Consider the following 72,089-nt stretch of genomic DNA (forward strand, 5'->3'; position numbering starts at 1 on the left):
GAATCTGCAGTTGATAACCTCTTGTCATTAGTATGGAAGATCAGATTTAAAAACAAAAAGGGGAAGATTATACCTAATTGATACAATCAGTCAATATTAAATACCATTGATATTCTGTTGAGATAATAATGTTTAGTATTCTTAAAAAAAACATCTATACACTTAAACTGCTTTAAATATACCAACTATGATATATATTGTTTACTTTAAACATCCGTATTTAGAACTTTAAACATCTATATACTTTAATTATGTCAACGTATTTTTAGTCCTATGACATGTATGAACAGTTGAAAGATCACATTTAAAAAAAAAAGAAGAATATATACCTAATGATTATTATCATTCATTATTTGATACCATTGATATTCTTTTGAAATACTAATGCTTCAACGAATTTCAATTATTGGTTATAAGGAAATGAGTTAAATGGGGAAGTATAAAGTATCAACTGCGTACATTTTTTGTGTAGTATCTAATAGACCCGTGACAAATCATCCTTTCGTACATTTTACGGACGCCATCACGAGTTGGTTGACCGTATGGGAATAACCGTTTCACAAATAATATCGAATAAGTTCCGTATGTCGTAACTTCAATCCCCTACCCAGGTAGAAAAAACACTGTCATATTACACTGCTTACTCCTCTACCGATTACATTAGTTCTATATGAGTATTTGCATTTCTACAATAAATACAAAATTATATAAAAGAAGTGAAATGTCAGCTGTATTTGATATAAAGGTAAGAAGGTGTAGTATGATTTTAAATGAGATCATACCGATACCAAATAACCTAGAAGTTCAAAGACAACCATATCGGACAAAAAATAAAATAACCATGAAATTTATAGATACAGTAAATATTCCTAGATAATTAACGGAGATTTGATTTCGAAAACACGGATCTTTAAAATCATATTCTTCAAACCTGTTAGTTCTCGTTTGTAAATTTTGTTTACAGTGAGTACTACACTTGTTTGTTTGTGAATTTATTTTGATCTGTGTTACTTGTTTTGCTAAAAACAGACACTAACTAATAATAAGATTTCTAGAAATATGCTATTGACCCATATATAAATAATGTATTTGCAAAACAAAATTTTAACGGAATATAACATGGGACTCTTTGATTGATGAAAATTTGTTACCAATGTGAAAGTTCAGTTTTTAAACTAAAAAATGGTGAATAAATGATTAAATGATGTCATCCTTCAACATTTGAAACAGTTGATATTAAGAAGATACTAATGCTTCAATGCATTTCAATAAATTATTATAAGGAAATGAATTAAATGGAGAAGTATAAGATAAACAAAACTTGTCATTGGTCTCGTCACTATCGTGAAGCTATATTTGCGGTTGTTCAATATATAGAAATAAAAAGATGTGGTATGAATGCCAAATGAGTGTCATAATATATAGTATTGGAGGCTATTTTTAATTGAAAATCTATTTTGTGATTTCTTGCTCATAACTTAATCATTCATAAAATACCAGGTCTAAACCCACTATGTCAAATTTAAGGAAGATACTTGGGCATAAAGGTTTAATGTATACATAGCAAAACCCATGTATGTTAGAGATAATTCATTTCTTATGGTTGAGGGATACATTTAATAAAGTATGACCAAACATTTTTGCAAAGAAATCTTCTCACAAAAATGTGTTGAAACCCATCTAAAACTTGTAGTGGAGTCAGAATTTGTTTTGCTCCATGTTGAAGACCTAACTGAAATACAGAACATTAATCCGCACCTGTTTATACGCATTTTGTGTGTCATTGATGGATATCGATATTCTTTGCTTTTTGGTAACATGAGTCATAATGTGTATGCCTTGTACTCATTCAATTGAAACTTGATATTGTGCGGATTGTTTCTTTAAAGAAATAATCTATCGTTTTAAAAGGAAATGACAAAATAGTTGACAATACTTACAATAATCATTCAAAGGGAAATTATACAAAATATCACATACTAATCCGTGTTGCAAATGGAGCTTAAAAGACCGCCAGCTCAATATGCATTAACAAGCACATGAAAGGGAAAATTTTTCAAAAATAAAATTGATCGATGTATTTAAAATGATAGTTCCCTTTCGTGTTTTAACCTCTCCTTTCTCTATTTTCACATTCCAAATAAATTGTGAAAACATATTCTCCTGCAATATCTGTTCTCGGCAAATGATTGATCTAAATTTCATTATGACGTCACATTTTCGTGTGTAGAGTTTGTTATTGTGCCATCATGAAAAAAGGTGACCATGGCAGTTGGTGCCGCGCTTCAAATACAAAAGTTAAGCTGTCGCCCGTTGAGGAATAACGTTTCACACTTGTTGCAGTGCTGGATGCTATGTTTCCATCAGCTTCATACACGTATGTTTGTCATTGTTCAGACGAGAAGTCATTAATACTTTCATCGGACAGAAAATGATGGAATGAAGACTAACGGATAGAGACTTTCCAACATAATTTTCCAACACAGTCACCGTACATTTGTGAACGTTGGATTTTATTTTGTACTTTATTGCCAAACTATATATCGACCTGAGTTTAAAAAAAGTTTTGATAGTTCAACAGTCAATCAAAGATCTAAATTCCATAAAAAAAATCGAAAAAATGGTTGATAATGTTAAACAACCACATTCTACAATGTTCTATGTTGTGATGTTATACTATTGTTTCAGAAAAAGGGAGAAGGTTTGGTACTTTTAAAACAATTAATCCCGCTGCAAATGATTGCACCTGTCCTAAGTCAGGAATCTGATGTACAGTAGTTGTCGTTTGTTTATGTAATTTATACGCGTTTTTCGATTTTTATATAAATTAGACCGTTTTCCCGTTTGAATGGTTTTACAGGTAGTAACTTTTGGGGCCCTTATAGCTTATTGTTCGGGGTGAGCCAATGCTCCGTGTTGAAGGCCGTACATTGACCTATAATGGTTTACTTTTTTTTAAATTGTTATTTGGATGGAGTTGTCTCATTGGCACTCACATAACATATTCCTATATCTACAAGCACATATTCTTTATTTTACATAGAGACTTGATAATGTTTTCGGATAAATCTAGTTCTATGAAATCTCATATTAATTTTGCAAAAATGCTGATTGTCGTAGTTGCTGGAAATTCCTTTTTTTTGGTTTAGACTCTTACCACTCAACATAGAGTGATTTTTTTATTTTGACATACATGCATACATAAAAATGCACCCCGCCCGTAAGTCACCCGTATCGCACTATGTATCGGTATTACGGTCCAAGGGAAGTTGTTAAGTTAACACTATTGCTGTACCTCAAAAAGACTTGATGCATTAACTGTTCTTAAAACTAGCTTTTGAAAACTTTCATTTAAATGTCATCTGTAATCCTCTCATTATCTCTTTTATAATACCATATAGCAGGTTGGAAACAAACCCTCTATTTGGTGCTTATACCTGAATAGAGGGATACATCTTCTATAGAGTTATGAAATTATCCCTCTTTAAAAGGATTTTTTTGAGACTGGATATAACCCAGGAAAATGGCAAAATGACATTTTCTACTTATATGATATATGATCTATAGCAATATCTGCATCAATGACTGCACTTTACTAAAATTAGGATGCCAAGTTTTCTGCTAAAGTGACAGCCCTTGCATTATATTGTGTAAATATCTGAGCAATTGATCGAAAACAGAAAAGAAACGGGCGTTTTGCGTAAATCCAGGTATCTATGATGAGTTTATTTACAATGTTAATGGCCGTTTAGAAATATAATGAAAATATCCAGTTGTAATATTACCGTTGTGGTTGCAGTTTAAAGAATGAACATTAAACAAAAAGGTAACACAGAAGAATGACTAAACAATCTACTATAGCTAATAATATATACTTATATCTTACAAATGTAACAATATTACCATGTGATAATCTTTATCTTTTATATATGTAATGCGTAATTTTATACAAAGTTAGAGACGTAAATAAGATATTGAATTGATTTTGATAATTTGAGCATTATGGGTATATAAATAAAGTTATGGACGTTTAAAGTACAGAAATAAAGACCCCCTCTGTCCATGCCCTCATAATTGACAGAGTGTTTATAGCTGTGACTAATGATTGACAGACGTGAAATAATAAGATTACATACAGCATATTTTTAGCAATCATACCGTTGGATCAAATAACTAGAATACGTTGATCTTTTGTCAGATTATGAACCTTTAATGGTTTTTAAAATTAACTTTACGCCTTCCGTTTACTAGTAACAGATAGAAGGATTTAACGATAAAAAATGTAACGTTATATAAGACATCGTTTTTTTATAGAAAAAAAAGAAAAAAAAGATCTAGGTTAAGCATACAACTCATACAAAGCGAAAATAGAAGTAGTGGTTGAGCAGTAGGTTTAGGTCTCTTGTTGTCATTAATTATCTTTTTATTCTTATTGTTGTTTATTCTCGTTTTGAAATAATTTTTTTGTCATTTTTCATTATTATTATTATTATTATTATTATTATTATTATTATTATTATTATTATTAATATTATTGTTCATTGTGTTTTTATTATTATTATTATTAGTAGTAGTATTATTATTATTATTATCATTATTATTATTATTATTATTATTATTATTATTATTATTATTATTATTATTATTATTTCATTTACCCTGAGACTAGGTAAGTGGCCATTTGTTATGGCAACTAGTATTATTGGTATTAAGCAAAGTATAAAAGACATGTTTGCAAACAAATTACTTTAAAAAAAACACACGCATAAAGATACTACATCAGAAACTATAGTACACTACGCCCTCTTTTAACAGGTACAAATATAAGGTATAGAGTGTAACCTTTATATTAGGCATAGTTGTTAATTAAAGTTAGGAGTAACGCACGCAATACAAAAAATTAAAAATATAAACAGGGTTGAATATGGTTACTATTAGAAGCACTGACGTTTATCTCTAAATTTAAGGGAGCACTGTCAAATTAATGTCGGCGACTTTAATCAAATTCTCAAATTTGATTCAAAACAATGTAGATAATTTTTCCAAACTTTTAAAAGTATGAAATAAACAATTAACAGGACACGGGCATGTAAATACATAACTTTACTTCATGTGTATTTAAGTCTACTCGCCCCCATCCAGTAGACCTCTAAAGTCATCCGATTACCATAAGCGATGTAATAATATCTATAGAATAAAAAGATTAATCCAACCACTTAATATCATATTATAGATTATATATGAAAAATACATGTTTATCAACGTTTTTACCTGTTTAAGAATGATTTTTTTTATGGATCGAGTGTGTCAATCAAATGATTCATCATAGGTGCCAGCTTGTCAACCTGTGGTATAGAATATTTTCAAATGACATGAAAATGAATGCAAATACCTTATAAAATAAAAAGCATAACAAAAAAAAACGACATCCGAGGTACATGTATATTTAAACAGAAGAAGTCAATTTAAAAAAAACAAAATCAAACGTAAACAATTAACGAGATCAGTGAAAATTACCATATTGTAGATTTTTTAGACCAGGTGCAGGTGTTTAGTGGGATTCGTGTTAGTCGTCATTTTGTATATGAGTAAGTAACCAAAACAAATTATCTAATTATATATTATATCTCACCAAAACAGGCGTGGTTTATGAAACAGCTGTATTTAAAAAAGCAAACATCTATTTTCTACGATATCAATTTTAACAATATTTTATTCCTCCAACAAAATCAGGTTATATAAGAGAAAACAGTGTATACAAGTAATAGGTGTAAGCTTTCTAAACAAAACAATATAATAATAAAAAAATACAGTAGTTTGAGAAAAAAAAAGATAACATGAAGGCTTTACAAAAATACGGTTTATAAAAGAGTAGCGAAAAATACCAAAAGACAATTGAACTCATCAGTCCATTTAAAAATGTTCTTTAAAAGCACATCTCTGTATACTTTACTTTATAACACTTGTATCATAATATGTTTAAGTTGATGAAATCATTGAGAGCTATATGACAAAAGTAATGTAATTGGTACAAGAAAATATTTTCCTTGTTACTTTTGTATTTTGGACAGTTCTTGTCGCTCTTCGTATAGTTCGCGAATACTGTCAGCTAACCCACATTCTTCAGCGCTTTCAAGGGCAGATATCAACTTGTCAACCTTGTTGCTTTTCTGTAGATCTAACGCTGTTTTCAGAAGTGTGAAAGCCTGCCTACTGCTGATCGATACCTTCTCACAAATCTGATCATATTGAACCTGTTTCATATCCAGATTTATTACGGTTTCAAACATTTTGTTTGAATTAAGCAACTTTGCTACGGCCATCACACCCTTGTCTGTCAGGAAATCTGAAAATTACAAATATATAATTGGTTTTAGTTTTAAAGCAGAGCATAATATCGGAAAAGCAGAAGAAATGGAGACTTTAGTTTAACAAAATAATCAAAAATCCAAAAAAACAAGTGAAGATTTCTTGAGAGGTAATAAGTGTCAGTCTAATCGAATTCCAACAAATGAAATGAAACATATATTATCAGGAAACTAAGCGGTAAAGTGAATATTAAACGTTATGAAAGTACAGCTATCGTATAAAAGGTGTTTAACTAGATATAAATAAAGATGTTAGTCATTTTTTTTGTCAAGGCACTATTTTTCATTAGTTGGTAACGTTTTATTTTGTCAGTTGTTATGGATTATCACGTGTTGAATTTACCTCGGTGTTCACCATTTTCTACATTTCAAAATACCTGTGTTTGTCAGCAACATGACAGTTGTTGTCCAGTCGTTTTGTATGTGTTTTGTTATTTGATTTTGCCATGAGATTGGGAACTTTCCGATTGAATTTTCCTTGGAATTCAGTATTTTTGTGTTTTTACTTTTTCAGTATTTTTTTTTTTTTATTCTCACTATAAGTCACAATGCATACTAGTTTCATTGAAAAATATATGATAAATGATGAATAATATGTGTAAAACTCATATGTAAGAAAGCTTTATTGCTATATTAAAAAAGATTCGGTAACAATTATCGGATAAAATAAATAAGGTGAATTAAAACTTCTGCGGAAACACCCTCAATAAGTTGATTGTACAAATAATTCTGCGTGAAATTATTAAACTCAATGTGATAGAAAAATGGGATGTGGTACAATCATTAATTTACAAGTTATATAGTTAATACAAAAAAATCAGAAAAAAATCCCTTCAAAAATATGCTTACACCTTAGTGAACTATAAAACTTCAAAGAATACGACTGAACTTATGCAGCATTTGACAGTATAAAACGAATATATATGCTCTTCAATTGTTTTAACGCCACTGACGCAGTAAGTTTTTGTTTAACAACAAATATAGTCTTTATTCTAAAGATATCGTGTTACAATTATACTTGACTGTCCAAGCGCCAGTGGAGTATTCCTGTGAAAAAACTTCTGAGTTGCCAGGAACATACTCAGAATATAATAAACAATATTACATAAACTATTACAATATTTTCAACTTATTCTATTAAATCAATTTCTTCAAATTTATGAAAAATACATTTTGAGAAATTATTTTGCTTTCCTTCATAACCCTTCTTAATTCCTTTATAAACAATTCATACACATCTATATATTTTAATTTTTGCTCTGAAACATAGTATGACTTGAAAATGCAAAAACCTAAAACTGTCAAAAAATAGTTAAAACCATAATAACCTTTATCTGATATTTTGTATCCAAATACTAATTGTTTAACTGATATCTTATTTTTAAAATTGAGTTTTGCAAGAAGATGGTCCACTTTATCCCAAAAGTCTTTTAAAAAAGAACATGTTATAAAGAAATGAAAGTAATCTTCCTCTTCTGTTTGACAAAAATTGCATTTACTATTAGTAGAAATTTTCCATTTAAATAGTAATTGCTTTGTGGGAATAAAATAATGTAGCAGTTTCCATCTAAACATTTTCATCTTATTCTCTCTTAAAAATTTAAATATAAAATCGTTTACGAATGACATATTTGGCTTGCTATCTAGCTTTAAATTTTTTGTGTATACTTTTGATCTACTAGACTATTATATAACATTTTATTAAAGATATATTGTGCAGTAAAGTTAATGTTCTTCTAATGAATCTATATATAAGATTGTACGATAAAAACGGTAATAACGATTTAATATATTTGTAACAATTGTAATAAATTCATTATTGGTTTGCACAAGGTCATGTTTTTCTCTGGCTGTTTATGACGTCTTTACACTAAATCCATTGTATGTTGGATGTGTACGGATTGAGTGTTTAGTCTTAGAGGCATGATTTTTGTATTAGTTGTTAGTGGCTTTGAACTAGGTGTCAGATAACTGCGAGTACTCTCTGTTCATTGTGTCTTTTTGTGTCGGGATTTATGAATACCCGGCCACGTCCACTTGTATTTTTCTATCTGATGAGTTAAGCTATTTTCCACTGATTTTATAGTTCGTTCTTATATTGTACTGTTATACCAATGTCTCAGGTTAGGGTAGGGTTGGAATTCCACTAACATGTTTAACCCCGCCACATTATTTATGTATCTGCCTGTCCCAAGTCTTGAGCCTGTAATTCAGTGGTTAAATATGTGTTACATATTTGTTTTTCGTTCATTTTTTACATAAATGAGGCCGTTATTTTTTTCGATTGAATTGTTTTACATTGTCTTATCGGGGCCTTTTATAGCTGACTATGCGGTATGGGATTTGCGCATTGTTGAAGGGCGTACGGTGACCTACAGTTGTTAATGTTTGTGTCATTTTGGTCTTTTGTGGATAGTTGTCTCATTGGCAATCATACCTCATCTTCTTTTTTATATTGGTATTCGAATAGTTTTTTGTACCTTCCTCACTGTATTTACTAACTGGAGGTGCAGCTTGCTTGTCAGCGTTCTCTTTTATAAACGTCAATTCTCGTCCCGCTCCGAAATCCATAGTATTTCTTCTGGTAATGGATAATGATGCATGTGCATTATAGCTAATTTCATCGATGATTTCCTTATCTTTTGTGAGTAACAAAATACCGTATGTATCCTGATCGATTTTATGTTTAATTTCAACTACAAATCTGGTAAAGTTCTCCGACGAGTTTGGTAAAAATGTCAGGTCTAATCTTCTCCTTGCAACGAAACGTGGCAAACTGAAACATCCTTTCAATGCGATGTCAATTTTTATTTGAGGTTTGAAGACCAAATCTTTACTTATCCAGTTCTTGAAAAGACGATATCCACGTTCCTCGCAATTTCGACAGAACGCTTGCATTTTTGATTTTTCAATACAAGCGAGCAACACTGTTAGCGAACGCAGCGTGACGTCACTAACAAAGAATAGAATTTTACAAACGGAATTATAACCATGCATTTCCTCGAGGTTGCTAGATATTACTAATGGACCCTTTTTTAGTTCGTCATTACCTATCAGGGAAACGCTCGTTCTAAAATGAGAAAAAAATCAGATTATGAATACTAAAATACTTAATCAACATGAAATTTTAAAAGTTTCGAGTATTATAATGGTCATACATTGATCAAAGCACGGCCTTCCATACGAAGAATTGCCTCACAACGAACAAAAAGCTATAAATGACCATAAAAAGCTCTGGACTAAGTTTAAACCCATCCAAACCGGAAATTCAAATGTCTATTATATATATTAAAAACAGTACACGTATGAACCGCAACAACAAAGACCACTGTATACGACGTTCCTGATTTAGGATAGGTGCAAACAAACAAATGCAGCGGTTTTAAAAGTTTATACAGGAGCCAACATTCACCTTATCGTGGTGTCCCTTTTATCGAAGTAACGGTTTATACCTAACTTGAAACAATAGTTTAACTTCACAACACAGAAATATACCGGACTCCTAAACTACAACAGCTTTTCAAACAATAACATCAAGGCAAAGAAACACTGATACATTATTAACCCTAGAAATAATGTTCATAATGCTTGATATTTTCTATGTTGTTAACCTAGTGTGCCAGCGTCTATATCTGTTAATAAATACTAAAAAGGCAGGTTAAATCTAAACTTTTCTACAAAGGAGGACTATTGTGCCGAGTCAAGAATATGATATGTGGAGGCCTGTGAATGCAATTTGATTTGAGACTTTTCGTTTTGAATTTTACTGTATGTTTTAGTAATTTTGTGATTTCAAGTAAATTTTCTACTTGTGTTTGGACCCATATTTTTTTTTAACCAAGAACAGTATGACCAAACAATATAGGGATCAACTGACTACTAGATGGACATCGTCTTATGTAATAGTCAAACCATATTCAAATGTGTCAAACAATCATTCGGATGCATTAGTTAGTACATTGTACTTGAAATAAACAAACCACTCTTAGTGTACCTTTGTTATTTGTTATGGAACCGTTAGTCACGTAGGATTTCCCCGAACTCAGTAACACTGTTTTTCTGTTATGGAATATTGGATGTGCTTAATTTAAGATAATTTTTAAAAATGAAGAAATTGTATTCCTGCCTTTTTATCTCATTTATTTCCAACGTTGGTGTTATATATGAGTTCTATCTTCTTTTCTAATATAATTTGGCATTTATTGGCCCAGTTTCTTAGAGTACGGTTTCTAGCATCCTAATGTCTCATTTCCAAAAGGCGCATCTGGTGTTGCAATGTGAAGTTCACGTGGTCTCGATTAAGGACTTTGCGTTTTGAATTTTCCTCGCTGCAGTGTTTTTGAAATTTTACGTTTAATGCTACTATTAGAGTTATTCATACACCTCATTAAATCATAGTTAACCATATTTACCCAGAGATCTTATCCGTTTCAAAGACTGCATTGTGGTCTTCATCAACCGTGACCACGTTATCTGTCAGTGTAAATTGTCCGTTGCTGTTTTGTCTGAAAAGTCTGTATACATAGTCTTCATCTGACTCTGTGGGTTTTCTAATATCATTCAGTGGTAGTTTGACTTGAACCTTCTTCTTTAGGGTCGCATCTCCAGTAGTATACAAACAATCGGAAATAGCCAAAATTGCTTCTCCTGTCTTATTTCGTTCTTCGTACTGTCGTCGTAAAATTTCCTTGTTTATTGGAACAATCTGACAAAACAAGATATTTAAATGTAAATATAACTTCTTTTCTTTACCAGATGATGCGGAGTGCATGAAAAGAGAAGTTGTAATGACATAATCAATTTAGGATTTGTATAACACATAATTTTTTGCAATTGTCCTCACTTAAAGTCCGTCGTCGTCGTTAAGGTATAAAACTACTAATTCGTAGCCCCTGGCATTGCTTCCTATGTTGAATTCTGCAATTCCAAGCATACCTTTAATTGAATATAAGAGCGTGCTGGTTCCCGGATGTTTGACAGTACAAAAACAGAACAGGCTAAATGTTCCCTCCTATCATAATTTCTTTAACTTCTTTATTATTTTAATAAATCTTTCAACAAGGGTTCTACAGTGATCCCAAGTCCACAAGCGTTCATTTGATACAAAAACTACCCAAATATGTATCAGCTATTGACAAAGATACAGTTATGCGCAGTAACTATTTTGTTTAAAATTTGTTTACTTTCTTGTATGTTCTTTCCGACCAGGCATGACTTATTGGTTGTATACCTTAATTTTTTTTTCAATATTTTTCTCTCCATAAAACAAAAGCTCAATTTACTACATACTGACGAATGCTTTAAAGATGACTTAGTATAACAAGATGGTCTACCTACTTCATGTATGTACCAACAAAATAAGATGAATGCTTGACAATGCATTGCTCTTACAAGACGAATGTTATCCAATTTTAAAATTTTGGCTTTTAACTCAAAATTCCATATTAGAAAGGTAGAAACTTTTTAACGCAAACAAAATAACAGCATGACAAGTTTTAGCCGTAAAAGGAGTTCCTATGGTAAATTGCATTGTCTATATTAACAAAAATGTAACCTAAACATATAGAAGCCTTCTATACGTACATGTAAACGAATCGACTCATCTTTTTCAACTGCACCAGGGGGGAACACTATTTGAATTCCCTTGTCAGTTTTTGCGACATACTTGCAACCATCTGGTGTGATATGTATACGTTCCTTTATTGGTTTTGAAACAATACAGAGTGCGTCTATTTTAGCAGTTTGAAACGTGACAGATTTCTCCTGAAATAATTTCAAAAAAAAAGAAAAAGACAGTCGAGTTTATTTTGGAATGTTGCGTATTTCCTTAAATATTAAACACACCACTAGTCTGCTAGAACACAAGTCTAATTTTTTTTTAAAACAACTTGAAATTTTGAAACTGGTAAGAGATTTGAATGAAGGCTTGTGTTTACTTATATAGCGATTAAGATGAAATAATCAATGAAATATCATAATAGTTATCAAAGGTACCAGGATTATAATTTAATACGCCAGACGCGCGTTTCGTCTACATAAGACTCATCAGTGACGCTCAGATCAAAACAGTTAAAAAGCCAAACAAATAAAAAGTTGAAGAGCATTGAGGACCCAAAATTTCAAAAAGTTGTGCCAAATATGGATAAGGTTATCTACTCCTGGGGTAAGAAAATCCTTAGCTTTTCGACAAATTCAAAGTTTGGTAAACAGAAAATTTATAAAAATGACCATAAAATTGATATTCATGTCAACACCGAAGTGCTGACTACTGGGCTGGTCATACCCTCGGGGACGAAACGTCCACCATGCAGCAGTGGCATCGATCCAGTGGTGTAAATAGTTATCAAAGGTACCAGGATTATAATTTAATACGGCAGACGCGCGTTTCGTCTATATAAGACTCATCAGTCACGCTCAGATCAAAACAGTTAAAACATAATAATGGACAATAATTTCACCGTATCTAAAAATTGCTATAGGATTTTACCCTCAAATTGTTTAATCAAACTCAAAAAAATAAACCTCTTAACAATAGATAGTTTTAAAAAAATCAAATATGGAATACCATTTCAAGGCGATACCTTCACAAAAGTTGTTTTCAGAAATAAATATAATCATTCCAACTTCATGTAAAATTGTTTATTCTGGGTGGTAGGATGAAACAACCCTATTTCAACTTATGGAATTGATAAAGGGGTGTTCTTAATTACTAATATCCAGCATTGCCAAATGGAAGCCACACTGTGGTAAAGGTGGTAATGCCTGTCAGAAGGAGACAACATTGACCATTTTTCTATTCCTTCGAAGAATCGTTAAGGGACTATATTTTTATTCCACAGTTACCTTGAAAGTCGTTTCCACCATGTTCCACTTTTGTCCAAATTTAATGTAGGCTTTCAAATGCAGAAACTGGTAGTTGATGTCATTTGGAAGCTTTACTTTCACAGTGATCATGCCCGAATTATCTTTCGGAAAATTCCCTTTGTATTTGGGATCTTTTGGCTTGATATTAAAAAAATCTGTCTCCAACTTGTATTGTTTTACCGTTGTATCTTCTTTATAAAAACGTTGAAAATCATCCGATTCCCATCGAATTGCCTGAATAATGCCCGAGACGTCTGATTCTGAATAAAGGTATATTCCGCATCCAATATCGTAGAACGCCCTAAAAGGAAAACGAATACACAATATGATATACCTGAACCGTAATTCAAATGATTTAACATATTCTTGTTAAAAATATTCGCTTTGCTATACATTTTTCCAGTGACTTAGTATTTTTATTAAAACATGCAATACATTCTGTATCAAAAGCGAAGAAATTTAGATACGTCTGTTCAGATAGTGTACAAATAAACACACATACACTAGTAAATTTATTGTTAATTTCTCCATTGTTAACGCAGATATAAAGATTGACGTGGGTATTTTCATACACTCAATTTGATACTTAAAATAGCACAATTTATAGATATCAGACGCTCTTAATAAATCATATTTTGCATTTTACATATTTCAGAATCTGTATCCACAGTCTATCGAGAGACCACTCCATAGAGTAAAGCGTTTTAATTTTCAATCATTCTAAGGGGCAAATTTTCATGCCGCTCACAAATCAAGGCTGTTAATGTAAGGAAGACGAATATAGCAGCTTCTCGATATATTGAATTATACAGTACTCTGCGTGCATTTTAAATGTAAAACGTCCCAGTGGATTTTGTATACGATTTCGCACTCTATGTATTCTGCTAAGTCTAAGGTTTGAGGAGACGAAATGTGCGTCTTCCTTTCCAAATTACACGCCTGATACCATTATTATTATTTTTTGTAATTTGCAATACGCAATACGAACGGTCATGCAAATGTAAAAGATATACATCATACACACCCAATAATCTCAGTACAATTTTCATTCGTGTTCTGCTGTGAGGTATGTGTTGACCTATAGAAAAAATAAATTTAAGGAGAACACTATGAAAACCAAACATTACTTGTACTTTAAAAAAAAGTTTTTCTTTTGCAATAAACATATGTTAACAAATGTGTTGACGGTTTCTAAAAAAATGTGTTTATCTTTATAGTCAACGTCAGATATCCACAAAAATTGGCTGCTGTTGATATAATTAATTTTTGATTAGAATGCTTACGTTCTTATAGAAAAACATATTTTTTTACTTTTTTGAAAAGACATTCAATTGCAAGTAGATGTATATTTATATAAATGGTATCTAAAGAAATCACTGACTTTCATTTTGTCAATAAAAATAATACATACCTGGGAATTTCTTCACATTTTCCATCAGTATCATTCTGGACGATATTTGTTGAACTTTAAATAAAAAGTTAATTTAAAAAATCTTATGAAAAATACTAATCATGCTAATAGCTCATTTAAATAGGTTCTCCCTAATCAATGCACATTAAAAAAAATCACAACTTAAGATTCGATATACTGTATAGTCACATATCTATTGTTGAAGACATTTTTTTGTTTTTCAATTTTATCTGTGTACTAGTTCTTACATATGGAGTCAACATTTTATTGTACTTTTATGTTAAAAAAACATCAATAATTAGGTAGACGATTACGTAACAAAAAATACATGCAAAGTCGTAAGCAAACTGACAACGTCATGGCAAAAGGAAAATAAACGACCAAGTGACATCAGTTTAAATACCAAAAACAACATAAAAAATTAAAGACTGAGCAATATGAACCTCATTAAACTCCAGTGTGACACATTCAGAAAAGTAAGCAGGTTCTTCCACAGATTTTACAGCCATCTAGTTGCTCATGTTAGTAACTTTCTGGTGACAAACATGCCCACTAAATTAAGAATTTGTAAGATAGTTACAGAAATGCTGTAGAGAAACTGCCTTACAGTTGATAGCGTTCTCTCATTTTTTTCAATCGAATGGTTATATCGGCCAGACATTACTGCTTCAAAATGGCATAAGCTCGTAATTAATCATCGCATTATGTTAAAAGACGATTAACAGCGTATAAATTTGAAATTCGTAGACGACCCCGGCAACTATATTTGATTTGACATTTGATTTGAGTGCCACAATTTATAGTTTTGTGGATCCAAACCTTGTGTCTGATATTTCAGATTGAATAGATTTATATCTGATTACTGGCAATTTGGATTGTATTTCCATTTGTCGTTGGACATGTTACGAAGTTTTAAAAAAGAAAGATCTATACAAGCCCTGGTATCTTTGTGGATGTTACTCCTGTCTTCTTCTTTGATCTATTTGTTGACCTGTATATAAAGAAAAACGTTACTAGTACAAAATGTATATAATAACCAAGCCCTATAGACATTTCGAGGTTTTGAGGTTTTATAAAAAAAGAAGCTTTTAATAAAATATTGACCGATTCGGAAAGATTTTGTAAAGAGTGTGTCATCGTTTCATAAGTAACCCAATTAAGTCGCCAATCGGACTCCATAATCAACAATACCATACATGTATATCAACTAAAACGAAATTTTCCTTAATCAAAAAAAGTGAGTACAACATTTTATAAATTTCAAGCATTCGATGAACCTTTTCTGTATTTGTATTTACTATACATCACTTTCTTTATCATGTTTGAGCTCACCTGGCCCGAAAGACAAAGTGAGCAATCTCATCACTCTGCGTCCGTCGTTCGTCGTGTCGTTAACTTTTACAAAAGTCTTCTCCCCTGAAAATACTAGGCCAAATTAAACCAAACTTGGCCACAATATTGTTCAATCTTATTATAGTGATCTGAATGGTTATTACGGTCATACATTGATACTTCAAACGTGATAATCTCATCCCTTGTGCAAAAATTTACTGCGAATTAATATGAAATTCATAGACGTCCCTGTCAACAATATGTGGTTTGGCGTTGAACTCTAGTGCAAATATAAAGTTTTGTGGATCCAAGACTTGTGTCTGTTATTTTAAATTATATACATTCATATCTGTCATTGGACGTGTTATGCGGTTTTTTTTTAAAAGAAAGGTCTATACAAACCCTGGTCTCTTTGTAGATGTTACTCCTGTCTTCTGCTTTGATCTAGATGTTGACCTGTATGTAAAGAAAAACGTTACTAGTATATGAAAACCAAGCCCTATAGGCATTTCATAAGTTTTTGCGCTTTTAGTAAAACCTTTTCTAAAACATTATATATGAAAAAAAGCATACATACCCAGAACTCTCTGTACAATTTTCTTCCGTCTTCTGTTGATCGATATCTGTTAACCTTCAATTGGGAAAATAAATGAAACCATAAAGAAATACTAACAAAAAGTATACATCGAACGCCTAAGTCACCATTCTTCAGTCTTTTATAGGAAATGCTAATGTCTGATTATATATAGTTATCAAAGGTACCAGGATTATAATTTAGTACGCCAGACGCGCGTTTCGTCTCCATAAGACTCATCAGTGACGCTCATATCAAAATAGTTATAAAGGCAAACAAGTACAAAGTTGAAGAGCATTGAGGATCCTAAATTACAAAATGTTTTGCCAAATACGGCTAAGTTTATCTATTCCTGGGATAAGAAAACCATTCTTCAGTCTTTTATAAAAACATTAATGTCTGATTATGCTAATAAATTAAGGAAGCAGAATATTATTTTTAATGCTACTGGGGTAAATTTTTCTTGATTGCATTTTGTCATACAGTATAGAAAGAAACATAATCTATTAAAATGTTTACAAACCTAGAAATCTCCGAACAATGATCTTCTCTCGCCGGCTGACCAATTTGTGTTGACCTTCATTTAAAAAAAATAAAGAGAAGATCTCAACTCAAATCTAGAAGCAAACCAACACTCGTTAAAATTTTGACATCTTTTTTTTTTTAATTATGATTTTAAATTAACTGTTCAAACTTTTCCCCCGAGTGTTTACATCTAAATCACGCATTACCAAATAATGTCTTAACGTGTCAACAAAACATTTAATATGCAAATAAAACGATGAGGCATGATTGCATAGGAAACACCTTACCACAAGAATCAAATCACGTGAATATAAACAATTATTATGGCATTGCATTGTGCATGATTTGTGTCAGATATTCAAGCTTATTAATATTATATGCTCTTTCGACATCCAAGATCAGTATGTTAAAGCTATCATTTATGTCTGTGTTAAACGTGTTGTTTTTCATTTTTTACATAACTGGGTCGATACCTCTGCTGGTGGACTATCAGTCCCCGAGGGTATCATCAGCTCAGTATTAAGTGCTTCGGTACTGATATGATTAAAACACACTTTACTAAAATTGTCCGTTTATAAATTTTAAAATCATAATGAAACTAAGGTTTCATCTCTCTCAGACAAAGTTGGCTTTAGATGAATTTGGCTATTTATTTTAGGTATTTTTACATATAGCTCTTCAACGATGATCGGTACTTATACATCTCCGGATTTCAAATGTTTGACTTTGAGCGTTCCTGATGAAGTTAGATCCAGAAAAGCGCTTCGGACGCAATAAATTATTAAACTTTTGGTTTTCCATTTTTTAACATGAAACAAATCTTGTTTTGCCTCCCAACTGATTCGAGCGATGCCTAGGAGTATATTGGTTAAGAATAAACAGGTGCATGGCGTTTCAATTTATACCAGGTATCTTTAAATTATTACTTTTTATGTGTCAAAAGAAAAAAGTTCATACAAACCTAGGCCTAGGAATATGAGTATATTTTCCTCTGGTCAACTTCGGAGAATTATTAGATGGTCTAAAAAATAGGGGAAAAAATGTAAAATGTAAAGGAATACAAACATTATTATGCTTCCAAAGTTACTCGTTTTTGTTTTTAACTGAAAACTTTGTTAACAAATATGTAGAATGATTCATTGTGATTGATTGCTTGTTAAAACTATTGACTGTTAACGTGATTTCAAATATTAAGTATCACGGTCTTAAGTATCCGCATTTCGGAATGACGCCTTTTTAGATATAGGAAGTTGTGGTTTGTTGTTAAGTATACTTCTTTTGTATCTTAATCTTCCGTTAAGGAATACCACGGATTTTTTTTGTATATCAATAAAACTATTCTAAAATTTGGCACAGGTGTTGTGAATATCAACAATAAAACTATAAATTTGTTGTTCGATAAAACTTCGTATTCCTCATATACAGGTACTGGAATTGGGATGTACATACTGTTACTTGACGAAATTGTCATGTGTGCTACTGTTGATACAATTATGTAGTAAGTTAAGAATATGATTTTGAGTACGGACTTTTCATTTTCAATTTTCTCGTAGCTCTGTAATTTTGTTATCTTACTTGTGATATAGATGTTAACAAGATAATCCCCTTTAAGTTCAGTTTATCTTCACCACCAGTGATAAAATAGAACAAAGAAAATTACACAAACCCAGAAAACTCTGCACATTGTTCTTCTGTCCTTCGTTGGAAGATATCTGTTGACCTATAAATAGAAGGGATAATATATCAACTTTGTTGGGAATGTAAACAGTGCATATATCATAACATGGGTATTTTGTCGTTTTTGATAAATTTTTGGCCCATTACTTTGACACATGTTTGATATAAATTTTTCAACTTTCTGACCAACATCGTTTCTTTGACCTACATTTTGCATATACATTTGTATATAAATAAGTCACTGCACGACTTTCAACAGTATTCAGAACAAATAGTAAATAACATAAATTATAAAAGTAAAAAAAGGTGACAAAACATAAATTTCAATCTAATGTATGTCGCCAGTAAGGACTTCGAAAATGTTCTTCGAAATATATGATTAAATTGTTGTATTATTCAAACATACTCAATAATATCTGGTCTTCTTCCATTGCCTGTCTGTTGTTGTATAAATGTCAGGTATGAGTCTGTAGACCTACAAATTAGATAGAACAAAAAACCTGCTATTAAAAAGGTTCTGTACTTGAACATATAGATATTGGAAGATGTGGTATGAGTGCCAATGAGACAACTCTACATCTAAATGACAATTAATAAAAGTAAACCATTAGGTGTCAATGTACGGTCTTTTTTCACTATCATCAAACAAATATAAAAATCTGCCAAATGATACAGTGGATGCTGAACAATCTGACTAAAAAAGATACCGGTTGATAAACATGTTTGTCAACCGGGTGCGGGAATTTTTTGCTGCATTGAAAACCAGTCGGTGACCTTCTGCTGTTGTCTTTTCTATGGTCGGTGTGTTGTCTCTTTGACACATTCCTCATTTTCATTTTCAATTTTATTTGATCATAGAGAAGCTTGATTTCACTTTACAAATCATGTGTTATTGAATGATAAGTAGATTTTAAAAAAATAATCCTCTTTTTTATTGTGTTTCCCCATAAATTCTTTAAACTATCAATTTATTTTAACTTCGTGATCTCATAAAAATACACTGGTTTAATTATGCTGAGATGTTGTTCTATGAAGAATAAACAGACGGTACAGTTTTAATTTTGATGACACAACATGAAGCAAATGTTATAATTAATAGATTAGCCCATTTAAACCTGGCAATATGTTAACTATTTTTAAAAATTGTAAAAAAAACTGAAGGAGGCTTACGGGTACAAACATGTCAGCAAAAATTAAACAATTGGAAATTTTTCATTACAAATTTCATTTATTACACTTTAGTCTATTAGTTATAAGTTTTATGATATGGTACAAAAATCAACCACCAAATCGATTTGGTTTGGCCCCAGATGACTTTTAAAATGTTTATATGCTTGAAAAAGCTCCAAATTATCTCCCTTTGGTGCAAAAATGCCGTTTTTTGGCATTAAAATTGAAATATTTTTTAACATATCGGTGACCTTTATTGACCTGTTTTCAAATAAGCTGTACATAAATTATATAATTGTAAAATCTAAGCGAGTTCTGTAATTTAGTTCTTTTTTAATTTCGATATATCCTCTATTTCTCCTATTAGTTCAACAGAGAAAAAAAGACATTAACAAATATGTATGCTTCTTTCATATAAAATTCAAATCACAAAAATACTGAATTCAGAGGAAAATCCAATCGGAAAGTCCATAATCACATGGCAAAATCAAATGACAATACATATAAAAAAACGAATGGACAAGAACTGTCATATTCCTGATTGGTACAGATTGTGAGCTTAAATGAACGGCGAACCTATCTTTTTATTTCATTTTCTTTTAAGTTCATTTATGAAAAATATAAAGCGAAATCCTATATTAAAAAAAAAAAATATTCCCGCGAGCCCCCTTAATTTGAACTAATTATCGATTTAAAGCTCATAACATAACCAAAGATCACGGTTTTTTCATTAGTATAATTTCCGGCAAATTAAATAATAAACCTTCACAAATGTTTATCATGTTTATTGTTAATACACGTATCGCTCGGTGTTCAATATTTGTGCAAAAGCCTCAATTGTAATTGTATTTTGTCTTGCTTTAACTGATTTAAATTCATTAAGAAGAACAAAACTGAGTCCAGACCTTTAAACCGTATAATACATACCTAGGTGAAAACTCTGAACTGTCCTCAAGGTCTGGAACTGTTTCTTCTGTAGGTGAGTTTTGACTGATAGTTTGAGAAAATAATAATTGACAGCAAATAGATATTTCAAAAAAAAAAAGGTTTATATAATTATTTAATAAATTTAGGTTCATATTTTACAGCTATTTCTTTTTGGAAATGAAGTGCTGACCTCTTATAAAGCACAACCGATTTGACAGAGAGAAAGCAATTCAACCTGTATTCCAATATATATTTTTGTTTAGTCTTTTCGTTTATTCTCACTCATTGACGATTGTGTACACAGCTACTTTTGCATAGATACTATATTATTTATATCTGTACTAAAAATGTGTAGTACTGAAAATTTAATTTTAATATGTTGTACTATTTCTTTACTTTAAAATTATTGTCATATTTTGGTGCTAGTATTTTACAGCACTTGATTTGTACCTAAAGTGGCGGTACAGAAATAATACCAGCAATATTCCATGTTTGCAAATTATAACTTGAGATAATTAAACTAGACACTTTCAAAATGCAGAAAACGTAAAGGTGTAACCAAAAACCTGTAGTAGATTTATGAGTTTGACTGTCCCTTTGGTATCTTTCGTCACTCTTTTAAATTTCAAGTACAAATAAAGTATTGTAAAATACAGGTACCTAAATATTACAATAGTTTTAAAGTAACAACATAGTACTGAATGTTAAAAGTAGATTTCCAGTATTACAGATATAGTACCTATGCAAAAGTAGCTGTGTATGATGATTCTCCTTCAACGTTTTGGTTTTTTTAAACCTCCTTGATACCTTTTTTTCTGTTTATAAGCACGAAACATAAAAAGCAGTACATGTTGTACGAGGTTATGTAGTGGTATGAAGAGGTATTTGTATTTCAAAATTTTACTTTCATTTTGGGCTTAAAATATAAAAGAGAATCTATTGTTTTGTTATATATAACTCCATTGTGGTTAGCTTCATGACGTCTTTACTAAGATATGCACAAGTAGTATTTTACATTTAACACGCTTTTGTCTAATTACCATCTATAAAATTTTAAAAGTAAACCAAAAGATTGAGGATGTTGAACAGTTGAAAAATCTTTATTGCAAGACAACACCTCCATACAGAAGAAATAATTTACTAATGAAGATTTATAGTGACGATTATATAAAGACCAACCTTTCCACAGGTTTTCTACATTTCTTCAGCATTGTCGTCAGTGTTTCTTGTAATCCGTTCACCATCATTTTTAGATTAAAATCTGATTTAGTGTATCTGGAGAAAAGAAGTATGAGTTTAAAGTTAAAAAATTAACACTGACAATAAGTTAAACGTTAGAGTTTTAATTTTCTCGTGGAATATTCTAATAATATAATAAGTGAAACATCACCTGGCCCATGAAGGGATGTTGACTTTCAGACTATAATAATGATCATTGTCTCAATTCATAGGAGAAATTGTTCTTTCTGATATGTTAATAAACAAATAGCTTTATCATTATCATGATTATGACGCCATTTTGTTAACTGATTGAAATTCCATCACTATGTTGTTCATGACTACTGGGTAACTTTGTCTGCACTTATATGAACCAGAGTTCATACAAAAGTTTTGGATTTCAAAATAAGAAAGCATCTTACGATATTTTTTAATTTCATTTTTCGATGACTTGGTGATGTAATGACTCTCAATGATAAAGTTGAAACGTTACATCTCATATTCACCGGCGAACGTTAAACTGACAATACTTATAAAAATACAAGGTTTGGTAATGATGTTGATATTTTCCTAGATATCTACAAACTAGATACTATGATCAACATGATAATTTCATCTTCCTATTTCCTATCAGTAGTTAACACAGTTTATAGGCTTTCGATTTTGTTTCATTCTTAACTACGTTTCAATTGCCTCTATCGTATATTAAAACATTTACACTATATACATAACATACACTTTGCATAAGATATGAGTTTGCAAATATTAAGATTTACGAGTTTGACTGTCCCTTTGGTATCTTTCGTCCCTCTCTTATATGACATTGACTTGAATTTACAGTATTTACCTTTATGAAAACATATGGATCGATTATTTGATTGAAATGATCATTCTTCGTATATTTCGATTCTACATATAAACATATAGTCCGGCTGGTGCAGATATATAGCAGAATTGCTCACCTGATGAGGAAAGCATGAACCTTTGCACTGTAGTTCTTGGTTATATACCCTTTGATTTCAGCTATGGACTCACTCAGAAAAAAATCCAATATGTCTTCCATTTTCAAGATGGCGGAAAAACGTTATAAAAAATCTACAAACCTGTTTTCTGATACAAATTTAAGGTTTTGCTTCAGTCTCCGTATTATTCCTATTGTTTCCTTGTCACACACGAGAACATCTCTGAAAAATATTCCTTATTTGTATTTTTTTAATCGACTGGGTTTCTGCTTTTTTTTTGGGGGGGGGGGGGGGGGGGGAAGGAAGGGGGGTTAAGGATTGTCTTTTTTTTTCAATGATCGATAATTAACATTGCCAGTTTTTTTTTTTAAATTGGTCCCATTAGTTTTAAAAATTGATTAAGTACTGTTGGGATGAATTTTCCTGAAAGAAAACAAAAACAAATCTTTTTTTGCCAATTCAACGCTTATAACTCATTGTCATATGTAACCGTTTTAAAAGTGTTTGGTGTTTGATTTGTGATGTCTATTGCTCATATGGATATTCCACGAAATTAAAACATAAGACTTCATTTCAAGAACCAATCCCCCTTCGTTTGTTCCATCCGTTTCATTTTATCATTGATTTGAAGTTTGTCCCTCGCTTTTCCGTGCAAAACACAAGTGTGTGTTGTATACGTTAGTCTTTGTTTTAGAAACAAAAAGATGCGGTATGAGTGCAGATGAGATAGTTCTCCACCCCAGAAGTCGTTGCTCATAATGTACAGTAAGATATAAAGGGCCCAACAATGGTTAGTGATCTTATCTTACCTATTAAAAAAGAATAACGAGAAACACTCATGAAGCACACCAACAAAAGTCAACAACTGATTAACAAGTTTGTCTTTATGTCTTTGTCTTCGCGATAGCTTTTGTCAGTTTATTATTTACTTTTGCGCGTTAATGTCCCTATTGTTATATATCCCCTTTCTGTGTTTCCTTTATGAATTTCAAAAAAGAAAATGGTTAATACATACCTCTCTGACAGAATATTTAAGTAAGTCTGCACATTTGTTATACTTTCATTCAAATATAATTCTTCTGTTGTCGGCACTTCTTGTTGTCTAAAATCAATGGACAGGTATATTATGGTTGTGGATACACAAAGCAAAATCAGATGGATGCTTTGTAGCTTAAAGTACGTTGATTTTGTTGAACGAGGAATACTGCTTTTTTAAAAGTTGCTAAGAAAGGGCTATGAATCAATTAAATTAAGGTCATCACTCAAGACATTTTACGCTCGCCATCATGAGCTGATTGGCCATTATGACAAAAGTGTGTCAGAAATCATATCTGATATTCTCCCTCAGTCATATTAACCTTCCATCATTACCGAACTGAACAAAGAAATAACACGACGGTTGCCGTATACGGTTCAGGAAATGCTTACTCTTTCCAGAGCACCTGATTTCACTCCAGGTTTTTAGTTCGTGTTGTTTCTTAATTATTGTTTATTACTGTTGATGTAAATGTCCTTTGGTTTTGTGAGTCTTTGTTTAATCCTTGGTATTTATTGCCTTTGTATCCGTACGTAAAGTATTTTCACTTTAACAAATGTTTGAAAATATAAGAAGATTAAAACATATTAATTAATACTGTTTTGGCTGTGTGGTCTTCTAAAGTATACATAATGTCTGCTAACTAGTAACTTACAGGTTAAAAGTATATAATTTTTTAGTTTATTTTTATGTAATTGTGACCTTCACTTGAGGTAATTTGTTTTGAGCGTTCTATAATATTGAAGATATTGAAAATGTATTGTATTTTGTGGTTTACACAAATACATACCTTATACGAACACGCTCCCTCATGTCTATCAATGTTTGAATTATTTTCTCTGTTTGGGCTCCGGTCAGGACATCCATGGCTAAAACTGAAAAAGAGGTGTCAACCACAATACTTGTCAACAAGTTATAGTGGATTGTGCCAAAACAAATGCCATGGAATAAAAACTTAATGATTACTAATTTATCATGTGGATTTCACGTGAGCAAGTTTTGCCTGTGTATATATTTTTATTCCAATTACATAATTGGCTGTATGATATTAAAGATATATTGTGAAATTATTAGAAACTTATTATAGAATGGATTATTTTCAAATAATCTGTATTAAAAAAAATCATCTGATCCATTTTGTAAAGGTTAATAGGCACTTTGAAAAGTAATAAAATAATTTGTCTTTTATAAATCACTATTTGAAGCGAGATTGTATGATAAAATATCTATTTCAGTTATAGCCATTTACCATGTTTACCTTTAGTTAATTTAATTTGTTTATATGCACTAATTAATTTCACAAAATATGCAAGTCATCCTATTACTGTACGTTGTAAAACAAAATCAATTATCAACGAATTAATTATGTAAAAAGTGAAAAAGTCATATTTTATAGTTTTTTCAACGAAAAGTTTAGATACAGTGGGGATAACTCAACACACCAACTCGTTAAGAACAACATTTATTTTCTATTATTTGTACTCTGAATGACAAAATTATTTTAATTATTAATGTTACATTTACTGTTAAGTCTGTTTTTTGTGATATACATTTGACGTGACTCTGTACTTATGTATCCCGTCATACTTTGAACAACACTATTATTCTATTTATCGTTATTACTTTTACTGTTAAGTCTGATTTTAGTTATATATATTTTACGTGACTGTATTTATGTATCCCGTCATACTTTGAACGTCAAAATTATTTCATGTCTACCTGTTCGAACTTCAAACGCGCAATTTTACACCAGTACTTAAAACCCTCCATCCCTTATGGGTGCATTTTACATAGATAAATAAAATCGTATAATATAAGCAAAATGAGGATGTTAAATTTGATGTATTCCTTTTTGTGCTTCTTCGTTACATTTGTTGTTTTTATAGAGATTAAGATGATAACACAATGTTGACTGCAGTACCCCTATTTTTGACATTTTTACCAATCACGACTGTTTGTTTTGTTAACACATCGGTGACTATATAATGGAATTTGATACGACTGTCATACAAGACGTGAGAAGTTTAGCTAGCTATAAAACCAGGTTCAATCCACCATTTTCTACATAAGAAAATGCCTGTACCAAGTCAGGAATATGACAGTTGTTATCCATTCGTGTGATGTGTTTGAACTTTTGATTTTGCCATTTGATTGGGGGCTTTCCTTTTTGAACTTTAACTGGAGTACAGCATTTTTTGTGATTTTACTTTTTTCTTTAAGCGCTATCATAAATTCTTTTTTTTCTACCTGACAATATCACACTTATTTAGAAACAGTATCTGCGTGTTGTGCTATTTTTTGTAAAAAATCGTTGGGAAAGGTCAAATATTCTGCGTACACAGTTTAAACTTTCTGAAGCCTTTTATTCATATATTGGCAAACCATATTCATATATCCCAAAAAACAATATTGCTAAATCCGCGAAAATTAATACTGACGAAATTCGATGAATCCACAATATATATTCTGTCAGTTCTATAGTAGAATTGACAGTTACTTTACTCGTTAGTAAGTTGCTATCAACTTTTTTGCTTTGAAAAAAAAATATTTGAAAATACATAGTTGAAAATTGCAAACTAAAGGGGAACTCATGAAAAATGGAATAAATGTAGAATATTTTTTAATTTACAAACATGCCTTTGAAATAAGTTTTGCATTTTTTGTGCAGTCAAATTCAGTCAATTGTGATCAGATAGAATATATTTAATGAACCCATATTTGATCCTGTAATCAAGTTTTCAAATATAAAAGTTCTTTATCAATATATTAAAAAAAACTGTCATTTTTTAAAAGCTTGAAATTCAATCAAACGATAAATAACGGTTTTAAAGTGGCATTTGTTATTGTGCGAATTACTAAATAGTAAGACAATGATAATTATGATAATGACAATTTGTAGATAAGAACATATCGAATCGTAGAACCGACACCAGAGATCTTTTCCGCGACCTTAATTGAATATGAGACAAGATATCCTATATTTAAGACGCGAACCGAAAATCAGGGACGCGTTAGTATTATTCTGAAAAGGCTCGTATAGAAATTCTTAGAAAGAGACATCTAAGCTAGCCAAGGGTTACGATCCACTCACGAGAGCGTGAATGGATCGTAAACCTTGGCTAGCGAAGATGGGAAAAAGACAAATACAATGTGATCTCAGTTAAAGCGGTAAAATCCAGCTTTTAGAACGCAAATCAAAACAATTTCTTATCGATAACTGCAAGCTTCGTCTATATGAATCGGTACTATTCCGTTGCTACGATAAAAATATTTTGTTTTGATATTTTCAAACTTTCGAAATCTCTAAAAACTGCCATCTATGAACATGGTATTCAAACGAAACTACCATTTTATTTGAGACCCAAAAACAAAACGAACATAACGAAAAAAGACACTATTTCCTCGTCATTAAGAAGATAATGAATGATACGCTTGCATGATATTTATGACATAAAGTTTTGAAGAAAATGCAAACCTCCAACGTATAAAACAACAACTTATCTGTTATATGTCAAGTTTGATGTGAAACAGGTTTCACGTAGACATATCACTAACATTAGTTTCACATGAGAAAAAAACATTTGAATCTCGCATGAATTTAATTTACACCACAAACGAAATTATACATGACGTGGAATCATTTCCTGTAAGTTTCAAGTAAATCTAATATGAGTGGTACGTGAATTCCTGTATAAATGACGTGGTATTTGTGTAAATTAAAAATCTAAAAGAAAATAGTAAATTTCACGTGAAATTCATGAGGAAAAATTCATGTGATTGTCATGTACAGCACGTTGGAGGTGAAACACAAGAAAACTTGTTCAGGCTGATTTCATATAGGATTCGTGTGAATGCACGTGAGCAACATGTTGTCCTTTTAATGTAGGTAAAAACCTTAATTCATGCTATGGCACATTACCAAATTTAATTATTTCTTACAAATGAAGGATATTCTTCAAAAAGACAATATTTTAGTTTAAAATAATTTCGCCACGTAAAATCAATAGCAGTTCAAAAACTCGCATTTCGTCCTTTTTAAACAATTTCAAAATGCTGAACTTATATTATTGCATATAACTATTAGAATTGTTTACCTTGATCGCAATTGTGTCTTGTGTGTTGTTCTTACTGGTGTGTCTTACTACTGTTGTTTTACGAGTGTTCTCAGGAGAAGACAATACATGTATGATCTTACACTGGCAACGGAAAACGACGCATTTTACATTCAGAGCAAAGGGCCTACACATTATTTTTAGTTGGTTTTTGTCGACAATCAAGCAAATAGGAAAGTTTTGATTGGTTACGCAAGAAAACCTATTTTCTGTTTCATAGAAAAATAACGTAATACGAGGAAAGACCTTGATCTAATTAGAAAATGTATGTCTATTAAAATTATAAGTAAAATATTTATAGAATGTTGGTTATACAATCTTCTGTGTAGATTGATCAGATTAATCTTTGTTTTAAATTATTATAAATAGAATAGTTAAGAGGGTCTATGTGGGTTTGATGAATAGAGTATTATTGGCAAAATAACATTTAAGACGATAAATTAAAGAAACAGAGGCAAATCAGTCAAATGAGTTAGGAATTGAGAATAAAGGGATGTAAAATTTAAAATGTAATGAATATGCATTATCTGTATAAAGCAAAATCAATATTGAACATGTTGAATATAGAAAAAAGGCTTAATAATTAAATAATATAGATTTGAATGATCTTTCATCAGACCCTCAATTATGTCATTATGTCCAACAATTAGAGTAGTTTATTGAGACAAATTATGTTATTGATACTTAAAAGGCCTTTCATTATAACACCTGTTTTAACTGTGTATTGTCTGACTAAAGTGTTTTTTCTATCTTATGTAAATAAAAGTACAACAGATGATTCGTGCGATTATTTGTTTATTTATACATTTACGCTACAAAAACTGAGAGAGATGATTGTAACTTTTAAAAATTGTGATGGCTAGTAAAACGTTTTTGGCAGAGTGAACACTTGAACAGGAAACAATTTCTACGGACATTTAATAGCGAGGGTCTCTTACATTTTTTCTCTCATTCTAAAATTCAATAAAGATCTACAAAAATTTCCCATTATTCAGTGGGCAATATAATATTATGCAATTGATAAAGGTAGAACAATTTATACGAAATGGGTTTTATTTCTAAATCATGTTTTTACAACAATAGAAAAAAATGACAACTTGTACTAAAATTAATAATGGAAATGAGGATGTTTCAAAGAGATAACAACCCGACCAAATAGCAGATAACAGTCGAAGGCCACTTACGAGTCTTCAATTCGAGACAATCCCGGCAATTAAACAAAAAATGTAAACTAGTTCAGTGATAATGGACTCATAGAGAAATACATAGATGAATCTAGAATTTGTAAATTTGTTTTTTGGTTTTGACAACAACAAAAGACGTGTAATAACTGAAATTGTCTCAGAATTAATAAATGTATGTGTCATTGTTTTAATTATATGATTGTAATGAGTAGCATTCCGTGAAATGAACTATAATTATGATAACCATTATTAGCGTATATGGTCGTAGTATGAAGAATTTATGTAAAAAAAAAGGTCAGCTCTTACAATCGAAATACCTGTAACGGTGGATTAATTTAAAAGTGATGTCATCAATCAATATGCAATACCCGTAATTTGATATTAAAAAATCATTGCACCGGAAATAAACAAATATATCGGTATTTGTTTTGAAAACAATGGATTTAAAATTCGTGTAATCGGTGTAGTAGGTTTTTTGTTAACTATACTTATCTTTTTTTAAGTAACATTACCGAGTAGACGGTGAATACTTTTTATATTCTGTTGAATGTAATTATTCTGGAAGCTATGTTGATTCCTTTTTATCCCGTACATTCTTGTTATGACAAAAGTATCATTATTGCTGATTTGATGCGAATGTCACACAAGTGAAAGGTTAAGCTAGCTATAAAACCAGGCTCAATCCACTATGTTCTACATAAGAAAATGCCTGTACCAAGTCAGGAATATGACAGTTCGTTTCTGTTTGTTTGATGTGATTGAGCTTTTGATTTTGTCATTTGATTAGGGACTTTACTATATGAATTTTACTCCGCGTTCAGTATTGTGGTGATTTTTTTTTAACATGCGATTCATAACTACACGATAAAATGTTAAATAACAGCCATATCGAACTCCAAGAAAAATCCCAATTGAAATTCATTCATTACATGACAGAGTCAAAAGCCCCTGTACATACACATGATACAGCTAATTGAAAACAATTGTCATATTTCTGACTTGATAAAACATGTCCTTATGTAGAAAATGGTGAATTAACACCCGTTTTATAGATAGCTAATCTCTCACTGGTATGACGGTCGGTGGTGTCCATTTTCAATTATAGTGGCAATTCAAGCATGTAATGATTGGAACAAGCTAATATAATATATGTTTTAACCTGGTTATAATAGACCAAAGGGCTGATTTAGACATTTAACGTGCTGATTCATAAGGTGACAGTCAACCGAGACCGATGGTATCCTACCATAAACAAAATATTTTGCCTCAATGCCGACAAGTGTCATTTCTCCTTGATGCCACGTGTTTATTTGTCATGTAGAAACAGTCAATAAAACACTCTTTTCTTTGATACGGCCAGTGTTGAAACCACGATTGAAGACGCGTTCACGATACCATCAAGGCTGTAAACAAATGCAAATTAAACCTAAATCGGAATCAAATTCAAAAGACAGATTAATGAAAAGGACATACAGTTCTGACTATAGTTTTCTACGGGATAAACTGTTATACATTACTGTGTTCTTTTAGTATAATTGGGGTGTCATATCAAACTCCAATCAATATTGACATATGTCTATTATAGAAGACCACGTGTTGATGGTTGACAGGCGCATTTGCGTACACCCAACATCTCAATGTTTACATATTTCAACCCAATATTTGATAACGTATTACATAAATGACCCGTTGATAGTAATAAAAAGAATAAAAGAAAACAATTGCCCTATCAAGGCCCTTATGGTTGATATTTTGTTTCTTTCTGTAGCTTATGAGTAACCCACGATAATGTAAACTCTTCTTTGTGTATTCAATATAATTTTAAACAACATTATTTCGTTCTATCATATCGTGAGATCGAATCATCAAGAACTCATTATACACGGATCTTTAATCAGATCATGATCTTTTAGTGGTATTTTAAAAGAGGTGTTACATCCTTAGTTTCACGGGTCAACATATTTGCGGTAACTTATATATGTCATTGATGTGATAAAGATAGAGTTATGTGATCCACACGATGAATATAATAGAAATATCAGTGTTGTTTCAATACAGTATAAAGTGTACTGATTTTCTATTCCTTCCTTCTCTCATTTATATTGGATTCATATTATTAACAAATGTATCAGGATAATTTAAAGGTATTATTGTCATTACCGCAACCGTTAAATTATCAATGTGCCCAAAAATATAATTTGCTGAAAAGTTATGCACATGAACAGTAGAACATATCTGAGTATATATTGCATTGTTAAATGTCTCACAGTGTTTATGATAAGGATGTATAGAAATAAACTTATCATAGATACCAGGATTAAATTTTGTGTTTACGCTAGACGCGCGTTTCGTCTTCAAAACACTCATCAGGAACGGTCAAATCGAATGTTGTGCACCATGTTTTTTTATCTCTTTATGCATGTTTGAGTCTTTTTTTGTGCTTCTCATTTTATTTACAAATTATAACGTCTTGCTCCTGTCGATTCACACGGTGTGCTCTTTTTGTACATCACTCTAATTCCTAACTTGATAGCGAATGTTTTAAATTTGAACATCGATACACCCCTACTTCCTCAAATTCTGATTAAAATAGATTGAGGATACATTATGTGTATAAAAAATCTCAAACCAAAGTCCAGCATATTCAGTGTGGAAAACTATTTAGATGTTTAATCATTTTTATATCAATCTACTAAACATTCATTGTTTAACCCTTTAAAAGTGACACATACCAATCAAAATATTTACACTTTCTAGTATCAAATGACTTTAATTAGTAAAGTTGTGTTATATATTCAATCTACTTTGATATACATGATTAAGTACAATAAAAATAAGGGCAAATAGGTAAAACGAATACATGTTATAATTGTCACTTTTTAACTGTTCAATCTCTTTCAAACTTCTCTTAATAAGCAATCAACATGTATGTTCTCCCATTTTTTATCGAATTAAATCTATGTGGCTTTCATAATATTAAAACAAAGGAGTCTAAAGATACCAACAATATATCCACAACACAGAGTGAAATAGACACAAACATAGCTATGGGAAAACACGGAAAACCGACGGAAAGACACCCAACAGTCATCAACATTCTATTGAAAAGAAATGTATCACCGAGCAACCGAAGCCTAAGAAATAACTGGAGATGATTTCAGATTCTTTGGTAAAAAAAACAAGTTATGTTTCTTCTGTTTATAAAAACAAATATTAAAATTATTATACAAATATGTATGTGACACAACTCAACCATGCATTATCGATGAGCAATCAACACCAATATCAAAAGACTAACAGACCATTTGCAATCCAATAGACAATGCACATACAATAATGGTATGAATGTATTTAGCCAGGGAAATTTTATCGGAATCTGTGTTGACTCAGATTTTGCTTCGGAATGGTTACTATTAATCGTATTATAAGTAATAGATCTTCTTATAATTCGATTTAAGACAATGACCAGGCGCCATACTTAAACAGATTGTATCCTACAATAGAATTGCAGATAAGCCTTTAGACAAGAACTTAATTTTAAATTTCATGAAATATCCTCAAAACATTTATGAATAAGACATAATTCAAATATTCAATTTCTCTCCTCTATAGTCATGCCTTGCTCAAAGAAAATAGTTCTAATGATTCTAAAATATTTCTGATTTGTTCCTATGAGAGAACATAAATGCAATTGAACTAAATAGTTTAAAAATGAAATCTTCACTTAATTATTTCGATGTGTTGGAAATATTTTTCAGTATTTGTCATATCTGAATGCTAAAATCTTTATTTATAAAACCCAATAATGTACTCGATTGCTTGAATAGTTATATAACAGGTAGTGATAAAAAAATTTCCAAATAAACTGTCCATGTTACTTCTGTACTTTTGACAGATCTCCTTGCTCTTCAAAGATCTGACGAATACTTTCAGATAATCCCCCTTCCTCGGCACTTTCAAGTGCGGATGTTAACTTGTCGACTTTGTTTTTCTTCAACTGATCGAGTGCAGTTTTTAGTAATGTGAAAGCCTGTCTATTACTCGATGGAAACTTTTCACAAATTTGATCATACTGAACTTGTTTCATATCCAGATTAAGAACAGTTTCAAACATTTTGTCTGCATTAAGCAATTTTGCTATAGCCATAATGCCTTTTTCTGACAAGAAATCTGGAAGTACAAATAATTGTTATTATATGAATGAGTATTAACGAAACTATTTGGTTTTCTATGTTGTGTCATGTGTACTACTGTTTGTCTGTTTGTCTTTTTCATTTTTAGCCATGGCGTTGTCAGTTTGTTTTAGATTTATGAGTTTGACTGTCCCTTTGGTGTCTTTTGTCCATCTTTTTTAACGAAAAGTTGAACAAAGTATCAAAACAAAATGATTTTTTACAAATTTAGCAGTGAGCAAATCAATACAAACAAACAGTTAAACATAGGAATAGATAGGACAAACATAATTTCAACTGCAGACAATTAATAAAAATGAGAATATAAGTGATATTCAATGTCAACATAAGATTCGTGACTTTTAGTTTTGTGATGAAGAAACTCTTTAGAGAAATGAAAATGGTAAACAACATCAAAGTTTGTTACGCCAAAAATGTTTCGCTTAGATATGCCACTTGGTCGTTTAAAATCTTTACAATCCAACAGTTTTGATGAGACGTACGTGTAACAAATAATTCTCTTATCAAAGGCAGAGGCGGATTGAGGGGGAAGGGGGCCCGAGCCCCCCCCCCCCCCCCCTTATTGGGAAAACATTTGGTTGCTTATATAGAGAATCATTCAAGCGTTACTGGAGCGGGCTCCCTCTTAGGTCACTCAGTGGGCCCCCACTTATGACAAATTATTGATCCGCCACTGAAAATGTTTGATTCTTTTTCATACATCAGCTATAGTTCCTTCAAACTAGCTACTGTTATTTTTTTTTTTGTATTTATTTGTATTGAGGTTAGATAACATTGGAAGTGTATATCTTAAGGTATGCGTAAGAAATAGAATAACTATTTGTATTGTTTTCCTTACCATCTTCGCTGAATTGACGAACTGGAACAGTCGGTTGCCTGTCTATAAAACTTTTTCCTTTGGTTGTCCTTAGATCAGACCGCTGTGATCTTTGTCGGTCAATTGGTTTTCTGGAAGATGAAGCGTTTGCGTATTCTTTGTTGAGTAGTGTATTATAAATTATTTCATCCAAAAATTCCTGATCCTTGGTGAGTAACAAAATACCGTACACATCTTGGTCCATTTTTGGTTTAATTTCTACTACGAACCTTGTAAAATTCTCTGTGGAATTTGGCAAAAAGGTCATATCTAATCGTTTCCTTGACGAGAAACGTGGCATACTGAAACATCCTTTAAGATTGATGGATATTTTGATTTGTGGTTTGAAGACTAAATCTTTGCTTATCCAGTTCTTGAAAAGTTGGAAGCCTCTCTCTTCACAGTTTTGGCAAAACGCTTGCATTTTTGATTTTTCAATACAAGCGAGCAGAACTGTAAGGCCACGTGACGTCACCTCACTTACAAAGAATAGAATTTTGCAGATGGATTGATGACCATGCATTTCCTCAATGTTTCCAGATATTTCTAGTGGACCTTTCTTTAGTTCATCCTTGCCTATGAGAGAAACGCTTGTTCTAAAAAAAAAAGGATAGACGCTTAATTTTACATTCTAATGCTAATACAGAGTATAGCGACATACAGTTGTAAGTAGGACGGCATACACTGATGTTAAACTTTACGTCTGTTAACTAACTGATAATCGTGAGTAAAACAATAACGCGAATATGTAAAAATAGGAATGTTGCCTCATTTTACTATATCGAGCAGCTTAAAAATCACCAAAGTAAATCCTCTAGCAGTGGACTGGAATGGGCTCAACGCGATATACAATGTATACAGTATATTTACGAACAGTGCATGTTATGCAACACTCTCTGACTAAGCTATTACAGTCTGTTTTTAAAATTTAACCTTTTTGTAACCTGCTTAAAAGGCGGTGAAAGATACTAGAGGAATATTCAAACTACTGCTGAGACTGCTTTAGAAAAACGTGGTCGGTGGACAACAAAATAGCACACTTTTTAACACTTGGTGGGTACTTATGCTCGTAAAGTTGCAGTATAATCTAAATGATAAATTATTGGTTCTACCACATGTTATGGTGTTTTAAAAACCATTACATGTCTTTATTGATACAGCTTGATAAAAGCTAATTGATATTGCTAATAGAGGACCACAACTATATGTATGTATTTCAGCTATCGGAAAGGCAATCATCCCTGATCTAGTTTGACTATGTTAGACATTGTTATAGCTATTACATCTGTTTTCTATTGCGCTCTGGAACATATGTTTCTATCAAATATGTATACGGAATATAGATTAAACATTGATATTTTGAAAATAAATATAAATATAAATGTTGTCTTTGATTAAAAACTAGTTATAATTTAATTTTGGATGTAACTCGAGTTCTGATTATCTGACGTTATTTTGTTATGAGCCCATAGACATAATTTAGTCATGTGACCGTGACAACATCAACGTTTTTTCAGGGTTTTCTACTGTTTAAAATGGAATTTAGAATTAAATTATAAACAATAACTGTAATATTTTCTGTCTTTTCGAAATAACATAAAAAATGTGGTGCACACTGTTAAATAACCTGTTACGCGCGTCATTCAGTGTGCACCAAATTTTTTATGTTATTTCTTCATAGACAGAAAAAAAAATACAGTCATTCCTTTAATAACTAACACTTTTTATAAAGTTAAGCTACATTTTTTTAAATCTATAACTGACATGGAACTGGAGTATTTCGTTTTCTACATGAGACGATTAAAGGGTACAGGGTTTGAGTCTAACTATAAATTAAGACAATAGTGTGTAACCCACTGTTCAAAAGTCATATATCAATCGAGAGAAAACAAATTCAGATCACAAACTAAAACCGAGGGAAACACAACAACTTTAAGAAGTAAAGAAAAATATCAAAAGAAGAACAACAAACAAAAACTGATAATGGAAAGATTGACAATGCCACAGCTATGCACAAGAGATTAAATGACACATACAGTAACACATGTTTATCACCGGAGCCTTACTTCTTATTTAAACATATCATATTTTTAAATTGAAATTTAACATGACAAACAAACAACATATGCATGCCAATATCTTTTACAACTACAAGCTGATAATGCAAGGGAAGGAACACACATCATATGAGTATTCAATACATGTACACCAATAACTTCAACAGTTTTGTCTGCTGTTCACTGCAATGTTTGCTATATATTAAGATACAGACCTCAACCATCAATAATGACTGAAAGGGTATACTGAACATCCTTTAAGATTGTGGGGAAAAGGTTTTTTTTATCTCCAGTAGACGATTCTACCTTTGAGTACTAAAACCATTAGGTATCAACAGCCCTATACTATAGCTCTGAACTGATGTTTTGTCAAGCAATTCGAAAATTTTATTTTTTTGTTGAATTTCCTGTAATGGATTTTAAATTCAGAAATATATAAATGAATCTCCTTCATACGTATATTTGATACCTTTGTGAGGATATTGTTATATTTTTGTAGATTTTGAAAGACTGTGACGTAATATATCACTTGAAAATATACATTCAACTGCGAATCAACCATGTTGATGTTAAAATTACACAATTTAATTATGCTAGCCGATACCCAGAAATCTTGTCCGTCTCAAAAACTGCAGTATGATTTTCATCAACCGTAACCACGTTATCTGTTAATGTAAATTGTCCATGTGTATTTTGTCTGAAAAGTCTGTACACATAGTCTTCATCTGACTCAGAGGGTTTTCTGATATCATTCAGTGGTAGTTTGACTTGAACCTTCTGCTTTAGGTTTGTATCCCCAGTAGTATACAAACAATCAGAAATTGCCAGAATCGCTTCTCCATTTTTACTCCGTTCCTCGTACTGTCTTCGCAAAATTGCTTTATTCACAGGAATGACCTAGCAAAAATGTTTTTGAATGATGAAAAAAACAAAATTTGAAGTTGATATATTATAAAAGATAAAATTTCAGTGCAATAACCCTTACATTTTTTTTCATCTTTCTTATTAAATTATGCATTTGCAGTGACAGACATAGATAAGAAATGTATCTTTGTAAAGGTCCAGACGATATAAACAGGCACCCTATCATTGTCGTGCTTACATATGCTCGTTGTTGACGCCTTTTTATTCATTTACTTTCTATAAATCTGTCAATAAGACATGATCTTTTTATCGAAAAATAATTGTATAAATTTCATCACCTGTTTGATTCGACTATGAATTCGTTATTATTTGTTTGGTAACAATGTTGTGGATTTCTTTGTACCAGGGAAGAACGAATGCAACATTCAAAGAATTAATTTTATAGGGATTTAAGCAAACTATGGTAAAATCACGAAATCAAATATTAACGAATAATCTTTCTCAATCGATTAAAATTGATTAACACGAAAATAAATGCACCCACAGTAACCCGAATTCAGAATGTTTATACTGTACGTACATGTAACGTTACAGATTCCTCATTCTCAACTGCACCAGGAGGAAAGGTTACTTCAACTCTGTTGTCGGTTTGCGCTACATACTTGCAACCATTTGGTAAGATGTTTACACGTTCTTTTAATGGTTTTGATACAATACAAAGTGCATCTAATTTAACAGCTTGAAACGTCACTGATTTATCCTGAAATCGAAAAGAAAACAACAATCAGATTAAGAAAAATCATGTTTACCTGTGTTACGGAATGGTATGTTCTCTTAATCAATTTACATCCTTTGTCGGCACGATTATCAACTTTAAAATAAAAATACATCAACATCTCCAGCCTCCTACATTGATATTGATAAAAATAAATAAACGAAAAACAGAATACATTTTAGAACATTTACTTATTTCAAATTTACAGGGAGCATTGTTTAGTTCAAGTAATTCCAACTTTAATGAAAAACAAAACCATGTAGTGATTTTAAAAATTCGGTAAGTAAAATTCTGGCTAAAGGTGTAGGAATTTTGGGTAGATTTTCGGAGTGAAGATTTAAACTCCTTACTAAGAACGCTTGATGTAAAGGTTCCATTGTTAGCAGCAACCCTCTAACAAAGAAATCATGACTGGAAATGCAAGCCGTAGAATATCGTATCAATAAAGATATGTATATTTCAAATGCAGGCGTCGCTTAAATAATGGAAAGTAAAAATGAAAAAAATATTGAAAACAACACGGTTTTTTTTATTTCATGCGTCCGAAGCGCTTTTTTGGATATTTATCTTCATCAGGAACGCTTAAAGCCAAATATTTGAAAGCCGAGGATGTGTCAGTTTACAATTGGAAAGCTCTTAGGTTAACCTGAACTAAATTGAATGCAGCATAGTAACATAAAAAGGAAAAACTCCTTGAATATTTTCTTTTAATGCAGTTCTACAAAATACCTTTAAAGTAGCGTCGACCAAAGTCCACTTGGGTCCAAATTTAATGTAGGCCTTCAAAAGCAGAAACTGATAGTTGATGTCATTTGGCAGCTTTACTCTCACAGATATCTTCCCTGAACTATCTTTTGGAAAATTCCGGTTATCCTTTGGATCTTTTGGCGCGATATGGAAAAAATCTGTCTCAAACTTGTAGTTCTGTAACACTGCATCTGGTTTATAAGACCGTTGGAAATCGTCTGATTTCCATTGAATAGCTTGGATTATGTTAGAGACATCCGAAGTTGAGTAGAGTTGAATTCCGCAACCAATATCGTAAAAGGCTCTAGAATGGAATGAATTTATAATTATATTGTCAACTGCGCTTGTAAAATATATCTTGTTGTATTTGTTAAGCTTTTTTTTTATATTTTAAAAGGCATTAATTTCTGTAAAGCCCCAAAAATAGTGTAGATTAATCTAACCAAACTGTGTAAAAAACAGAAATTAACGTTGAAATATTAAAACAGGCTATACAATCATTATTTTATTAGAAAACATGACTTCATCTCGCAACGACTAATTAAAGACGCCTCCTAACAATTGTAAGCTTTCATTTATATATGAAAACTTTGAACTATATGGCATGAGAAAAAACATTGCATCTATTTTGAAATGACAGTCGACCCTGTGGTGAGGGGTGTTTTACTTTGAGTAAGAGGTTAATAGTTTATAGGTATTAGTAGCTGTATTTATGCGTGTTCCCTATTATTCAGTTTGTCTTTAAAACATACTGATGTTGTTAAGGAAGAAAAAGTCCATACATACCCAGGAACAGGCGGAATCTCAGTACGTTTTTCATCTGCTTTCTGCTTGTCAATATAGGTTGACCTTTGAATAAAAAAACAATGCACACAAAGATATGCACCATGTCCAGAAACATTGTTACAAAAAATTGTGGTATGCAAAATGAATCTAAGATTTGTATAAACTAAATAATATAGTTTGATTATTTGATTACCACGTCATTGACTGATGGCTGTGTGTCTTCACAAAATTTTCATATGGAAAAATAGATTGATTGATTGGTTGAGGTTTCAAGTCAATTTAGGACTGTCGTTATGTTTTGTGGCGGGAAATCTTAAATGAGGGAGAGAACCACGGATCTTCTATATGGAAACTGAAAATTATTAGGAGAAGTTGGCACCTGCCATGTTCGGGATTCGAACTAAAGACCTTAAACTAGTGATATAGTAGCTCGACTACTTAGACCCGTTAATCACTGATGTTCTTTGTAAAGTTGGAAAAAAAAGTATTGCAAACTTATGGGAATTCCTTTTCAAAATAGTAAATTACTACAGTTGTAGCTGACTAAATTCAATAACATCTTCTGTGAAATATTGTTCAACTACAACATCTATAACTATATTACATTTTTTTGCGAACTTCAATTAAGCAGAAATAGTCGAGTTCATGTTGTGCATATGGGTAATGCAAAAACATCTATCTGATAACTACAATAGTTACAAAACTAGATGTAATTAAATCCAGACATTCAACTGCTGTTCAGCTACAACACTAGTTTGAGACAGGTTATACGATTCAAAAACCTATAACTAGCCATTAGTGTAAAGCATACATAGACTGATTAGACCGTTAGTTTTCCCGTTTGAATGGTTTAACACTAGTAATTTTGGGGGCCCTTTATAGCTTGTTGTTAGGTGTGAGCCAAGGCTCCGTGTTGAAAGCCGTGCATTAACCTTAAATGGTTTACTTTCATAAATTGTTATTTGGATGGAGAGTTGTCTCATTGGCACTCACACCACATCTTCCTATATCTATAATCAGCTTCACATACTCAATAATATCTGGTGTTCTTCCTTTGTCCTTATGTTGCATTGCCATTGATGTCTGAGCATTATCTGTTGACCTGAATATAAAAATTAGACGTTTAGAACAATAGAATATGTTTACTTTCGTTTGTACTTTTAAATCTCTTCAATATAGATTTTAAATTGTATGAAGGAGCGTTACTCCATACGTATCATCAAATATTTAGAAATAGAGTTTTAATTGCATAACTTAATCTGGAACTATGTTAAAAGACCAAAATGTGAATTGATAAAAATCAATTTTATTTTCTCTATACTATTTTGCATACTTTTTTAATGAAAAAGGGGCCAATATTTTGTTTGCAAATTCTAGATAAAATCATTTTCCGCAATGTTTGCAATAGCTTATATCTGAAAATCATGAACTTTGGCCGTCATTCTTTTATTCGTTTGTTTAACTTTTTCAGAGGGGGGTTTCATTTTTGTTATTGATATACCAGTAGTAGCCCATAAGAACAGGACAGTCAACGTTCTACCATACCGTATTGCAAATAAGAATGCAAACTATTAAAAGTAGTCTGTATCGAAATAGTAAGACTAAGTTCACAGTACTAAGCTTTTAATTTCTATAGAGGCTTCCATGATAACGTATTCTTTTGTCTTTTTCCCGGGTTAAAAGACAATAAATATCAAAGTATAAATAAGTATCTATTGGTTAATACATACCTGAAGGGGTCGGTACAGCTTTCTCCATCTAGCACGTCTTTGACTGCGTCTTGATCTCTGCATGTGTATTAAATAGAAAGGAAAAATTACCACATAAAGATTATTTAAAAATGGTCAATTATCGTAAAAGGAACCACTGACATTTTTTTTATTATTAGTTCATCTTTTTAACAAGCCTGGTTTAATTCAAATGTTCATGTTACACTAGTGGGGTTGAAACTCTTCACCGTTCCAGAGCACCATCGTGTTAACGGAGAGAAGAATTCGCTGTTAATCTCTGAAACTCTTCGCCGTTCCAGAGCACCATCTTGTTTACGGAGAGAAAAGTTCGCTGTTAATTTCTGAACGAATGGATCAATTTCAACAGACGTGCATATACATATACTTGTATAGGTTTGTTGATTTATTCGAATTAGAATATTGTGATACATACAGGATATGTCAATTTCTTAATTCACGGGATAGCAGTTAGCTGGTGGTAAGTTTATGTAATAGAACAATAATAGAAGTTTGAAAATGTTTGTATGTGACTTCAAATTATGATCTGTAAAATATGAGTTTTGGATGATATCTATCAAAGACAGGCTCTATCTAAATAAAATCTTGAATATCATCAGTTGATTCATAACATTACTCTTTCATATAGCCTCATTTTTAAGCCAAGGAGACAGTGCGTCACATTTCTATTACACTTCTGTAACTCCTGCACATGATGCGCATTTCAAATGCAATAATTTCATGTATTTAATGATGTAATATAAGCAATCAGTACAATCCTTTCGTTACAACGCAAATAGTCACAGAAAATACTTACAAACACCAAGTAATAGTTGGTATTATCTTAAGAACGTACGTGCTATCAGACTTTTTTCTTTTCTGTAGTATCGTATTCAGCGTTTCTGTCAATCTGCCCACCATCATCTTGAAATCAAAGTCTGATTTAGCGTGTCTGAAGATGACAAAAAAAAACATATTATATTTATAAGAAATTATGTAAAATTATTATATATTACCGAATTTCAAAGCTTTATTCCGGAGCACCTGATATCAACTCCGGTTTAGTTCGTATTATTTAGTCTTTAGTTGTGCTTTTGTATACTGTTGGGTTTTTTTTTTCTTTTGATCGTTTTCCGTTGTCTGTCACGGCATTTTCAAGTAATGAGTTTAAATATCCCTTTGGTATCTTCCGTTCCTATTTTACAACTTAAATTACTATTTTAAGTTCAATATAACAGCATTTGTATCAAATGAAAAAAACTATTTGCGCAAATTTTAAGACAAGTGTTATTTTCCCTATAAAATGTAATACGTATCAGTTTGTTTTTTAATTTGGTTGCTTTTTATTCTAGCACATTTAGTTAATTCTGGTGATTTACATTGGACGTTGAAAAATATATTGAAAGGTTAGTCTCCACGTTCTTCCAATCCGTAAATAAGAGGAAAAAAATCCATGTTAAATTCAATTTTATTTTAATTTTTTTATTAGTTTGTGATTTCTCCAAAATAAACAAAAATGTTACATTTAGTACCTTAAAATGTTCATGTTGTAAATTCTAAAACCCACGTTAAACAAACGTAAAACCTTCAGGAACGTACGAAAAGTATAAATATATCAAGTGTGTAGGTTTGAATTCGGAAGTATGCAGTTCCTATGACGTCAGTTTGTTTGAGATGCCAGAGACTATGCAACATTGTGGCGGATTTTATTTTTTTATTACAACAACTAATGCAAAACAATGTAAATAAACTCATTATAGATACCAGGACTAAATTTAGTATATACGCCAGACGCGCGTTTCGTCTACAAAAGACTCATCAGTGACGCCCGAATCTAAAATAATTTAAAAGGCAAAATAAAGTACGAAGTTGAAGAGCATTAAGGACCAAAACAACTACTTACCTGTTTTCTGATAGAAATCGTAGATTCTGCTTCAATCGCTGAATTATTCCCAAAGTTTCTTTGTCATACTCAATGACATCCCTAAATACAAATAATACATCTATATTTTGAAATTTTTGGTGTGATTCACTATTGTGAAATAAATTCACTATGTGTGTATTAAAGAAGGATCTTTCCCGTAAAATAATGACCGATTGTTAAAACGGTTCTCAAAGGTATTGACCTCTTTTCTCCTAACGTTTTTAACAATCAAAACCATATGATTCACTTATAAACAGTTGCTAAAGATATTGGCATCGAGCATCGCCTATTATACTACTGTTGTCTTTTTTTAAGAGTTAAGAGGCAATAACATGCTGAAACGCGCATCTAGTGCAGTCGAAGTATTATCGTCTTGCCAGAGATGGTGGGATACTCTGATGACACTCTAAGCAATGTCAAACTCTATGTGCAATGTCAATATGGTTATTAGCAGCGATGAAGAAATACAACATTGACATTCTAATGTGTAATTAGACAGATAAAAAAATGATTTCTGTTATCACAAAAGCTGGCTGCTGTACATATATTCCGTACCCATTTGGTTCACACATCGTTGTAAATATAATGGAATGTGATGTGACTGTCATACAAGTGAGAGGTTTAGCGCTATAAAACCATTTTCTACATTTGAAAATGCCTGTACCAAGTCATGAATATGACAGTTGTTGTCCATTCGTTTGGTGTGTTTAATCATTTGATTTTGCCATTTGATGAGGGACTTTCCGTTTTGAATTTTCGTCGGAGTTTAGTATTTGTGTGATTTTACATTTTTCATCTACCGTTGCAATATCAGTGATAACATTTAAGCTTTTAAAGAAAGTTAGACTGACTAATACAATGGTATAAATAATGTACAAATATTAGACAGAACTGTAGAGAAATATTGACGAAAACTTAAATAAGTCTAAGATGTTCTGAACTTATAAAAATATGTGTGTTAGCTTGGGGAAGGGACCAAAGTAATAGTCATACACAGGACAGTTTTTTTTCAACAATTGACACAAACACAGTATACATACCTATCCGAAAGTATGTTAAGATATGTCTCAACGTTCGTTATACTTTCATTCAAAAATAGTTCTTCTGTTGAAGGCGCATCATTTCTACAAAAAAAAATCAATGTGTTATTAGTGGATATAGAATCAAAACAAGTTTCAGTTTGATCTCCAATTGTTGGTACAATGTATAAATAATACAGATGATTATGGTATGATTTTAATGAGGTGTAATTGGTAAAATTAGTTCATTGTTTTACCACAGTTTCAAAACTAGTTCTAAATCATTTAACGACATGATTAGCATTAGTCATCGGACTCAAATCTGTTGAGAAGATAGTTTAGTAATGGTTTTATCAAGTGTTTTTTTTCTTCTGAACGAGCCTCAACTAATCTAACGTTAGGTGTAAAGTATGAAACCTTATTACATCTGGTAGAACTTTCTGATATTATCTAAAAGGTCCTTATTAATTTATGTGAAATGCCATTTTCACGACTTTTTCTATTGGTGAGAAGACGGAATACTCGGAATGAACCACTGACTTTTGGTAGGAAAACTAACAAGCCTGTTCATTTCAGATTAAAGTCAAGCGCACCTGCCATAAACAGGATTCGAACAAATACCTTCAGTGTTAACAGGCTAGTGATACAGTAGTTCGACTAATTAGAAAAGTCAGCCACCGAAACTACATTTTATTTCAGTATAGAGTGTAACCTGCCTAAACTGACACCTGAGTATTCATCATTCAGCTTTAACCAACACATTCATCGTCCCTAAATAGACCTATCCTTGCAATAAAACCTGAGTATTCCGACACCCTGCTTAACCATTTATTTTCTGGTCCCAGTGTGTCGGATTAGACAAGTTCCACTGGACTAGTATCTATAAATTGTAAAATTTCTGGAATCGTTTCATTCACTTGAAAAGATTGTCGATTTTGCACGCATCTTTAACAGTTTCCAGTACTTGCATAGTCTTCATTATGCAGGGTAATTAACAAATAAGTTATCAGTCAGGGGCGTTACTTAAACAAGTTAATTTATTTAAGTACTTATATAAGTAATTTTTGTTTTTAGAAATAATATAATTACTTAATAGAGTTTTTTTAAATTACAATAGAAACATAGATTAATTGTAGTTTTCATGATTTTAAACAACATTTTATATCATAAAATAACGAATTTATAAGATTTGAAAGGAGTACAGTGATAGAGGGTTACTTTAAAAATAATGACAAAAATATTACTTGAATGAGTTATTTTATACATTTTTGAAAAAATTAGAAATTTCACTTATCTAATGCACATAGGTAATTGATTTGTGTTACAAATTATAAATAACTTCAGGTCTTAACTATATCACAGGTATCTATCTATTTATATCAGTCTACCTTCAAGATTTTAGATGAAAATGATAATTTAATAGTCCCATGAGACCAATCTTTGACCCAGAAGCAACGATATGAAAGATAAGTGCGTCAGAAAGTTAATTAGTGTTTCAGAAGCATTAGTTTTTATATATCAAGGGAAAAATAACCAGATGACTGTGAAAATTATTTGAAGCTAGTAAAATCTGTATTATTGGACACCTATAAAAATAATATTCAGAAAAATAACTTATATAAGTTATATTTAAAATAGCCTCGTTTTCAACATTACTTGTATAGGTATATTGTTATTTTAATTGTTACTTGTTTAAGTAATGCCCCTGACTGGTTATATTCTATAACTTACATCATCTGAATGACGAAAATGAGTGGACAACGCCACGACCAAACACAGATAAAGAGATATACTCGTTGTTCTATGAATTAGATGTACCTACTTTTTAAGGACACTCTCCCTCATTTCTGCCAATTTTTGAATCATCTGGTCTGTCTGTGCTCTATTTAAAACGTCCATTGCTAGATATAAATAAATAAACTCATCATAGATACCAGGATTGATATTTTGTATGTGCAACAGACGCGCGTTATGTCTACCGAAAACTGATCAATGACGCTCGATTCTAAAAAAAAAGGGGAAAAAGGACAAATAAAGTTCGAAGCTGAAGAGCATTCAGGACCAAAAATTCCTAAATGTTTTGCCAAATACTGCTAAGGTAATTTATTCTTAAGGTAGAGAAGCCGTTGTATTTCAAATATTCAACTTTTGTGAATAGTTAGGAACGACATCAAAATTTCAATGTAGGATAAAAAAAAAACTTAATTCACATAGTTTTTAAACTGACCCCAACACACCCCTCTTAACTGAATTTGGGGGAAATGGATTTACCAATAGGGATATATGTAAAAATCCAATTTAGATATACAAAACTTGCAGAATTTTACCCACCCCCCCCCCCCCCCCCCCCCACCCCCCAAACTATTTGATTTAAGTTTCTTTTACCCTACATTGATCTTTTGATGTCGTCCCTTAAGGAGTTTTGGGTGGATGGCAGCTGATGGATCCGTTTCTATCTCAAACAAAAAATATTATCATGCGATTACCAAAAATGTCCTGACTTTTTGAATATTTAATGATCTAGACCTGTAATTTGAATTACTTGATTATTATGTTTAAAAATAAATATTGATGATAATGTGATAATAATGACAATTAACTTATGAATATGTAATAACTTGACACCTGAGGGGCCTCTGTACTTCTTGAAACAGTTTTGTAAACACGTACTTACTCCATGTAGCATCAACGGAAACTATATGCACATCAACTCGCCATTTTAACTGCATGCCTTCATTTTGAACAATACTGGTTGATTATTTTTGTTCAACATTCATTTACAAATATTTCATGCATATTGAGGAAAATATTAGTTTTATTTAACAATAATATAATCGGTAAAAATTGTAAATGAGGCCATCTGGGATGGTGGTCGGGGAATTCGGACTGCAACTAGAAAATGAGAAATATATCGTTAATAGGGACAAACATTTTGCCTTATAAAGACCACATTAGGACCCCTCAATGAGTTGTTTCATGGTACTCTCTCTACATGATCCTTTGGTTTTAACAGCCCCGTTTCACCTGAACATAGCTGCGAACTTGATACATCCCGATCAACCAAACGGACGCCCCACTTTATATCAAGGGTTTTGCTGCCAATCGGATGGAGACCTGAAGAAGAGTCTTGAACAAATCTTGAAAAATTAATGTATTTGTTAAGTATAAATCAAGGGATGAGCTAGGTGTTATGTTAACAACGAGCTTTTACAAATATGTGACTTGTTTTGTATTTGAATTGTTTCAAGTAAGTCATACTAGGGGAGATTATTCAGAATTTTTAAAGTAAATTTGCTTCTTTGTTTCGTATCAAGAAAACGAGATTGCGACAATAGTTTCTAGTTTTATATTCTTGATTCACATTATAAGAACTATATTCTCATTTTTTATTCAAAATTCTACACTTAAGTTCCTTTATTTTGTGTTTACAACTTTGAGAGAAAAAGTTATGTGTTATGTATATCATTTCTTACAAAATACAAGTTTTGCAGACCATGCACCTGTAGCTTGGAAGACAAAACCAAATACGTGGCTACGTTTTATCACATTTTTGCCTAACACTTGATTTTATCAAAATGTTAAGAATAGCCTTTGAATTAAATCCCCATCTACCGTAAATCAAATTTTATTAATAATTCTTGACAGAATAAATTATGACGATGACCTAATTAATTCTTCCATTTATAATTAGAACAAGGTTGTTAACGTCCTGGACAATAAAACTGGACTTTGACCTTGGAAAATATCGTTTGCTAAAATAAGGTATATAGTTTAATTAGACAGTGATGACCATCTGATATTACGTTTTGTATTAAAGGCCATGCCATTGTGAATTAATATGTTTTATGTAAATACTGCCAAGTTTTGACACTTCATCATTGTTCTTGTTGTTATGTTATGAAAATGCTTTATCAATTAAAGTACTTTAAAAATATTATTCAATAATTATTACTGGAATTTATTCAAACTTTATCTCTGTCATTTACAATTAGATAATTGATCAGAGTTCTGTTTGTAAACATTTGTTAAGTTTGTAAAAATACTGAAATTTAAAAAAAAACAAATCATCGAATTGACTAATTCTGTTTTATGAAATTTGTATGAAAAGGATATCATAAAGATGCATATGACAAGAGTATGAAAAACTAATGGTTCGGTAGAAATAATTATTTTTTCAAAAACCAGGTGAGAAAGTTTTCGTGTCTTCGGAACTGTTTTTTTAGTGAAACTACGTTAGGTATGATTGATTGTACTCACTCTGTATTTCAGATAGTATTTAAATTGATTGATTTTTTTTTGTCAAAATGGGAGGGGAACAAGTTGTTCTTAAAAAAGTTTTTCTTTTGACAAATCCAGATCCAAAACTGTGAAGTGAAACAGTTGAAGCAGATAAAAGCAGTGTGTTTTCAAATGAATGTTTTTGTTTGTTTGCTTTCAGTAGCAAATAGTTAATGCATTTTTAAGACAAAAAAGTTTGTATGCGGCATTCATTGGCATAAAGTTTTCTGGTCTATGCGTCCGTCTGCTTGTTCGTCCTTCCGCTCGTCCGTCTGTCCCGCTTCAGGTTAAACGCTTTGGTCGAGGTAGTTTTTGATGAAGTTGAATTCCAATCAATTTGAAACGTAGTACACATATTACCTATGATATGATATTTCTATTTTAAATGCTAAATAAGAGTTTTGACCCAATTTCACGGTCTACAGAACATAAAAAGTGATAGTACGGATGCGGCATCCGTGTACAAGGGACACATTCTTGTTGATAATTTATATGGGTTATATCTGCATTTGGTTAATCTCGAACTGTACTTTGAATCTTTTACAAACATAAGAAAAAAGTAAAAACACAAAAATACTGAACTCCGAGGAAAATTCAAAAAGGAAAATCAAAAATCAAAAGGCAAAATCAAAAGTCCAAACACATCAAACGAATGGATAACAACTGTCATATTCCTGACTTAGTACAGGCATTTTCTATTGTAGAAAATGGTGGATTGAACCTGGTTTTATAGCTAGCTAAACCTCTCACTTGTATGACAGTCGCATCAAATTCCATTACATTGTCAACGATGTATGAACAAAACAAACATACTCAAGGGTAAAAATGTCAAAAATAGGGGTACAGCAGTCAATATTGTGTTATCATCTTATTATCACTATGAAAACAACAAATGTAACTAAGAATCACAAAAAGGCATACATCGAATTTAACATACTCATTTTGCTTTTCTTGTACCACTTAATTTATGTATATAAAGTCTACCCGTAAAGGAAAGAAGGTTTTCATTGCTGGTGTAAAAATGCGCGTTTGAAATTCGCACAGGTAGACATAAAAATAATTTTGTCGTTCAAAGTATGAAGGCATACATACATGCATAGTCCTGTAAAGTTGATATAGCAAACAACAGACTCAACAGTAAGTGTAACAATAATAAATAAAATAATGTGTGGTTCAAAGTATGACGGGATACATACGTACAGTTTCACGTCAAATGTATAACATAAAAACAGACTTAACAGAAAAAGTATTATAATTGAATAAAATAATTCTGTCATTCTATAAGAAACGAAGATGTCAATGTGAGATGTGTTAGTTCATTGCGAACCCGTCTGTTGTTGAATGTAAAGTGTTTCATCCGAAAAGTTAATGAAAGTGCTAAATATGCCATGATCCGGGTTTCTACAAATGTGATTGAAATGCATAAACCAGATTTTACGCCTATGAATGTATTAGTAAGAATCAGTAAAAATATTGTGTAAGAGTTCTATCATCAAAACATTTGAAAAATAACACTTAATTGTCAAGTTCTGTGCTTGTATAAATTTGGAAAATTCAGTAAAAAAAAATTATCATTGCAACTCAACTCTTATATTGCAAGATTTAACGTTCAGTAATTATCATAAAAAAACTGCTCTGTTGTTTGAAGCTCTCAATGTTTTTTTATAAAACAATGTGTCTTAAGTCAGGAGCCTCTAATACTATGGTTGTGGTTTGTAGATGTGTTATTAAATGTTTGGTTTTGTTCATTTTTTTCACATACATTAGGCCTTTAGTCTTCTCGTTTAAATTGTTTTACATTTGTCATTGTGGGGCCTCCTTTCATAGCTGACTATGCGGTATGGGTTTTGTTCATTGTTGAAGGCCCTACGGTGACCAGCTGTTAATGTCCATGTCATTTGGTCTCCTGTGAATAGATGTCTAATTGGCATTCGCACCACACCTTTTTTTTAAATAAAATAATGACAGGCATTTATGCCTTTTGTTTTAAACTTTTTACTTCTTAACTACAATAGTATGATCTTGCTTCAGAAACAGTTCGTATTTTCAGTTCGAATTCATATTTCACATTTCTTATACAAATAGATCAGCTTTTATAAAAGCAAAAAAGACCAAAAAATTGCAATAGATGAAACCGTATAAAAGCACATAAATATTAAAAAAAACACATCATATGAGGTTACTTTAAAACCAGAATTACCTGTTTTCCTTGATGTTGAATCTTTGATAGGTTCGGGCTTTCTGATCAAAAATGGACTGTGCGCTTTGTTGGATTCATCGTAATTAGTAATTAGTTATGTTGTTTGTATTATTAAATGATATAGTAATGAGCGAGATAAATTAACGATAAGATTCGAGGAAATAGGCTATTTACGGATGTTTATATAGGTTACATGTAGCAGTATATATGTTTAAAACACAATACGTGTAGTGTAATTATTAAAATCAAGATAAACATCTTGTGGGGAGACAAGGTCAGATTTAAAATAGTACATGAATTAAAAATAGTATCATTACTAAATATTAGGAACTTTAAACTACTATCATACAAGTGGGAGATTTAGTCTAACTATTAAATAATTTTTGATCCACCATTTTCCTCGCAAAATGCATGTACCAAGTTAGGAATGTGACGGATGTTAATCACTCATTCTTTTGTTTTATAACGTTTGAGGTCATCAGGTTGTTTTCATGAATTTCCTTAGTTTTAAATCCTTGATTTCAGTTTTTTTTTGCTATACCATTGAAATTTTATTGAGGAATTAATGGTTCTTCACTCGATCAAAAAGTATATCTGACGAGTGTTATTGTTAAATGAGTTTATGATTTTGAAAGAAATACTAAATGAACAAGTAAAACATGTTGAGGATTCCTGATATTCCTTTTCATGATTTGAGAAATAGTTTGCGAATATTTCTTCATGTTTTACGGTTAAAGCTATAATATAATTATTTAAACTGTGCATTTGTTTTTTTTAATTTCTGATATTAACTCGAATATTCAAATTTCCATACATGATGGTTGGATTAGGGAGCTACCATTTAATTTTTAGTGGGCTAGCAGGGATATGTATGATATCATGTATTTAAATATCTCAACAGGGATACTAGTACACAAAATGTATGTATGGAATCATATATCTGGTTACATAAGTCAGCGTGGGTATGTAGGAGTTCATCTATCCAGTGTAGAAGGATATCGTGAAAAAAACACACTAACGATATCTTCGTTTGTGTTCAACTTGAACGATTTTTATTTTTCTATATGTATTACAAGTTACAGGTTTAGCGCTATAAAACCACGTTCAATCTACCATTTTTTACATTTGAAAAGGCCTGTACAAGTCAAGAATGTGACATTTGTTGTTTATTCGTTTGATGTGTTTTATGATTTGATTTTGTCATTTGATTTTCCGTTTTGAATTTTCCTCGGGGTTCAGTATTTTTGTGATTTTACTTTTTTCAATGTATTTGTTAAAAACAATCGTTTTCTTTCATTTTCGAGGTTCAGTTCTTATTTAAGAAAAACAAACGAAATCCATTTAAAAATTGAGGAAAGTTTAATAGGCAAATATTTGTTTAGTACAGTTTCTAACACATCTATTAGAAATATAAAAAAGGAATGTGTACGATTGTCAATGAGTCAACTTTCCACAAGAAATCAAAATTACACAAAAATTAACAACTATAGTCACCGTACGGCACAACGACTTAAACCCATACCGCCTAGTTAACTGTAAAAGGCATGAAGTTAAAAATGTGAAACAATTCAAACGAGAAAACAAACACAATTCATCAATTTGTGGCTACTTTATCTAAGGAAAGAAACCCCAGTTTGTACATTTAAATATACACATCAGATAAAAACAAATCAATTTATCTTGGAAAAAAACTAAATCAAAACTTTAACAAACATTAGGCTTAAGAGCCTGTGTTGATCGCCTGCATCGTCAACAATGGACTTTATTTAATCATCATTAAATCTTTACTGACAATTTCAGCCATTTTGATATTCTTATAGATCCTATTCTTGTAATAATTTTTCCTTTCCAAAATTTGTATTTATCTATTATGGTTTTCGAGGTAATAAGCAAATTTTAAACATTTGGAAAAGATTTTAAAATTATCATGTAAGGGCAATAACGATTCGATAGAAGATTTTGGCTTTTTGCAGAATTGTGAATTTTAAATTTTATTTTGGATGATCTGTTTCTATGTGTCTATTCAGTACAATGTTCAAGTTATTATTAAAACATTTGCAATAACATCAATAGGTAGTCAAATAACGATTTCGGTCATGTCTGACCAATTTGAAGACATTGTCTGGTTGGTAAACTTCGTTTCTTAGAGTACTAATATATATCAAAATTGAAAATATATTAAGCAAAATCGCATGTCATGTTGATCATTTTTGCGATTAAACATCCGTACGTCACAACCGGTTGCATACGAAAGGAGGTCGAGAAAAAAGTATTCCCTTGAATTTGAAGCATAATTTGTTTCTTATTTGGTTTTACTATATAGATTACTTTGGGAACTTGTGGTAACATGGTTACTAAAATTTGAACAAAGAAAAAAATTAAAGGGTGCAATAGTGATGTAAATTTTCTTATTTGAAATGAAATGCTATGTGGATTTTTGCCAGACTCTGTAGTAATTGACAGGATAACTTTAGGGAAAACGGTAGTATTACATTTTCCCAGCATTAGGTTGGCCTTTTGTGTACCCAAGACAGGTGAAGGAAGTCAACTTAGGAGGGCTGTGATTGGATGTAAGGGTACAATATATTTTTTTTTATTATCTATGAATAACTGCAGTGTGTTTTACAATATAAATTTTAAAACTTTTTGAGATATTTTCTAGAGAATTATTTGAAAATGCTTCCAAAATTTCATAAATTTGGTGTAAAATGACGGTGGGCATGGATAACATAAACAAGCTACATTGGAATTTGGTCATGATACTTTTTGGCTTCAAAGTACTAAAACCACTCATAACTGTTTTATCTAGGTTTTTATAATAAAAACTGGTAATTTAGAAAATGTTAGTATTGTCGCCTATAGCAGAATAAATAGTACCGTTTTCCCTTTACTCAATTATTTTTGTTAAAGTACAAAGTTTAATAGGGGAAAACAAAAGCGGTAGTACTTGTTATGTACAAATGGTATTTTCACTATGCAATTGAAGAGGGGATTGTCACTAAAAATGTATATTAGTGGAAGAAAAAAAAACAGCTAAAATTTGATAACATCAGAAAAGCCGAGAAATTTACATTGAAGGTATAGAACCACAAATATAGACCCGGTCGGAAAGATATGAAATTATGATAGGAGGGCTCATTTGGCCTGTTGTTCAGATCAGAAGTTCCTTTTTATGAACATCAAACTCTCGGGAACCAGTATGCTCTAATGTGCAATTTAAAGTATGTTGGGTTTTTCAGGACAAGTCAGGATTATCAATATTGTACAGTTTTTACATTAAATAAATGCCACTGTATTTAAACTAAGAAAAGGTTGCCATAAGTGCTTTAAATTTCAAAATTTAACATAAAAGACAATAGAGCTACCATTTAGTGTTTTATACATTATGTACCTGAAATTTTTTTTATTCAAATATGGGGAAAATTCATTAATCTCTGAAAATCATCGTGATTATCTCCCTTTCAAAATCGTCTAAACTTAGCTTGGGATACAAACATCGACCTGATCAATTATGACACTAATCAATATTCAACGACTGTCTCATATGTTCTAAAACATCAGAAGCTCAACGAAGAGATGCGATATGACACTTATCAATTGTTGACACCTTAGACCTTAAATACAAAGATTTGATGTAAGATTGTCAGAACGAATATTTCATCCGAAGAAGAAAGTCGAAAATAAAGCTGAGATCTTCCCGGGTACTTACTTAGTGCTAATGATAAATGTACATTAGCACTAGTCTGTGCTTGGAGAGGGGACTGGCAATTTGCATCTTAGAGGAAGAAGAAAAAACAGATGAAAATTTGATAACATCAGAGAAGCCGAGAAAATTACATTGAGATCTCTCCAGGTACTTGTTATGTGCTTATGAAAATACAACATTAGCACTAGCCTGTGCTTGGAGAGAGATCAAAGGTTTAGCATCACAACATCAAGAGAAAATGGAAAAGAAAAGCGAGACGAAGACGAAGACTAAGTCGACAGATTTTCAGATCAATCTGATATCTTCCCAAGTACTTGTTATGTGCAAATGATAAACAAGCATTAGCACTAGCCTGTGCTTGGAGAGGAGTCGGAAATAACTTCACCACAGAAATACAGAAGAACTCAAAAGGTACCACCCATGTCCAAAATGTTTCCAGGTACTTGTTATGTGCTAATAATCGATACACATTAGCACTAGCTTGTGCTTGGAAGGATTACGGAAAATTACCGACAAACATAAGACAGAAATACATGTATAAAGCAACGGTTCATTTTCCCAGGGACACGCTGTGTGCAACTTTCTTTAACATAGTAGCACTAGCTTGTGCTTGGAAAAATGTGCTTCACTTCGTCATAAGGAAGTTACAGATTGATACAAGAAAATGAACGTGAACTAGTCTGCATTGGGACAAACGTATGCAAATAGTAACGATAAAATATATCATTTGTTAAAAATTTCAATATACAAAGAAAATCGTAAATAAATTCATTAATCTCTGAAAATCATCGTGATTATCTCCCTTTCAAAATCGTCTAAACTTAGCTTGGGATACAAACATCGACCTGATCAATTATGACACTAATCAATATTCAACGACTGTCTCATATGTTCTAAAACATCAGAAGCTCAACGAAGAGATGCGATATGACACTTATCAATTGTTGACACCTTAGACCTTAAATACAAAGATTTGATGTAAGATTGTCAGAACGAATATTTCATCCGAAGAAGAAAGTCGAAAATAAAGCTGAGATCTTCCCGGGTACTTACTTAGTGCTAATGATAAATGTACATTAGCACTAGTCTGTGCTTGGAGAGGGGACTGGCAATTTGCATCTTAGAGGAAGAAGAAAAAACAGATGAAAATTTGATAACATCAGAGAAGCCGAGAAAATTACATTGAGATCTCTCCAGGTACTTGTTATGTGCTTATGAAAATACAACATTAGCACTAGCCTGTGCTTGGAGAGAGATCAAAGGTTTAGCATCACAACATCAAGAGAAAATGGAAAAGAAAAGCGAGACGAAGACGAAGACTAAGTCGACAGATTTTCAGATCAATCTGATATCTTCCCAAGTACTTGTTATGTGCAAATGATAAACAAGCATTAGCACTAGCCTGTGCTTGGAGAGGAGTCGGAAATAACTTCACCACAGAAATACAGAAGAACTCAAAAGGTACCACCCATGTCCAAAATGTTTCCAGGTACTTGTTATGTGCTAATAATCGATACACATTAGCACTAGCTTGTGCTTGGAAGGATTACGGAAAATTACCGACAAACATAAGACAGAAATACATGTATAAAGCAACGGTTCATTTTCCCAGGGACACGCTGTGTGCAACTTTCTTTAACATAGTAGCACTAGCTTGTGCTTGGAAAAATGTGCTTCACTTCGTCATAAGGAAGTTACAGATTGATACAAGAAAATGAACGTGAACTAGTCTGCATTGGGACAAACGTATGCAAATAGTAACGATAAAATATATCATTTGTTAAAAATTTCAATATACAAAGAAAATCGTAAATAAATTCATTAATCTCTGAAAATCATCGTGATTATCTCCCTTTCAAAATCGTCTAAACTTAGCTTGGGATACAAACATCGACCTGATCAATTATGACACTAATCAATATTCAACGACTGTCTCATATGTTCTAAAACATCAGAAGCTCAACGAAGAGATGCGATATGACACTTATCAATTGTTGACACCTTAGACCTTAAATACAAAGATTTGATGTAAGATTGTCAGAACGAATATTTCATCCGAAGAAGAAAGTCGAAAATAAAGCTGAGATCTTCCCGGGTACTTACTTAGTGCTAATGATAAATGTACATTAGCACTAGTCTGTGCTTGGAGAGGGGACTGGCAATTTGCATCTTAGAGGAAGAAGAAAAAACAGATGAAAATTTGATAACATCAGAGAAGCCGAGAAAATTACATTGAGATCTCTCCAGGTACTTGTTATGTGCTTATGAAAATACAACATTAGCACTAGCCTGTGCTTGGAGAGAGATCAAAGGTTTAGCATCACAACATCAAGAGAAAATGGAAAAGAAAAGCGAGACGAAGACGAAGACTAAGTCGACAGATTTTCAGATCAATCTGATATCTTCCCAAGTACTTGTTATGTGCAAATGATAAACAAGCATTAGCACTAGCCTGTGCTTGGAGAGGAGTCGGAAATAACTTCACCACAGAAATACAGAAGAACTCAAAAGGTACCACCCATGTCCAAAATGTTTCCAGGTACTTGTTATGTGCTAATAATCGATACACATTAGCACTAGCTTGTGCTTGGAAGGATTACGGAAAATTACCGACAAACATAAGACAGAAATACATGTATAAAGCAACGGTTCATTTTCCCAGGGACACGCTGTGTGCAACTTTCTTTAACATAGTAGCACTAGCTTGTGCTTGGAAAAATGTGCTTCACTTCGTCATAAGGAAGTTACAGATTGATACAAGAAAATGAACGTGAACTAGTCTGCATTGGGACAAACGTATGCAAATAGTAACGATAAAATATATCATTTGTTAAAAATTTCAATATACAAAGAAAATCGTAAATAAATTCATTAATCTCTGAAAATCATCGTGATTATCTCCCTTTCAAAATCGTCTAAACTTAGCTTGGGATACAAACATCGACCTGATCAATTATGACACTAATCAATATTCAACGACTGTCTCATATGTTCTAAAACATCAGAAGCTCAACGAAGAGATGCGATATGACACTTATCAATTGTTGACACCTTAGACCTTAAATACAAAGATTTGATGTAAGATTGTCAGAACGAATATTTCATCCGAAGAAGAAAGTCGAAAATAAAGCTGAGATCTTCCCGGGTACTTACTTAGTGCTAATGATAAATGTACATTAGCACTAGTCTGTGCTTGGAGAGGGGACTGGCAATTTGCATCTTAGAGGAAGAAGAAAAAACAGATGAAAATTTGATAACATCAGAGAAGCCGAGAAAATTACATTGAGATCTCTCCAGGTACTTGTTATGTGCTTATGAAAATACAACATTAGCACTAGCCTGTGCTTGGAGAGAGATCAAAGGTTTAGCATCACAACATCAAGAGAAAATGGAAAAGAAAAGCGAGACGAAGACGAAGACTAAGTCGACAGATTTTCAGATCAATCTGATATCTTCCCAAGTACTTGTTATGTGCAAATGATAAACAAGCATTAGCACTAGCCTGTGCTTGGAGAGGAGTCGGAAATAACTTCACCACAGAAATACAGAAGAACTCAAAAGGTACCACCCATGTCCAAAATGTTTCCAGGTACTTGTTATGTGCTAATAATCGATACACATTAGCACTAGCTTGTGCTTGGAAGGATTACGGAAAATTACCGACAAACATAAGACAGAAATACATGTATAAAGCAACGGTTCATTTTCCCAGGGACACGCTGTGTGCAACTTTCTTTAACATAGTAGCACTAGCTTGTGCTTGGAAAAATGTGCTTCACTTCGTCATAAGGAAGTTACAGATTGATACAAGAAAATGAACGTGAACTAGTCTGCATTGGGACAAACGTATGCAAATAGTAACGATAAAATATATCATTTGTTAAAAATTTCAATATACAAAGAAAATCGTAAATAAATTCATTAATCTCTGAAAATCATCGTGATTATCTCCCTTTCAAAATCGTCTAAACTTAGCTTGGGATACAAACATCGACCTGATCAATTATGACACTAATAAATATTCAACGACTGTCTCATATGTTCTAAAACATCAGAAGCTCAACGAAGAGATGCGATATGACACTTATCAATTGTTGACACCTTAGACCTTAAATACAAAGATTTGATGTAAGATTGTCAGAACGAATATTTCATCCGAAGAAGAAAGTCGAAAATAAAGCTGAGATCTTCCCGGGTACTTACTTAGTGCTAATGATAAATGTACATTAGCACTAGTCTGTGCTTGGAGAGGGGACTGGCAATTTGCATCTTAGAGGAAGAAGAAAAAACAGATGAAAATTTGATAACATCAGAGAAGCCGAGAAAATTACATTGAGATCTCTCCAGGTACTTGTTATGTGCTTATGAAAATACAACATTAGCACTAGCCTGTGCTTGGAGAGAGATCAAAGGTTTAGCATCACAACATCAAGAGAAAATGGAAAAGAAAAGCGAGACGAAGACGAAGACTAAGTCGACAGATTTTCAGATCAATCTGATATCTTCCCAAGTACTTGTTATGTGCAAATGATAAACAAGCATTAGCACTAGCCTGTGCTTGGAGAGGAGTCGGAAATAACTTCACCACAGAAATACAGAAGAACTCAAAAGGTACCACCCATGTCCAAAATGTTTCCAGGTACTTGTTATGTGCTAATAATCGATACACATTAGCACTAGCTTGTGCTTGGAAGGATTACGGAAAATTACCGACAAACATAAGACAGAAATACATGTATAAAGCAACGGTTCATTTTCCCAGGGACACGCTGTGTGCAACTTTCTTTAACATAGTAGCACTAGCTTGTGCTTGGAAAAATGTGCTTCACTTCGTCATAAGGAAGTTACAGATTGATACAAGAAAATGAACGTGAACTAGTCTGCATTGGGACAAACGTATGCAAATAGTAACGATAAAATATATCATTTGTTAAAAATTTCAATATACAAAGAAAATCGTAAATAAATTCATTAATCTCTGAAAATCATCGTGATTATCTCCCTTTCAAAATCGTCTAAACTTAGCTTGGGATACAAACATCGACCTGATCAATTATGACACTAATCAATATTCAACGACTGTCTCATATGTTCTAAAACATCAGAAGCTCAACGAAGAGATGCGATATGACACTTATCAATTGTTGACACCTTAGACCTTAAATACAAAGATTTGATGTAAGATTGTCAGAACGAATATTTCATCCGAAGAAGAAAGTCGAAAATAAAGCTGAGATCTTCCCGGGTACTTACTTAGTGCTAATGATAAATGTACATTAGCACTAGTCTGTGCTTGGAGAGGGGACTGGCAATTTGCATCTTAGAGGAAGAAGAAAAAACAGATGAAAATTTGATAACATCAGAGAAGCCGAGAAAATTACATTGAGATCTCTCCAGGTACTTGTTATGTGCTTATGAAAATACAACATTAGCACTAGCCTGTGCTTGGAGAGAGATCAAAGGTTTAGCATCACAACATCAAGAGAAAATGGAAAAGAAAAGCGAGACGAAGACGAAGACTAAGTCGACAGATTTTCAGATCAATCTGATATCTTCCCAAGTACTTGTTATGTGCAAATGATAAACAAGCATTAGCACTAGCCTGTGCTTGGAGAGGAGTCGGAAATAACTTCACCACAGAAATACAGAAGAACTCAAAAGGTACCACCCATGTCCAAAATGTTTCCAGGTACTTGTTATGTGCTAATAATCGATACACATTAGCACTAGCTTGTGCTTGGAAGGATTACGGAAAATTACCGACAAACATAAGACAGAAATACATGTATAAAGCAACGGTTCATTTTCCCAGGGACACGCTGTGTGCAACTTTCTTTAACATAGTAGCACTAGCTTGTGCTTGGAAAAATGTGCTTCACTTCGTCATAAGGAAGTTACAGATTGATACAAGAAAATGAACGTGAACTAGTCTGCATTGGGACAAACGTATGCAAATAGTAACGATAAAATATATCATTTGTTAAAAATTTCAATATACAAAGAAAATCGTAAATAAATTCATTAATCTCTGAAAATCATCGTGATTATCTCCCTTTCAAAATCGTCTAAACTTAGCTTGGGATACAAACATCGACCTGATCAATTATGACACTAATCAATATTCAACGACTGTCTCATATGTTCTAAAACATCAGAAGCTCAACGAAGAGATGCGATATGACACTTATCAATTGTTGACACCTTAGACCTTAAATACAAAGATTTGATGTAAGATTGTCAGAACGAATATTTCATCCGAAGAAGAAAGTCGAAAATAAAGCTGAGATCTTCCCGGGTACTTACTTAGTGCTAATGATAAATGTACATTAGCACTAGTCTGTGCTTGGAGAGGGGACTGGCAATTTGCATCTTAGAGGAAGAAGAAAAAACAGATGAAAATTTGATAACATCAGAGAAGCCGAGAAAATTACATTGAGATCTCTCCAGGTACTTGTTATGTGCTTATGAAAATACAACATTAGCACTAGCCTGTGCTTGGAGAGAGATCAAAGGTTTAGCATCACAACATCAAGAGAAAATGGAAAAGAAAAGCGAGACGAAGACGAAGACTAAGTCGACAGATTTTCAGATCAATCTGATATCTTCCCAAGTACTTGTTATGTGCAAATGATAAACAAGCATTAGCACTAGCCTGTGCTTGGAGAGGAGTCGGAAATAACTTCACCACAGAAATACAGAAGAACTCAAAAGGTACCACCCATGTCCAAAATGTTTCCAGGTACTTGTTATGTGCTAATAATCGATACACATTAGCACTAGCTTGTGCTTGGAAGGATTACGGAAAATTACCGACAAACATAAGACAGAAATACATGTATAAAGCAACGGTTCATTTTCCCAGGGACACGCTGTGTGCAACTTTCTTTAACATAGTAGCACTAGCTTGTGCTTGGAAAAATGTGCTTCACTTCGTCATAAGGAAGTTACAGATTGATACAAGAAAATGAACGTGAACTAGTCTGCATTGGGACAAACGTATGCAAATAGTAACGATAAAATATATCATTTGTTAAAAATTTCAATATACAAAGAAAATCGTAAATAAATTCATTAATCTCTGAAAATCATCGTGATTATCTCCCTTTCAAAATCGTCTAAACTTAGCTTGGGATACAAACATCGACCTGATCAATTATGACACTAATCAATATTCAACGACTGTCTCATATGTTCTAAAACATCAGAAGCTCAACGAAGAGATGCGATATGACACTTATCAATTGTTGACACCTTAGACCTTAAATACAAAGATTTGATGTAAGATTGTCAGAACGAATATTTCATCCGAAGAAGAAAGTCGAAAATAAAGCTGAGATCTTCCCGGGTACTTACTTAGTGCTAATGATAAATGTACATTAGCACTAGTCTGTGCTTGGAGAGGGGACTGGCAATTTGCATCTTAGAGGAAGAAGAAAAAACAGATGAAAATTTGATAACATCAGAGAAGCCGAGAAAATTACATTGAGATCTCTCCAGGTACTTGTTATGTGCTTATGAAAATACAACATTAGCACTAGCCTGTGCTTGGAGAGAGATCAAAGGTTTAGCATCACAACATCAAGAGAAAATGGAAAAGAAAAGCGAGACGAAGACGAAGACTAAGTCGACAGATTTTCAGATCAATCTGATATCTTCCCAAGTACTTGTTATGTGCAAATGATAAACAAGCATTAGCACTAGCCTGTGCTTGGAGAGGAGTCGGAAATAACTTCACCACAGAAATACAGAAGAACTCAAAAGGTACCACCCATGTCCAAAATGTTTCCAGGTACTTGTTATGTGCTAATAATCGATACACATTAGCACTAGCTTGTGCTTGGAAGGATTACGGAAAATTACCGACAAACATAAGACAGAAATACATGTATAAAGCAACGGTTCATTTTCCCAGGGACACGCTGTGTGCAACTTTCTTTAACATAGTAGCACTAGCTTGTGCTTGGAAAAATGTGCTTCACTTCGTCATAAGGAAGTTACAGATTGATACAAGAAAATGAACGTGAACTAGTCTGCATTGGGACAAACGTATGCAAATAGTAACGATAAAATATATCATTTGTTAAAAATTTCAATATACAAAGAAAATCGTAAATAAATTCATTAATCTCTGAAAATCATCGTGATTATCTCCCTTTCAAAATCGTCTAAACTTAGCTTGGGATACAAACATCGACCTGATCAATTATGACACTAATCAATATTCAACGACTGTCTCATATGTTCTAAAACATCAGAAGCTCAACGAAGAGATGCGATATGACACTTATCAATTGTTGACACCTTAGACCTTAAATACAAAGATTTGATGTAAGATTGTCAGAACGAATATTTCATCCGAAGAAGAAAGTCGAAAATAAAGCTGAGATCTTCCCGGGTACTTACTTAGTGCTAATGATAAATGTACATTAGCACTAGTCTGTGCTTGGAGAGGGGACTGGCAATTTGCATCTTAGAGGAAGAAGAAAAAACAGATGAAAATTTGATAACATCAGAGAAGCCGAGAAAATTACATTGAGATCTCTCCAGGTACTTGTTATGTGCTTATGAAAATACAACATTAGCACTAGCCTGTGCTTGGAGAGAGATCAAAGGTTTAGCATCACAACATCAAGAGAAAATGGAAAAGAAAAGCGAGACGAAGACGAAGACTAAGTCGACAGATTTTCAGATCAATCTGATATCTTCCCAAGTACTTGTTATGTGCAAATGATAAACAAGCATTAGCACTAGCCTGTGCTTGGAGAGGAGTCGGAAATAACTTCACCACAGAAATACAGAAGAACTCAAAAGGTACCACCCATGTCCAAAATGTTTCCAGGTACTTGTTATGTGCTAATAATCGATACACATTAGCACTAGCTTGTGCTTGGAAGGATTACGGAAAATTACCGACAAACATAAGACAGAAATACATGTATAAAGCAACGGTTCATTTTCCCAGGGACACGCTGTGTGCAACTTTCTTTAACATAGTAGCACTAGCTTGTGCTTGGAAAAATGTGCTTCACTTCGTCATAAGGAAGTTACAGATTGATACAAGAAAATGAACGTGAACTAGTCTGCATTGGGACAAACGTATGCAAATAGTAACGATAAAATATATCATTTGTTAAAAATTTCAATATACAAAGAAAATCGTAAATAAATTCATTAATCTCTGAAAATCATCGTGATTATCTCCCTTTCAAAATCGTCTAAACTTAGCTTGGGATACAAACATCGACCTGATCAATTATGACACTAATCAATATTCAACGACTGTCTCATATGTTCTAAAACATCAGAAGCTCAACGAAGAGATGCGATATGACACTTATCAATTGTTGACACCTTAGACCTTAAATACAAAGATTTGATGTAAGATTGTCAGAACGAATATTTCATCCGAAGAAGAAAGTCGAAAATAAAGCTGAGATCTTCCCGGGTACTTACTTAGTGCTAATGATAAATGTACATTAGCACTAGTCTGTGCTTGGAGAGGGGACTGGCAATTTGCATCTTAGAGGAAGAAGAAAAAACAGATGAAAATTTGATAACATCAGAGAAGCCGAGAAAATTACATTGAGATCTCTCCAGGTACTTGTTATGTGCTTATGAAAATACAACATTAGCACTAGCCTGTGCTTGGAGAGAGATCAAAGGTTTAGCATCACAACATCAAGAGAAAATGGAAAAGAAAAGCGAGACGAAGACGAAGACTAAGTCGACAGATTTTCAGATCAATCTGATATCTTCCCAAGTACTTGTTATGTGCAAATGATAAACAAGCATTAGCACTAGCCTGTGCTTGGAGAGGAGTCGGAAATAACTTCACCACAGAAATACAGAAGAACTCAAAAGGTACCACCCATGTCCAAAATGTTTCCAGGTACTTGTTATGTGCTAATAATCGATACACATTAGCACTAGCTTGTGCTTGGAAGGATTACGGAAAATTACCGACAAACATAAGACAGAAATACATGTATAAAGCAACGGTTCATTTTCCCAGGGACACGCTGTGTGCAACTTTCTTTAACATAGTAGCACTAGCTTGTGCTTGGAAAAATGTGCTTCACTTCGTCATAAGGAAGTTACAGATTGATACAAGAAAATGAACGTGAACTAGTCTGCATTGGGACAAACGTATGCAAATAGTAACGATAAAATATATCATTTGTTAAAAATTTCAATATACAAAGAAAATCGTAAATAAATTCATTAATCTCTGAAAATCATCGTGATTATCTCCCTTTCAAAATCGTCTAAACTTAGCTTGGGATACAAACATCGACCTGATCAATTATGACACTAATCAATATTCAACGACTGTCTCATATGTTCTAAAACATCAGAAGCTCAACGAAGAGATGCGATATGACACTTATCAATTGTTGACACCTTAGACCTTAAATACAAAGATTTGATGTAAGATTGTCAGAACGAATATTTCATCCGAAGAAGAAAGTCGAAAATAAAGCTGAGATCTTCCCGGGTACTTACTTAGTGCTAATGATAAATGTACATTAGCACTAGTCTGTGCTTGGAGAGGGGACTGGCAATTTGCATCTTAGAGGAAGAAGAAAAAACAGATGAAAATTTGATAACTTCAGAGAAGCCGAGAAAATTACATTGAGATCTCTCCAGGTACTTGTTATGTGCTTATGAAAATACAACATTAGCACTAGCCTGTGCTTGGAGAGAGATCAAAGGTTTAGCATCACAACATCAAGAGAAAATGGAAAAGAAAAGCGAGACGAAGACGAAGACTAAGTCGACAGATTTTCAGATCAATCTGATATCTTCCCAAGTACTTGTTATGTGCAAATGATAAACAAGCATTAGCACTAGCCTGTGCTTGGAGAGGAGTCGGAAATAACTTCACCACAGAAATACAGAAGAACTCAAAAGGTACCACCCATGTCCAAAATGTTTCCAGGTACTTGTTATGTGCTAATAATCGATACACATTAGCACTAGCTTGTGCTTGGAAGGATTACGGAAAATTACCGACAAACATAAGACAGAAATACATGTATAAAGCAACGGTTCATTTTCCCAGGGACACGCTGTGTGCAACTTTCTTTAACATAGTAGCACTAGCTTGTGCTTGGAAAAATGTGCTTCACTTCGTCATAAGGAAGTTACAGATTGATACAAGAAAATGAACGTGAACTAGTCTGCATTGGGACAAACGTATGCAAATAGTAACGATAAAATATATCATTTGTTAAAAATTTCAATATACAAAGAAAATCGTAAATAAATTCATTAATCTCTGAAAATCATCGTGATTATCTCCCTTTCAAAATCGTCTAAACTTAGCTTGGGATACAAACATCGACCTGATCAATTATGACACTAATCAATATTCAACGACTGTCTCATATGTTCTAAAACATCAGAAGCTCAACGAAGAGATGCGATATGACACTTATCAATTGTTGACACCTTAGACCTTAAATACAAAGATTTGATGTAAGATTGTCAGAACGAATATTTCATCCGAAGAAGAAAGTCGAAAATAAAGCTGAGATCTTCCCGGGTACTTACTTAGTGCTAATGATAAATGTACATTAGCACTAGTCTGTGCTTGGAGAGGGGACTGGCAATTTGCATCTTAGAGGAAGAAGAAAAAACAGATGAAAATTTGATAACATCAGAGAAGCCGAGAAAATTACATTGAGATCTCTCCAGGTACTTGTTATGTGCTTATGAAAATACAACATTAGCACTAGCCTGTGCTTGGAGAGAGATCAAAGGTTTAGCATCACAACATCAAGAGAAAATGGAAAAGAAAAGCGAGACGAAGACGAAGACTAAGTCGACAGATTTTCAGATCAATCTGATATCTTCCCAAGTACTTGTTATGTGCAAATGATAAACAAGCATTAGCACTAGCCTGTGCTTGGAGAGGAGTCGGAAATAACTTCACCACAGAAATACAGAAGAACTCAAAAGGTACCACCCATGTCCAAAATGTTTCCAGGTACTTGTTATGTGCTAATAATCGATACACATTAGCACTAGCTTGTGCTTGGAAGGATTACGGAAAATTACCGACAAACATAAGACAGAAATACATGTATAAAGCAACGGTTCATTTTCCCAGGGACACGCTGTGTGCAACTTTCTTTAACATAGTAGCACTAGCTTGTGCTTGGAAAAATGTGCTTCACTTCGTCATAAGGAAGTTACAGATTGATACAAGAAAATGAACGTGAACTAGTCTGCATTGGGACAAACGTATGCAAATAGTAACGATAAAATATATCATTTGTTAAAAATTTCAATATACAAAGAAAATCGTAAATAAATTCATTAATCTCTGAAAATCATCGTGATTATCTCCCTTTCAAAATCGTCTAAACTTAGCTTGGGATACAAACATCGACCTGATCAATTATGACACTAATCAATATTCAACGACTGTCTCATATGTTCTAAAACATCAGAAGCTCAACGAAGAGATGCGATATGACACTTATCAATTGTTGACACCTTAGACCTTAAATACAAAGATTTGATGTAAGATTGTCAGAACGAATATTTCATCCGAAGAAGAAAGTCGAAAATAAAGCTGAGATCTTCCCGGGTACTTACTTAGTGCTAATGATAAATGTACATTAGCACTAGTCTGTGCTTGGAGAGGGGACTGGCAATTTGCATCTTAGAGGAAGAAGAAAAAACAGATGAAAATTTGATAACATCAGAGAAGCCGAGAAAATTACATTGAGATCTCTCCAGGTACTTGTTATGTGCTTATGAAAATACAACATTAGCACTAGCCTGTGCTTGGAGAGAGATCAAAGGTTTAGCATCACAACATCAAGAGAAAATGGAAAAGAAAAGCGAGACGAAGACGAAGACTAAGTCGACAGATTTTCAGATCAATCTGATATCTTCCCAAGTACTTGTTATGTGCAAATGATAAACAAGCATTAGCACTAGCCTGTGCTTGGAGAGGAGTCGGAAATAACTTCACCACAGAAATACAGAAGAACTCAAAAGGTACCACCCATGTCCAAAATGTTTCCAGGTACTTGTTATGTGCTAATAATCGATACACATTAGCACTAGCTTGTGCTTGGAAGGATTACGGAAAATTACCGACAAACATAAGACAGAAATACATGTATAAAGCAACGGTTCATTTTCCCAGGGACACGCTGTGTGCAACTTTCTTTAACATAGTAGCACTAGCTTGTGCTTGGAAAAATGTGCTTCACTTCGTCATAAGGAAGTTACAGATTGATACAAGAAAATGAACGTGAACTAGTCTGCATTGGGACAAACGTATGCAAATAGTAACGATAAAATATATCATTTGTTAAAAATTTCAATATACAAAGAAAATCGTAAATAAATTCATTAATCTCTGAAAATCATCGTGATTATCTCCCTTTCAAAATCGTCTAAACTTAGCTTGGGATACAAACATCGACCTGATCAATTATGACACTAATCAATATTCAACGACTGTCTCATATGTTCTAAAACATCAGAAGCTCAACGAAGAGATGCGATATGACACTTATCAATTGTTGACACCTTAGACCTTAAATACAAAGATTTGATGTAAGATTGTCAGAACGAATATTTCATCCGAAGAAGAAAGTCGAAAATAAAGCTGAGATCTTCCCGGGTACTTACTTAGTGCTAATGATAAATGTACATTAGCACTAGTCTGTGCTTGGAGAGGGGACTGGCAATTTGCATCTTAGAGGAAGAAGAAAAAACAGATGAAAATTTGATAACATCAGAGAAGCCGAGAAAATTACATTGAGATCTCTCCAGGTACTTGTTATGTGCTTATGAAAATACAACATTAGCACTAGCCTGTGCTTGGAGAGAGATCAAAGGTTTAGCATCACAACATCAAGAGAAAATGGAAAAGAAAAGCGAGACGAAGACGAAGACTAAGTCGACAGATTTTCAGATCAATCTGATATCTTCCCAAGTACTTGTTATGTGCAAATGATAAACAAGCATTAGCACTAGCCTGTGCTTGGAGAGGAGTCGGAAATAACTTCACCACAGAAATACAGAAGAACTCAAAAGGTACCACCCATGTCCAAAATGTTTCCAGGTACTTGTTATGTGCTAATAATCGATACACATTAGCACTAGCTTGTGCTTGGAAGGATTACGGAAAATTACCGACAAACATAAGACAGAAATACATGTATAAAGCAACGGTTCATTTTCCCAGGGACACGCTGTGTGCAACTTTCTTTAACATAGTAGCACTAGCTTGTGCTTGGAAAAATGTGCTTCACTTCGTCATAAGGAAGTTACAGATTGATACAAGAAAATGAACGTGAACTAGTCTGCATTGGGACAAACGTATGCAAATAGTAACGATAAAATATATCATTTGTTAAAAATTTCAATATACAAAGAAAATCGTAAATAAATTCATTAATCTCTGAAAATCATCGTGATTATCTCCCTTTCAAAATCGTCTAAACTTAGCTTGGGATACAAACATCGACCTGATCAATTATGACACTAATCAATATTCAACGACTGTCTCATATGTTCTAAAACATCAGAAGCTCAACGAAGAGATGCGATATGACACTTATCAATTGTTGACACCTTAGACCTTAAATACAAAGATTTGATGTAAGATTGTCAGAACGAATATTTCATCCGAAGAAGAAAGTCGAAAATAAAGCTGAGATCTTCCCGGGTACTTACTTAGTGCTAATGATAAATGTACATTAGCACTAGTCTGTGCTTGGAGAGGGGACTGGCAATTTGCATCTTAGAGGAAGAAGAAAAAACAGATGAAAATTTGATAACATCAGAGAAGCCGAGAAAATTACATTGAGATCTCTCCAGGTACTTGTTATGTGCTTATGAAAATACAACATTAGCACTAGCCTGTGCTTGGAGAGAGATCAAAGGTTTAGCATCACAACATCAAGAGAAAATGGAAAAGAAAAGCGAGACGAAGACGAAGACTAAGTCGACAGATTTTCAGATCAATCTGATATCTTCCCAAGTACTTGTTATGTGCAAATGATAAACAAGCATTAGCACTAGCCTGTGCTTGGAGAGGAGTCGGAAATAACTTCACCACAGAAATACAGAAGAACTCAAAAGGTACCACCCATGTCCAAAATGTTTCCAGGTACTTGTTATGTGCTAATAATCGATACACATTAGCACTAGCTTGTGCTTGGAAGGATTACGGAAAATTACCGACAAACATAAGACAGAAATACATGTATAAAGCAACGGTTCATTTTCCCAGGGACACGCTGTGTGCAACTTTCTTTAACATAGTAGCACTAGCTTGTGCTTGGAAAAATGTGCTTCACTTCGTCATAAGGAAGTTACAGATTGATACAAGAAAATGAACGTGAACTAGTCTGCATTGGGACAAACGTATGCAAATAGTAACGATAAAATATATCATTTGTTAAAAATTTCAATATACAAAGAAAATCGTAAATAAATTCATTAATCTCTGAAAATCATCGTGATTATCTCCCTTTCAAAATCGTCTAAACTTAGCTTGGGATACAAACATCGACCTGATCAATTATGACACTAATCAATATTCAACGACTGTCTCATATGTTCTAAAACATCAGAAGCTCAACGAAGAGATGCGATATGACACTTATCAATTGTTGACACCTTAGACCTTAAATACAAAGATTTGATGTAAGATTGTCAGAACGAATATTTCATCCGAAGAAGAAAGTCGAAAATAAAGCTGAGATCTTCCCGGGTACTTACTTAGTGCTAATGATAAATGTACATTAGCACTAGTCTGTGCTTGGAGAGGGGACTGGCAATTTGCATCTTAGAGGAAGAAGAAAAAACAGATGAAAATTTGATAACATCAGAGAAGCCGAGAAAATTACATTGAGATCTCTCCAGGTACTTGTTATGTGCTTATGAAAATACAACATTAGCACTAGCCTGTGCTTGGAGAGAGATCAAAGGTTTAGCATCACAACATCAAGAGAAAATGGAAAAGAAAAGCGAGACGAAGACGAAGACTAAGTCGACAGATTTTCAGATCAATCTGATATCTTCCCAAGTACTTGTTATGTGCAAATGATAAACAAGCATTAGCACTAGCCTGTGCTTGGAGAGGAGTCGGAAATAACTTCACCACAGAAATACAGAAGAACTCAAAAGGTACCACCCATGTCCAAAATGTTTCCAGGTACTTGTTATGTGCTAATAATCGATACACATTAGCACTAGCTTGTGCTTGGAAGGATTACGGAAAATTACCGACAAACATAAGACAGAAATACATGTATAAAGCAACGGTTCATTTTCCCAGGGACACGCTGTGTGCAACTTTCTTTAACATAGTAGCACTAGCTTGTGCTTGGAAAAATGTGCTTCACTTCGTCATAAGGAAGTTACAGATTGATACAAGAAAATGAACGTGAACTAGTCTGCATTGGGACAAACGTATGCAAATAGTAACGATAAAATATATCATTTGTTAAAAATTTCAATATACAAAGAAAATCGTAAATAAATTCATTAATCTCTGAAAATCATCGTGATTATCTCCCTTTCAAAATCGTCTAAACTTAGCTTGGGATACAAACATCGACCTGATCAATTATGACACTAATCAATATTCAACGACTGTCTCATATGTTCTAAAACATCAGAAGCTCAACGAAGAGATGCGATATGACACTTATCAATTGTTGACACCTTAGACCTTAAATACAAAGATTTGATGTAAGATTGTCAGAACGAATATTTCATCCGAAGAAGAAAGTCGAAAATAAAGCTGAGATCTTCCCGGGTACTTACTTAGTGCTAATGATAAATGTACATTAGCACTAGTCTGTGCTTGGAGAGGGTACTGGCAATTTGCATCTTAGAGGAAGAAGAAAAAACAGATGAAAATTTGATAACATCAGAGAAGCCGAGAAAATTACATTGAGATCTCTCCAGGTACTTGTTATGTGCTTATGAAAATACAACATTAGCACTAGCCTGTGCTTGGAGAGAGATCAAAGGTTTAGCATCACAACATCAAGAGAAAATGGAAAAGAAAAGCGAGACGAAGACGAAGACTAAGTCGACAGATTTTCAGATCAATCTGATATCTTCCCAAGTACTTGTTATGTGCAAATGATAAACAAGCATTAGCACTAGCCTGTGCTTGGAGAGGAGTCGGAAATAACTTCACCACAGAAATACAGAAGAACTCAAAAGGTACCACCCATGTCCAAAATGTTTCCAGGTACTTGTTATGTGCTAATAATCGATACACATTAGCACTAGCTTGTGCTTGGAAGGATTACGGAAAATTACCGACAAACATAAGACAGAAATACATGTATAAAGCAACGGTTCATTTTCCCAGGGACACGCTGTGTGCAACTTTCTTTAACATAGTAGCACTAGCTTGTGCTTGGAAAAATGTGCTTCACTTCGTCATAAGGAAGTTACAGATTGATACAAGAAAATGAACGTGAACTAGTCTGCATTGGGACAAACGTATGCAAATAGTAACGATAAAATATATCATTTGTTAAAAATTTCAATATACAAAGAAAATCGTAAATAAATTCATTAATCTCTGAAAATCATCGTGATTA

The 72,089-nt window shown here is 32.6% G+C and overlaps 2 protein-coding genes across 2 annotated transcripts; both read right to left on the minus strand.

Annotated features, from left to right (window-relative positions):
* Window positions 1-6,050: 6,050 nt before the first annotated feature.
* Window positions 6,051-28,268, minus strand: LOC134694382 (uncharacterized). The gene is made up of 20 exons (XM_063555387.1): window positions 28,159-28,268; window positions 24,855-24,939; window positions 24,044-24,130; window positions 23,170-23,250; window positions 22,028-22,123; window positions 20,849-20,911; window positions 19,158-19,226; window positions 18,741-18,794; window positions 18,036-18,095; window positions 17,073-17,126; window positions 16,553-16,606; window positions 16,378-16,431; window positions 15,581-15,634; window positions 14,644-14,697; window positions 14,257-14,310; window positions 13,212-13,533; window positions 11,952-12,131; window positions 10,781-11,073; window positions 8,849-9,438; window positions 6,051-6,346 (listed from the first exon to the last, which is right to left on the minus strand). Exons 2-20 carry the CDS (start codon window positions 24,929-24,931, stop codon window positions 6,051-6,053), a joined length of 2,592 nt encoding a protein of 863 aa, XP_063411457.1. The 5' UTR covers window positions 24,932-24,939; window positions 28,159-28,268.
* A 3,886-nt stretch (window positions 28,269-32,154) lies between these two features.
* On the minus strand, window positions 32,155-50,851 carry LOC134695146 (uncharacterized). The gene is made up of 13 exons (XM_063556347.1): window positions 50,787-50,851; window positions 46,131-46,209; window positions 44,330-44,413; window positions 43,269-43,349; window positions 42,222-42,317; window positions 41,369-41,425; window positions 40,669-40,740; window positions 39,639-39,701; window positions 38,835-39,156; window positions 37,911-38,090; window positions 37,071-37,363; window positions 34,392-35,005; window positions 32,155-33,530 (listed from the first exon to the last, which is right to left on the minus strand). The coding sequence occupies exons 2-13, from the start codon at window positions 46,205-46,207 to the stop codon at window positions 33,235-33,237; spliced, it is 2,235 nt and encodes a 744-aa protein (XP_063412417.1). The 5' UTR covers window positions 46,208-46,209; window positions 50,787-50,851; the 3' UTR covers window positions 32,155-33,234.
* Window positions 50,852-72,089: the final 21,238 nt, after the last annotated feature.

Source organism: Mytilus trossulus, chromosome 13 (assembly GCF_036588685.1).
Source record: "Mytilus trossulus isolate FHL-02 chromosome 13, PNRI_Mtr1.1.1.hap1, whole genome shotgun sequence".
NCBI lineage: Eukaryota > Metazoa > Mollusca > Bivalvia > Mytilida > Mytilidae > Mytilus > Mytilus trossulus.

Excerpts from the sequence above, each read along its gene's own strand:
- LOC134695146 (XM_063556347.1), bottom strand. The coding sequence starts at position 46,207 with ATGGACGTTTTAAATAGAGCACAGACAGACCAGATGATTCAAAAATTG. Across the intron at positions 43,350-44,329 it reads CTTAACATACTTTCGGATAG|GGATGTCATTGAGTATGACA; the intron begins GTATGTATACTG and ends ATTTGTATTTAG. Across the intron at positions 41,426-42,221 it reads AGAAAAAAGTCTGATAGCAC|AGATCAAGACGCAGTCAAAG; the intron begins GTACGTTCTTAA and ends ATACACATGCAG.
- LOC134694382 (XM_063555387.1), bottom strand. The coding sequence starts at position 24,931 with ATGGATGTCCTGACCGGAGCCCAAACAGAGAAAATAATTCAAACATTG. Across the intron at positions 23,251-24,043 it reads TTAAATATTCTGTCAGAGAG|AGATGTTCTCGTGTGTGACA; the intron begins GTATGTATTAAC and ends AATATTTTTCAG. Across the intron at positions 14,698-15,580 it reads ACATCCACAAAGATACCAGG|TTCAACAAATATCGTCCAGA; the intron begins GCTTGTATAGAT and ends TTTTATTTAAAG.